The 72,089-nt window shown below is 45.2% G+C and overlaps 1 protein-coding gene across 1 annotated transcript; it reads right to left on the reverse strand.

Annotated features, from left to right (window-relative positions):
* Positions 1-21,816: 21,816 nt before the first annotated feature.
* LOC142312588 (uncharacterized) lies at positions 21,817-56,105 on the reverse strand. The gene is made up of 8 exons (XM_075351577.1): positions 56,047-56,105; positions 54,472-54,608; positions 50,788-50,883; positions 49,916-49,987; positions 44,485-44,565; positions 36,088-36,236; positions 24,866-24,978; positions 21,817-21,937 (listed from the first exon to the last, which is right to left on the reverse strand). Exons 1-8 carry the CDS (start codon positions 56,103-56,105, stop codon positions 21,817-21,819), a joined length of 828 nt encoding a protein of 275 aa, XP_075207692.1.
* Positions 56,106-72,089: the final 15,984 nt, after the last annotated feature.

A 72,089-nucleotide genomic window follows, 5' to 3' on the forward strand; every position in this document is an offset into this window, starting at 1 on the left:
ATTTAACCCTTGTCTGTCTCGCAGAGCCCGTCCTGCCACGCCATCCGGTTCTAACCACGACTGCTGCGTAATTCCTGTCGGGGGCTGTCTGCTGAGGACTCTACCACCTTCTTCAGTTCGGACCCAGCTCCGATCCCCAACGCCACGTGGTGACCTCCGTCCTCTCGTCCAGTTTGATCCGGTTCCACCTGTCTTCTCCACCCGGCACCGGAACCAGAGCCTTGATTGTCAGGACTACCATCTGGACCCTTGTGACCTCAGGAACATCTTCCTTCCTCTTTCCGGAACGGACTGTGCCCATACAGCTAGTGCTTTGGCTACCGTGCATCAAGGCCCTCTGACGTGGTGACCGGACAGTCCCTGTATAGGGGTTAGCTCCGGGTTGCTTCGCTGGGGGAGTCCAGTGCACGGCCCAGCGTTTCCACCACCAGGACCTTACACCATGTCATTGACCATTTGTTTTGTCATCTGCGTCAATGTAGGCAATAATGTTTATCATCTGTATTTTCACTTTCCAAGGATGAAGCATCAAAGTCTTTCACTGACGAACCCACACAAATTGTAGTAGCCCAGTCCCCAGCCTCTACATCAAAAACTCAAAGGCTAAACGTTAGGTCTCTGTTTATTTAAAACAGACGCCAGTAAATCCACTTACATGATCCCACCAAGTTTCCTCAGGAGTGGAATAGAAAGACTTAAACCAAAATACATCAAAGACACAAATGTACAAATGTTAGTACAAAAATGCACCAGAAGTCACAGTCAGAGAAACCTTGATACAAATAAACCACATTAGATATACAGTGCCTTGCGAAAGTATTTGGCCCCCTTGAATTTTTCAACCTTTTCCCACATTTCAGGCTTCAAACATAAAGATAAAAATTTAAATTTTATGGTGGTGAAGAATCAATAACAAGTGGGACACAATTGTGAAGTTGAACGAAATTTATTGCTTATTTTAAACTTTTATAAAAAATAATAAATTGAAAATTGGGGCGTGCAATATTATTCGGCCCCTTTAAGTTAATACTTTGTAGGGCCACCTTTTGCTGTGATTACAGTACAAGTCGCTTGGGGTATGTCTCTATCAGTTTTGCACATGGAGAGACTGACATTTTTGCCAATTCTTCCTTTGTAAACAGCTGGAGATGAGTGAGGTTGGATGGAGAGCGTTTGTGAACAGCAGTTTTCAGCTCTTTCCACAGTTTCTCGATTGGATTCAGGTCTGGACTGTGACTTGGCCATTCTAACAGCTGGATACGGTTATTTGTGAACCATTCCATTGTAGATTTTGCTTTATGTTTGGGATCATTGTCTTGTTGAAAGACAAATCTCCGTCCCAGTCTAAGGTCTTTTGCAGACTCCAACAGCTTTTTTTCAAGAATGGTCCTGTATTTGGCTCCATCCATCTTCTCATCAGTTTTAAACATCTTCCCTGTCCCTGCTGAAGAAAATCAGGCCCAAACCATGATGCTGCCACCACCATGTTTGACAGTGGGGATGGTGTGTTCAGGGTGATGAGCTGTGTTGCTTTTATGTCCAACATATCGTTTGGCATTGCGCCCAAAAAGTTCGATTTTGGTTTCATCTGACCAGGGCACTTTTTTGAACATGTTTGGTGTGTCTCCCAGGTGGCTTGTGGCAAGCTTTAAACAACACTTTTTATGGATATCTTTGAGAAATGGCTTTCTTCTTGCCACTCTTCCATAAAGGCCAGATTTGTGCGGTGTACAACTGATTGTTGTCCTATGGACAGACTCTCCCATCTCAGCTGTAGATCTCTGCAGTTCATCCAGAGTGATCATCGGCCTCTTGGCTGCATCTCTGATCAGTCTTCTCCTTTTTTGAGATGACAGTTTGGATGCACGGCCGGGTCTTGGTAGATTTGCAGTTGTATGATACGCCTTCCATTTCAATATGATTGCTTGCACAGTGCTTCTTGGGATGTTTAAATTTTTGGAAATCTTTTTGTTACCAATCCGGCTTAGAACTTCTCCACAACAGTATCACGGACCTGTCTGTTTTGTTCCTTGGTCTTCATGATGCTCTCTGTGCTATAAACAGAACACTGAGACTATCACAGAGCAAGTGCATTTATATGTAGACTTGATTACACACAGAAGATTTATATGTATCATCATCAGTTATTTAGGACAACATTGGATCCTCAATGAACTTCTGGGTTGAGTTTGCTGCACTGAAAGTAAAGGGGATGAATAATATTGCACGCCCCCAATTTTCAGTTTATTCTTTTTTACAAAAGTTTAAAATAAGCAATAAATTTCGTTCAACTTCACAATTGTGTCCCACTTGTTGTTGATTCTTCACCATAACATTAAAATTTTTATCTTTATGTTTGAAGCCTGAAATGTGGGAAAAGGTTGAAAAAGTGAAGGGGAACGAATACTTTCGCAAGTCACTGTATGTATAAACTACCTAATATTTGTTGATGGGACTTCAATAGACCGAGACCTTATAGGTATCTATCGTGACAAAAATCAGTATCCTGCTATAATGAGCTAAGTAATATTTTTTGGATATTATCTGGTCACATCAGCCTATTTTTTTTTTGTACCTATTGTCCTTTATCATGAAATTTTTCCTGGGTAGATGGACACTTTGGTTTATCTACTATCCATGGTAGTTTATACATTTAGCTAATGTGGATTATTTGTATCAAGGTTTGGCTGACTGTAACTTCTAGTGCATTTTTGTATGAAGACCTAGGACACACGGTGAGAAAAACGGTGCGAGTGGAATGCGATAAAAAATTGCATTCCACTCGGACCAATATTACCCTATGGGGCAGCTCCTATGAGTGATTATTTTCTCGGCCCTAATGGGACCGAGAAAATAATCACAGCATGCTGCGAGTGGAACGCGATCCTGTTCCACTCACACCCATGCAAGTCTATGGGGCAAGAGAAACATTGCACTGCTCTCGCGTTACACCGGTGTAACGCAGCACTGACCCTCCCCTCCTCAGCGCCGCCCCCCCCCCTCTGCAGCTGTAGTCTGATCACACGATTGGACCACAGTCGCATGACCCTCGCATGACACTTGGCTCCCGCTGTGCTGCCATCGTGAGCCGAATGTCATGCGAGGATCGCAATAATCCCCGTGTGGCCTCGGCCTAACATTTCTACATTTGTATCATTGATGTATTTTGGTTTAAGTCTTTCTATTCCACTCCTGAGGAACCTTTTATGTTGAGGGGAAATGCGTTGGGTGGTCCTTTTAACCATTTTTCAAACAAAGTGGTCTTATCATTGTTGGCCTTAGCCAAGGGGAAGTTGTGATCTAATTTTGACAGATGGTATTTACCCGAATATTGGTGCATTGTTGTGGATTTATTTTCCCTGTGTGTAATTTTCACTGTCCCTTTCTTCACACTTGTAGGGCTTTTTAGGGCCCTAAGGGTCAGTCGTCAGTGAGTGTGGCACCATATGCTCAGAATTAGGATGCCGACCTCCAGGGTAAGGAGTGGTAAGAATAGCTTTTCCTTCCTTTTTAACTGGTGAGTACAACTATTTCACATGGTGGATTTTTGTGTGGTTTATGAGGCTACAGCTGATTTTTAGTATATTTTATTTGGAATGTTTTCCTGTACTTCTAATTTTACTTTGGTTTGTGGTTTTTGCTATCAGGAGAGCCAGCGGCCGGTTTGACCATTGTGAAGCAATCCCCGCATGAGTCACACGCAAGTGCGACTCCAGCCAAAGACAGAATATGTGAATATATCCCATATATATTATTCATTGATATTGTTGGGTTAAAGGGGAGTTATGTTTTAATTATAACTTGCGTATTAAAATCAGGAAATAATACATTTTTTGCCACATCTGTATTGAAATACAGTACAGTCCACATACCTGTCTTATCATGTAGTCCTTGTCCCATCTCTGCATAACACAATGGTGTGGCTCATAGAGAAGTTCTAAATTGTGCATCCATTATACCAGTGCAATGTCCCTCACATCTTATGTGAACCCCTGACATTCAGTTAGGCTACTTTCACACATCCGGTTTGAGCACTGCGGCTCAATCCGGCTGTGAAAACTATGCAACGGATGCGGCAAAAACGCCGCATCCTTTGCATAAGTTTTTACATACGGCCCGTCCGTTTTTTTCCGGTTGCGGCATGCTACTGAGCATGCGCAGTGGAAAAAAACGCATGCGGCGACCGGATGCGTTTTTTTCCGCATCGCGCCACATCTGGCCTCCATAGGTATGCATTGAAAAATGCGCCGCAGCGGCCGGATGCGGCGCGATGCGGTGTTTTTTGCCGGAGCAAAAAACGTTGCAGGGAACGTTCGATCCGGCCGCGGCATCGGCTAAATCTGCCGCATGCGGCAAAAACCGGACCGAACGCAAGCCCCTGCGGCACAATACGGCACTAATGTAAGTCTATGCAAAAAAACCTGCAACCGGCGTTAAAAAAAAAACGGTTGCGGTTTTTCTGCAGAACGCCGTATTGTGCCGCAGAGCAAAAAACCGGATGTGTGAAAGTAGCCTTAGTACTAGGTTTATAGGACATGGTATATGAGCCGAGTCAATACCCCAAGACAAGAATAATGTTAAAATAATTACCATTAATAGCCTTGTGGTTACTGTAACAATTACTTAACCATGCATGGTGTTTATTCTATTTACTTCTATAACTTAGCTAATTTCCATTTATGTGATGGCTGCCACTGGTGATATATGCAAAATGGCTGCATTTAACATCATTAAAGTATGTCACATTACAATAGCAATACCTGTGTCTTCAAGGGAGGGGGGAGTTGTCAATATGTCCATCTCCTTACAGAAGGTGAGATGAAAACCAGAAAAGTGCATCAGGGCAATGTGTGAGGAAAAAGGGGAAAGTCTGTGAGAAAAAAGCTAATCGGTGAGTAAGAGAATGACATGGTGGGCAGTCTGTGAGAGAGACAAGGACATACAGGATAGTCTGTGAGGGAGAAAATGACATGGTGGGCAGTCTGTGAGAGAGACAAGGACATACAGGATAGCCTGTGAGGGAGAAAATGACATGGTGGGCAGTCTGTGAGAGAGACAAGGACATACAGGATAGTCAGTGAGGGAGAAAACGACATGTGGGCAGTCTGTGAGAGAGACAAGGACATACAGGATAGCCTGTGAGGGAGAAAATGACATGGTGGGCAGTCTGTGAGAGAGACAAGGACATACAGGATAGTCAGTGAGGGAGAAAATGACATGGTGGGCAGTCTGTGAGAGAGACAAGGACATACAGGATAGTCTGTGAGGGAGAAAATGACATGGTGGGCAGTCTGTGAGAGAGACAAGGACATACAGGATAGTCAGTGAGGGAGAAAATGACATGGTGGGCAGTCTGTGAGGAAGAGAATAACAGAGGACAGTCTGAGGGAGAAAAGAATATGGAGGGAATTCAGAGAGGGACATAGAGGACAGTCTGTGAGGGAGAGAGGGACATGGAAGGCAGTTGTAAAGGTTAAAAGGATGTATAGGATAGTTTGTGAGGTGGGAAAAGGACATGGAGGACAGTCTGTGAAGAAGAGTAAGACATAGTGGACGATATGTGGATCATATGAGGAAGATAATAATATGGAGGACATTCTGTGTGAGAGAGAAACATTTAGAACAGTCTGTGGAAGAGAGAAGATGGAGGGAAGTCTGTGAGGTAGAGAGGGACATGGATGACAGTCTGTGAGGGAGAAAAGTAAATGGTGACAGTTTCTGAGGGAGAGAAAGACATGGACAATTTGTAAGGGAGAAAACTACATATGGAACAGTCTGTGCAGGAGTGGAGTACCTGGAGAGCAGTCTTAAGGAGAAAAGCAAATAGAAGACAGTCTGTGTTGGAGAAAATGACATGGAGGACACTGAGGAAGAAAAGTACATTGACCATAGTCTGTGAGGGAGAGAAGAACATGGAGGACAGTTTGTGAGGGAGAAAATGACACAACAGTGTTTGAAGGAGAGGAGGACATGGAGAGCACTTTGGGATGTAGAAAAGTAAATAAAAGACAGTCTGTGAGGGAGAGAAAGAAAGGTCAGTCTGAGGGAGAAAATGACATGGAGCACAGTCTGTGAGGGAGAATATGACATGGAGCACATTCTGTGAGAGAACATGACATGGAGACAGTCTGTGAAGGAGAAAATTACATGGAGAAGAGTCTGTGAGAGAAATAAATGACATGGAGCACAGTGTGTGAGAGAAAAAATGACATTGAGCATGGTCTGTGAGGGAGGAAATGACATGGATGACAGTCTGTGAGGGAGAAAATGACATGGGGCACAGTCTGTGAGGGAGGAAATGACATGGAGGACAGTCTGTGAGGGAGGAGATGACATGGAGGACAGTCTGTGAGGGAGAATATGACATGGAGCACAGTCTGTGAGAGAGAAAATGACATGGAGGACATTCTGTGAGAGAACATGACATGGAGACAGTCTGTGAAGGAGAAAATTACATGGAGAAGAGTCTGTGAGAGAGAAAATGACATGGAGGACAGTCTGTGTGAGAGAAAATGACATGGAGGACAGTCTGTGAGTGAGAAAATGACATAGAGACAGTCTGTGAGGGAGAAAATGACATGGAGAAGAGTCTGTGAGAGAAACAAATGACATGGAGCACAGTCTGTGAGGAGGGAAATGACATGGAGGACAGTCTGTGAGGGAGAAAATGACATGGAGGACAGTCTGTGAGGGGGGAAATGACATGGATGACAGTCTGTGAGGGAGAAAATGACATGGAGGACAGTCTGTGAGGGAGGAAATGACATGGAGGACCGTCTGTGAGGGAGGAAATGACATGGAGAAGTGTCTGTGAGAGAAACAAATGACATATAGCACAGTCTGTGAGGGAGGAAATGACATGGAGCACAGTCTGTGAGGGGGGAAATGACATGGAGGACAGTCTGTGAGGGAGGAAATGACATGGAGAAGTGTCTGTGAGAGAAACAAATGACATGGAGCACAGTCTGTGAGGGGGGAAATGACATGGAGGACAGTCTGTGAGGGAGAAAATGACATGGAGCACAGTCTGTGAGGGAGGAAATGACATGGAGGACAGTCTGTGAGGGGGGAAATGACATGGAGGACAGTCTGTGAGGGGGGAAATGACATGGAGGACAGTCTGTGAGGGGGGAAATGACATGGAGGACAGTCTGTGAGGGGGGAAATGACATGGAGGACAGTCTGTGAGGGGGGAAATGACATGGAGGACAGTCTGTGAGGGGGGAAATGACATGGAGGACAGTCTGTGAGGGGGAAATGACATGGAAGACAGTCTGTGAGGGGGAAATGACATGGAGGAGAGTCTGAGGGAGAAAATGACATGGAGCACACTATGTGAGGGGGGAAATGACATGGAGAACAGTCTGTGAGGGAGGAAATGACATGGATGACAGTCTGTGAGGGAGAAAATGACATGGGGCACAGTCTGTGAGGGAGGAAATGACATGGAGGACAGTCTGTGAGGGAGGAGATGACATGGAGGACAGTCTGTGAGGGAGAATATGACATGGAGCACAGTCTGTGAGAGAGAAAATGACATGGAGGACATTCTGTGAGAGAACATGACATGGAGACAGTCTGTGAAGGAGAAAATTACATGGAGAAGAGTCTGTGAGAGAGAAAATGACATGGAGGACAGTCTGTGTGAGAGAAAATGACATGGAGGACAGTCTGTGAGTGAGAAAATGACATAGAGACAGTCTGTGAGGGAGAAAATGACATGGAGAAGAGTCTGTGAGAGAAACAAATGACATGGAGCACAGTCTGTGAGGAGGGAAATGACATGGAGGACAGTCTGTGAGGGAGGAAATGACATGGATGACAGTCTGTGAGGGAGAAAATGACATGGAGGACAGTCTGTGAGGGAGGAAATGACATGGAGGACCGTCTGTGAGGGAGGAAATGACATGGAGAAGTGTCTGTGAGAGAAACAAATGACATATAGCACAGTCTGTGAGGGAGGAAATGACATGGAGCACAGTCTGTGAGGGGGGAAATGACATGGAGGACAGTCTGTGAGGGAGGAAATGACATGGAGAAGTGTCTGTGAGAGAAACAAATGACATGGAGCACAGTCTGTGAGGGGGGAAATGACATGGAGGACAGTCTGTGAGGGAGAAAATGACATGGAGCACAGTCTGTGAGGGAGGAAATGACATGGAGGACAGTCTGTGAGGGGGGAAATGACATGGAGGACAGTCTGTGAGGGGGGAAATGACATGGAGGACAGTCTGTGAGGGGGGAAATGACATGGAGGACAGTCTGTGAGGGGGGAAATGACATGGAGGACAGTCTGTGAGGGGGGAAATGACATGGAGGACAGTCTGTGAGGGGGGAAATGACATGGAGGACAGTCTGTGAGGGGGAAATGACATGGAAGACAGTCTGTGAGGGGGAAATGACATGGAGGAGAGTCTGAGGGAGAAAATGACATGGAGCACACTATGTGAGGGGGGAAATGACATGGAGAACAGTCTGTGAGGGAGGAAATGACATGGAGGACAGTCTGTGAGGGAGGAGATGACATGGAGGACAGTCTGTGAGGGAGAAAATGACATGCAGGACAGTCTGTGAGGGAGAAAATGACATGGAGCACAGTCTGTGAGAGAGAAAATGACATGGAGGACATTCTGTGAGAGAGAACATGACATGGAGACAGTCTGTGAAAAAGAAAATTACATGGAGCACAGTCTGTGAGAGAGAAAATGACATGGAGGACAATCTGTGAGGGAGAAAATGACATGGAGAAGAGTCTGTGAGAGAAACAAATGACATGGAGCACAGTCTGTGAGGGGGGAAATTACATGGAGGACAGTCTGTGAGGGAGAAAATGACATGGAGGACAGTCTGTGAGGGAGGAAATGACATGGATGACAGTCGTCTGTGAGGGAGGAAATGACATGGAGGACAGTCTGTGAGGGAGGAATGACATGGTAGACAGTCTGTGAGGGAGGAAATGACATGGAAGACCGTCTGTGAGGGAGGAAATGACATGGAGAAGTGTCTGTGAGAGAAACAAATGATATGGAGCACAGTCTGTGAGGGAGGAAATGACATGGAGGACAGTCTGTGAGGGGGGAAATGACATGGAGGACAGTCTGTGAGGGGGGAAATGACATGGAGGACAGTCTGTGAGGGGGGAAATGACATGGAGGACAGTCTGTGAGGGAGGAAATGACATGGAGGACAGTCTGTGAGGGGGAAATGACATGGAAGACAGTCTGTGAGGGGGAAATGACATGGAGGAGAGTCTGAGGGAGAAAATGACATGGTGCACACTCTGTGAGGGGGGAATGACATGGAGGACAGTCTGTGAGGGAGGAAATGACATGGAGGACAGTCTGTGAGGGAGGAAATGACATGGAGGACAGTCTGTGAGGAAGGAAATGACATGGAGGACAGTCTGTGAGGGGGGAAATGACATGGAGGACAGTCTGTGAGGGAGGAAATGACATGGAGGACAGTCTGTGAGGGGGGAAATGACATGGAGGACAGTCTGTGAGGGGGGAAATGACATGGAGGACAGTCTGTGAGGGGGGAAATGACATGGAGGACAGTCTGTGAGGGGGGAAATGACATGGAGGACAGTCTGTGAGGGGGGAAATGACATGGAGGACAGTCTGTGAGGGGGGAAATGACATAGAGGACAGTCTGTGAGGGGGGAAATGACATGGAGGACAGTCTGTGAGGGGGGAAATGACATGGAGGACAGTCTCTGAGGGAGAAAATGACATGGAGGACAGTCTGTGAGGGAGGAAATGACATGGAGGACAGTCTGTGAGGGAGAAAATGACATGGAGCACAGTCTGTGAGGGAGGAAAGGACATGGAGGACAGTCTGTGAGGGAGGAAATGACATGGAGGACCGTCTGTGAGGGAGGAAATGACATGGAGAAGTGTCTGTGAGAGAAACAAATGACATGGAGCACAGTCTGTGAGGGGGGAAATGACATGGAGGACAGTCTGTGAGGGAGAAAATGACATGGAGCACACTGTGAGGGGGGGGGAATGACATGGAGGACAGTCTGTGAGGGAGGAAATGACATGGAGGACAGTCTGTGAGGGGGGAAATGACATGGAGGACAGTCTGTGAGGGGGGAATGACATGGAGGACAGTCTGTGAGGGAGAAAATGACATGGAGCACACTCTGTGAGGGGGGGGAATGACATGGAGGACAGTCTGTGAGGGAGGAAATGACATGGAGGACAATCTGTGAGGGAGGAAATGACATGGAGGACAGTCTGTGAGGGAGGAAATGACATGGAGGACAGTCTGTGAGGGAGGAAATGACATGGAGGACAGTCTGTGAGGGGGGAAATGACATGGAGGACAGTCTGTGAGGGGGGAAATGACATGGAGGACAGTCTGTGAGGGGGAAATGACATGGAGGACAGTCTGTGAGGGGGGAAATGACATGGAGGACAGTCTGAGGGAGAAAATGACATGGAGCACACTCTGTGAGGGGGGAAATGACATGGAGGACAGTCTGTGAGGGAGGAAATGACATGGAGGACAGTCTGTGAGGGAGGAAATGACATGGAGGACAGTCTGTGAGGGGGGGAAATGACATGGAGGACAGTCTGTGAGGGGAGAAATGACATGGATGACAGTCTGTGAGGGGGGAAATGACATGGAGGATAGTCTGTGAGGGGGGAAATGACATGGAGGACAGTCTGTGAGGGGGGAAATAACATGGAGGACAGTCTGTGAGGAAGAAAATGACATGGAGGACAGTCTGTGAGGGAGGAAATGACATGGAGGACAGTCTGTGAGGGAGAAAATGAGATGGAGCACAGTCTGTGAGGGATAAAATGACACGGAGCACAGTCTGTGAGAGAGAAAATAACATGGAGGACAGTCTGAGGGAGAAAGTGACATGGAGGACAGTCTGAGGGAGAAAGTGACATGGAGGACACTGAGGAAGAAAAGTAAATTGAACACAGTGTGTGAGGGAGAGAAGAACATGGAGGACAGTTTGTGAGGGAGAAAATGACAGAACAGTGTTTGAAGGAGAGGAGGACATGGAGAGCACTTTGGGATTTGGAAAAGTAAGTAAAAGACAGTCTGTGAGGGAGAGAAAGACAGAGGTCATTCTGAGAGAGAGAAAGACAGAGGTCATTCTGAGGGAGAAAATGACATGGAGCATAGTCTGTGAGAGAAAAAAAATGACTTGGAGCACAGTCTGAGGGAGAAAATGAAATGGAGGACAGTCTGTGAGAGAAACAAAATGACATGGAGTACAGTCTGTGAGGGAGGAAATGACATGGAGGATCATTTGTGAGATAATCTTACAGTATACAAGGTACAGGGACATAAGGACGGTCTGTGAGGAATATCAGGTATGTGGTACATGAATAAGATGTGGTTATGTGAAGAGGAGTTAAGATGGTGAATTTTATGAGGAAGAGAGAACATGGAGAACAGTCTATGGACTTAGATAATGCTGTTATTATGTATGAAGCAAAATTGAAATAACAAAGAAGGAGGGGGCACAGATTGTGTCTTATCTGATGGTGTAAGGTAGATTTTTGTCCCTGAAGGAGGAGTCATGCGGCTCTGAAACGCGTCAAACAATAAAATCAAATAACCTAATCCCCATTGATCTTCAGTGAACTTCTTCTGGCAGTGTGGATTACCCCTTTTCTTTCATCTCCTCCAACGCATAATATGCTGTTATTGTAACAGCTGCTTTTAAGGGGTTTCAAATGGAGGTAGGAAAGAAAGGGCCCCTTCTATCTATGCAACACAATTGTAGAAGACCAGTAGTTGTACAAGAGACTGCAATTGCAATGAATGGTATACACAATCAAGTTATCACAGTTTCATCCACTGTAAAAAAAAAACTAGAAAAAAATTGTGAAAAACATGAAAAATATTTTTTTAAAAAATTAGAAACCTCCACCCCCCACAAAATCACCCTGCTTTTCACAAAAAAGAAATCATAAATGTTACAAAAGCAACGTATTTGGTATTGCTACATGTGTAAATGTCTAAACTAATAAAATACAACATTTTTTATCCTACATGATGAACGCCAACGGAAAAGAAAAACCGAAGTGGCAGAATCACTGCTTGTCGGTCACATCACCTGCCCCCAAAAAAATGAAGAAAAAGAGATTGGAAAGTCTTTTGAACTCCAAATTGTTAAAAATAAAAACTGGAGCTTGCAGCATAAAGATACACCCCGAAGCCTTGATAGTTCTGTCAACAGAAATTGAAAACTGGTATAACTCCTAAATATTCGACTGAATCCAAAGTAGCAAAATTAACAAAAACACAACATATTAATTCAATATCAGCGTTACCAGGTCATTTTTACCGCAAAGTGAAATTTACAAAAACCCCTCCAAAAAATGGTGATTTTTTTTTTTTATTTCTACCTAACTTGGAATTTCTTTTCTGTTTTTGTTTTTTTTTTTTTCATTACATTATATGATAAAATGAATGTCGTCTTTCAAAACTACAACTTATCAAAAAAATAACAACTATGCAAAAAAAAAAAAACTCATGCAAACATAAATAATGTATGGCTCTAAAAAGAATGCAAGTATTAAAAGCCAAAAAAAGTGTGTCAAAGGGATTAAAACAAATTAGGAGTCTATGTCTATATGAGTATATTTATTAGGAGAGGTCATCAGTATCAGATTGGTGGCGGTCCAACCTCCTCTCAGCGGGTGCCTGGAGCCGCGATGGCTGGAAGTTCACAATGTACTGTCAGTATGTCACAGTGCCCTACACTGTGTAGTGGTCGTTCAGGGGTACTGCAGCTCATATCAAATTCACTTCAATTACTTTTTTTTCCCATTTTCCCTGTAAATCTTTCTGCAGTATGTTAACATTTTACAGATATACAGTAATGCATCTCATATATTGCAGGGAACAGAACAAATTGTGTCCTGAATAGGTAAGTGTATGCATAATACTTACTCTAGTAGGGGGTAGTTTAAAAAGTTAAAAAAAAACATCTTTAGGCTTAAGGGTAAGAACACACTTTGCGATTCCACCTGCCTTTCAGCTGCTTTTTATGTACTTTTTGAGAAGCACCTTTTTCATGCCAAAAGGCATGCGTTTTGATTTACCAGCCAAGTCAATGGAAAATGTGTTTTTTCCGACCGCACTTTGCGTTTCTAAACGCTGCGTTTAATTTGCATATTTTGTGGCAAAAACCATGCGTTCAAAGAAGCAGCATGTCAGTTGTTTTTGCCATTTTGGGTGCGTTTTGCTAACATTGCAGTCAATGAGAAATGGCAAAAACCAAGATTCCTTAAAATTCCTGCATTTTACCTGCTTTTTCAGTGCAGAAAACATGTGTTTTGGACTACTAAAACGCATGCTTTTTGGACATCAAAATAATGATTTCATATGTGCCTTTACACACACACATAGTCCGACAATTAAATGAAAGAAAAATGTTAATTTATTGCTATTTTTCTAATAAATGGTATATTACCGCTATAATTTTATTCAATATTTTTATTTCCTTAATTATTTCTAAAATTTTATGTGTTCCTTTTTTTACACTTTTTTTTATTGTGTTTGACTGTTTAAACTTTAGTAGTGTCTTGATGTTCAAAACGCATCTGTCAAAACGCAGGTGGAAAAGCATGTAAAAAGCGCTGAAAACGCATCTAAAACGCGGTAAATATGCATGCGTTTTCAGCGCTAAATTTCTGAAAAAGGTAACTTTGGTCAAATCAATTAAGCCCAAAATGTGCGTTTAGAACTGCAAACAGGAGAACGCAAAGTGCGTTCTTAGCCTAAAAGAGTAAGGATATTTGCACATGGTGCATTTTTTTTTATGTGTTTTTTGACAAATCTGCACCAAACTCTGCATGAAAATCCTGAAGGCAGCAAATTTTATTATATTTCTCGAAGTGTTGTGCCTATGTTGTTTTTTATTCTGTGCAGATTTTGTTGCAGAAAGAATCTGCAGCATGTCAATTGTTGGGGTATTTTTTCCTGCATTTTTTACCTTTTTCACCTATTGACTTCATTAAAAAAAATGCATGGCAAAAAAATGTAACAAAAATGCATGCGTTTTTAGGTGCGTTTTTCTGCCAGAAGGTGCAGATTTCATGCAGAAAATTTCTGCACAAAATCTGCAGCATGTGCACTTACCCAATTGTTGCAGGCACTTTAATTGCTCTTACAGAGAAGTGGCTCAAGACAGTTCTGATCTGATATCAGGCTTCAGTTAGTGGGGACACTGGAGGATCTCTGTAGTGGCCTTATTCAGGTGTTAGAACAATTAACTCCATAGCTTTTGTCAAAGGAATTTTTTTTTATTTTACTTCATACCCGTGTTTGCGTGGGTTTCCTCCCACACTCCATCCATAGACATACAGACAGGGACTCTAAATTGTGAGTCCCAATGGGGACAGCGTTGCCCATGTATGTAAAGCGATGTGGAATTAATAGTGCTATATAAATGAATAAATATCATATCATACTTGTTACAAAAACACAGAGCACAATACAATAAAGGGGCAGAGGGTTGAATCCTGAATCTACAGGAGGCTACTCTCGAAACCAATCAGGTAAATATGAAATAGGGTGTTCTGCAAGACCTAACTCAGCACTTCTGCTACCTCTATCAAGAGAGTTGGCAAAGTAGACTGCATTTGGTTATGTGTCACAATTTAAGTACTGTATGAGTTGTTTAAACAGGTTGCCCAACAAAAACATAAATAAATTGTCAGACAACAAATAAACAAATGTATATTTGACAAGTCTATGCAAGAACATGTTATTGCTATGCACATAAGTATTCAAATAAGAGTAAAAGAGGTAATAAAGCCTCTCAATACAGCCACACATGCATCCTACTGGTTCCTATACAGACTTGTATCACTAGTTGCACAGACCCTAGTGGCTCCTCACACAGGCTGGAATATCCCTACCAGCAACACTAGAAACTCATAACTCGTGACTGTCTGCCAAAAAGGCCATCAAGTTGTTCCTTGTACCTCCTGAGGAACCAAAAGGATGGATGCTACACACTATACCTACCAGCAGGGCTGGACCACCTTAGGATATAGCCAGCAGAGAAGGCTGGTATAAGGAGAGTATGTGCTAGGACAGAGAGAATAAGTGATAACACCTGATAACCGCAAACCAACGAAAGAGAAACACAAAGATAGATAAAGCTGTGGCTTAGGAGGGACGGAAACTGACCGAGCAGCACAAAGTCACCAGATCGAGTCCTGAATTGCAGGCATGACAGTTATAAATATTACAGTACAGTATATGCAAGAAATTAACCAATTCCTGCAAGCATAAAAATGTGGCGTACTGTTACCACATTTTGATCAAGTGGCCATTATAGGCAAAGCGGAGGCCAGTACCATTGAGTACTGCAGCCTGTACCTATGACAACAGTGTGCTGTGTGTAATGGCAAAGGAACCTCACTGAGAATTCTAAGGCTATGTGCCAACGGGACTATGTACCCACAGATATATCTGCAGGTACGTCCATAGGTTTCCATCAGCTGATCCCCGGAATCCGCAGCTATCCATATCTGCGGGATTCCAGCGAAATAGCTGCGGTAAACCTGCGACATTCATGCGACTTACCTGCGGAAGTCCCGGCCTCTATCTCCATAGTGGAGAGGTGGTATTTCCGCAGGTATTTCCGCAGGAATAATTGACATGCAGTAACGTGCGGCTGCGGGACATCCGCAGCATGTTCCGCAGTCGCACATACTGCAGCATGGACACAGACACTCCCCATGTCCCATAGGATAACATGGGGAGTGTCTGTACTTGCAAAAACCTGCAGATTTATCTAGAAAATGCAGATAAATCCGCAGGTTTTCCACAGCAAAATCCGCGGGTACATAGCGTAATATAGACTGTAAATGTTGCTGCTGTCACCCCAAAGACTGTTCTTGTTACTAATGATAACCACCAAGCTCTATGCCTTTTTTACGAAGTGCAACCACAAAGCCTTTTGGCATCACTTTTTGTTTCACTCCTTAGGTATCATGTCTCGTAGTTTCGACGGGTGTAGGGTACCCAGCAGATAGATGCTGGCTGTGTTACACATTTGTGTTAGACATTTAGAAAAGTATCTCTGAGAAGGCACTATAATCATTGTACCATCATTACTCCCAAACAACACACAATAAGGTATATGGAGAAGTTAAAGCTGACAACGCTCACCAGCAGTGAAAATTATTTATTAATAACTAATTTTAAAAAAAATATCAACAGTAGGCTGGGGAAGCATGCAGATAATGTGTCCGGAAATGGATAAATAAACATGTTTCTACATTCCTGAAGAACTGCCTCATCTTGCATGTTATTTTCACGCGGATATGATAACCAAACTAAACCACCGCAATACTGATGACAAATCACATCTTACAATTAAATAAACATTAAAAACGCTTGAAGAGTTACAACAACACATGTAATGTGATTTTTTTTGTCCTGAAGAAGGAGGCTAATCTCTGAAACACGAAGACAAATAAAATCACTCCTTTTAACAAGATTTGGACTGAATTCCAATTTTGCCACAACGTGGTGTTATTCAACCCTTTCTTTGTAATGCCTTTTACATTATACATCAGGTTATGGAAGCAGCTGCTACAAGTGCTTACAGTGGCTGGGACACTCACAACCCCCACAGGTGGGAATTCTAGATCACACTTTACCCACTGCTCCTCTTGGATAAGACCCTATTTGTGCTTTTGTTACCCATTTTTTTGCTTTATAACAACACACTCAAGCCATTTTGTGTCACTCAACTCAATCTTACCCGTGGCTCAATCCGTCTCGTCGCTTCTTTTTGCAGACGTTTCTTGCTTCTGTTGCCACCTTGTGGCGCAGGACTAATATGCTCAAGACCTGTGAACCATATTACTGTTGGATCGCTGGAGTGACCCTCACAAGTGTATTTTATTAACAGTATGGAGCCTGTTACTGATTGGATGGAATAAATGTGTTTGCTAATCCTTTTCGTCTAAACATCTGATGATTTTCCCTATGTAATAACATTGACAAGGAGAAAACATGGCAAACTACAAATCATGACTTATGTGAACTGAAAAGGAGAAACATATGTGCTGTTGAATCCATCTGTATCATTTTCATACTTAAATTAAAATGAAAGAACAGATACTTATCCGTCATACAATACCTTTGGGGAGGTGACTGCTTTGGCTCAAAATTTATTGTGCAGTCGGGCAACCACCCCAAAACATGTCAATGTCATTAAGAACGATGCTCAGGATAAAGAAGAGCAAGGAGTCCTAAAGCAGATGATCTAGCCCCACAGAGCCCTGATCTCATATCATCCCGTCTGTCAAGTATCACATAAAGAGACAGGAGGATCTGCACAAGCCTCATACCCAGAAGATCGGGGTCAGGTCTCCAAGATGTTTGGAGAAACCTCCTGCCAACTTTCACAATTTCTCAGGGCCCCACTCTCTTAGGGATCCAAGCAGTTGTATTCCGAGGTTCAGATTATTTAAGGACCTTTGATTACTTTACAGTCATGTGACCAAATGTCTCTTAATTGCATAAGTCTAAAAGAACTGAACAGGAGACAGGCTGATATGCAGGACTGGCATCAGAGGGATGGGATAGCAAACTAGGCAATGTCACAGGGCCCCCATTCTCCTATGGTTTATATCCTGATGATAAGACTGCTTTAGAACCTTTGTGACATCACATCATGTGACCAAAGGTCATTGCAGGAATCTAAAGCTGATGATAAGACAGGCTGGTATGTGTGTGTGTGTCTGGATGGTTGTGGCTAAAGCCCCCGTCACATTTAGCGACTTACCAGCGATCCCGAAAACGATGCGACCTGATAAGGATCGCTGGTAAGTCGCTGGGAGGTCGCTGATGAGATGTCACACAGTCAGACCTTACCAACGACTCAGTAACGATACAGGTAGTAGCGACCTGTATAACGATCTCAGCACTCACTGGGACCCTGTCACACAGTGTTAAGCATAGCGATGCGTTCTGCCCAGCAGGACATCGCCTTTGAAGAAAATGGTCCCAACCATTCAGCAACGACTAGCGATCTCAGAGCAGGGGCCTGATCGCTGGTAGGTGTCACACATAACAAGATCGCTGATTATTATTATTATTTATTATTATAGCGCCATTTATTCCATGGCGCTTTACAAGTGAAAGAGGTTATACGTACAACAATCATTAACAGTACAAGACAGACTGGTATAGGAGGAGAGAGGACCCTGCCCGCGAGGGCTCACAGTCTACAGGGAATGGGTGGTGGTACAATAGGTGAGGACAGAGCTGGTTGCGCAGTGGTCTGATGAGTCAGTGGGCTGATGAGTCACGAAACCGGTGACGCAGCAACGATCTCATTAACGATTTTGTTAGCGATCTCGTTGTGTGTGACAGGGCCTTAAATCCCAGTGGATAGAAGTACCTGTGGGCGTGACCGGCTTCCTTAGTGGGTTTGACGGCTTGTTTGGTTTCGTGGCGATGTTTTCTTCCGTCCACTATACCATGCTTCCCCCCCCCCCCCTGCACCCTTTCATCTGGGGGTCTTTTCCCAGACACCCGCTTCTATTATAATCAACTTTATGCTGACGTGGACTTAGAAAAATAATGTATCTTCTTGGTATAAGCAAAAAATAATATAAGACTCTGTTTTCAGGGAAATTTGGTATGTAATTTTTACATGCTAAATTGGACCTCAACAAAAAGCAGAGATTTCTTCTTTCCCAAGTGGAGTCATTTTAGGGATATTTTCAAGAATCTGACACCTCAGAAAAGACATAATGGTGCTCGAAACCAGTGATGGAAACAATAATCTCTAGGCCAAAATTGGCAATTTTTATTTTTTAGCCATAAAAGGACCCAGTAAGTACAAAAACAAGCATGTTTGGTAGAATCAAGCATAGGATGGATAGAACAATGTTTTATAAAGTCATTTTGACCAATGGTTTATAGTTAGGTCCAGAAATATTTGGACAGTGACACAATTTTCGCGAGTTGGGCTCTGCATGCCACCACATTGGATTTGAAATGAAACCTCTACAACAGAATTCAAGTGCAGATTGTAACGTTTAATTTGAAGGTTTGAACAAAAATATCTGATAGAAATTGTAGGAATTGTACACATTTCTTTACAAACACTCCACATTTTAGGAGGTCAAAAGTAATTGGACAAATAAACCAAACCCAAACAAAATATTTTTATTTTCAATATTTTGTTGCGAATCCTTTGGAGACAATCAATGCCTTAAGTCTGGAACCCATGGACATCACCAAACGCTGGGTTTCCTCCTTCTTAATGCTTTGCCAGGCCTTTACAGCCGCAGCCTTCAGGTCTTGCTTGTTTGTGGGTCTTTCTGTCTTAAGTCTGGATTTGAACAAGTGAAATGCATGCTCAATTGGGTTAAGATCTGGTGATTGACTTGGCCATTGCAGAATGTTCCACTTTTTTGCACTCATGAACTCCTGGGTAGCTTTGGCTGTATGCTTGGGGTCATTGTCCATCTGTACTATGAAGCGCTGTCCGATCAACTTTGCGGCATTTGGCTGAATCTGGGCTGAAAGTATATCCTGGTACACTTCAGAATTCATCCGGCTACTCTTTTCTGCTGTTATGTAAACAATAAACACAAGTGACCCAGTGCCATTGAAAGCCATGCATGCCCATGCTATCACGTTGCCTCCACCATGTTTTACAGAGGATGGATCATGTGCCGTTCCCTTTCTTCTCCAAACTTTTTTCTTCCCATCATTCTGGTACAGGTTGATCTTGGTCTCATCTGTCCATAGAATACTTTTCCAGAACTGAGCTGGCTTCATGAGGTGTTTTTCAGCAAATTTAACTCTGGCCTGTCTATTTTTGGAATTGATGAATGGTTTGCATCTAGATGTGAACCCTTTGTATTTACTTTCATGGAGTCTTCTCTTTACTGTTGACTTAGAGACAGATACACCTACTTCACTGAGAGTGTTCTGGACTTCAGTTGATGTTGTGAACGGGTTCTTCTTCACCAAAGAAAGTATGCGGCGATCATCCACCACTGTTGTCATCCGTGGACGCCCAGGCCTTTTTGAGTTCCCAAGCTCACCAGTCAATTCCTTTTTTCTCAGAATGTACCCGACTGTTGATTTTGCTACTCCAAGCATGTCTGCTATCTCTCTGATGGATTTTTTCTTTTTTTTCAGCCTCAGGATGTTCTGCTTCACCTCAATTGAGAGTTCCTTAGACCGCATGTTGTCTGGTCACAGCAACAGCTTCCAAATGCAAAACCACACACCTGTAATCAACCCCAGACCTTTTAACTACTTCATTGATTACAGGTTAACGAGGGAGACGCCTTCAGAGTTAATTGCCGCCCTTAGAGTCCCTTGTCCAATTACTTTTGGTCCCTTGAAAAAGAGGAGGCTATGCATTACAGAGCTATGATTCCTAAACCCTTTCTCCAATTTGGATGTGAAAACTCTCATATTGCAGCTGGGAGTGTGCACTTTCAGCCCATATTATATATATAATTGTATTTCTGAACATGTTTTTGTAAACAGCTAAAATAACAAAACTTGTGTCACTGTCCAAATATTTCTGGACCTAACTGTATGCAACATATGAATTGCTTTATACCTCAAAATTACAGATAATGTACTAGTATACAAAATAACAAAATAACGAAATACAGCAGCATATTTGGTATTCATGTAATCATAAGAAATATGGAAATAAATCTAGAGGCATGCAACTTTTAATTATTAAATATTCTTATACCTGAAGTGGAAAAAAAAATGCATTTTTCACATTATTTTTGTCTGTTTGTAAAACTAACAGAGAAAACCTGAAGCAAATGCCTATAGTATATCACCAAAAGGTAAAGCAATTTCAGATCCATCCCAGATGCATCACCTCAGATTCCACTTATGGCAACAATTTTTAGGAGATAATACCCATTTTATAGCTTTAGCATACATTAAGATGCTTCACGCAATACGGTCCTTGTACCGACTGTGATGCACGGACTGAAGACAAGTTAGGAATATAGGAAGAAGAGCCACCAAGATGGTAGAAGGTCTGCAAACCATGTATTATGAAAACCGACTAAAAGAACTAGGAATGTTTAGTTTGCAAAAGAGAAGGTTGAGAGGAGACTTAATAGCGGTCTACAAATATCTGAAAGGCAGTCACAGTGCAGGGGGAACCACCCTATTCTCATTAGCAAAAGGAAGTACAAGAAGCAATAGGATGAAGCTAAAAGGAAAGAGATTCAGATTAGACATTATGAAAAACTTTCTGTCGGTGAGGGTAGTGAGAGAGTGGAACAGGCGACCACGGGAGGTAGTGAGGGCACTCAGCGAGTGAAACAGGCTACTACGGGAGGTAGCGAGGGCAGTCAAAGAGTGGAACAGGTGACCACGGGAGGTAGTGAGGGCAGTCAAAGAGTGGAACAGGCAACTACAGGAGGTAGGGAGTGCAGTCAGGGAGTGGAACAGGCTACCGCGGGAGGTAGTGAACGCTCCATCAACAGAAATCTTCAAGCGGAAGCTGGATAAATATATAGCTGGGATGATTTTGGAAAACCTGCACTCGCAGGGGGTTGGACCCAATGGCGATTGAGGTCCCTTCCAACTCTACCATTCTATGATTCTATGAATATATGAGGCCGTGACATTCAGGTCAGAAGACTGGTGGCCAGTCTTGGTTTCATAGTTTGGTTTCATGATTTGTTCACTAATCATGTTGTATGGATGTCTGAAGAAGGCTTTACACTGGATCTTATTTTTACCTTGCAGATTATTATGATATAAGGAGATTATAAATCATCTTTCTATATATTGTAATAATAATGAGGGTCAGATCCGCACAGCTTTCTTTAGACACGTCCATCTAGTTATAGAACTGCAACTGGTTTTATAATAACCCGATTTAGTCATTGATACGCAGCCTCCGGATTCTTGTGTCTTTATCTGAAACCTGAATAACAAGGAGAAAAAAAAAAGGAAATAATGAGAAATCACTAATTATAAGGAAGGTCCAGATCACGGTGATAAGATTTATTACAGGCAGGTCATGTGCACGTGACCATATTTTCGATCGCTTTTTTAAAATTTTTACCCTTGAAAAAGAACAGAACACACTCATACCAATGTTAATTAATGAGGCAGTGCAGATGACCAATTTTTTTCAGCAACTGAATCTGTGAATGAAAAAAATCTCCCAATGCTCGATTTTCCTGAGACAATAAGACTCATTCAAGTCTATGGGTGCGAGAAAAAAAAAAATCGGATAGTATAGGAAGCCACAGTGATGTCATGATGTTACTTCGGGATAACGAGGGACAGGAGGCTGCTATGTTGCCCCTTAGCCTAAGGGACCATAGGCTATAACTCACCTCTGGATTACCCTTAATCGTGAAGACACCGGAGTCCTGTGCCTTTCGATACTTCTGAGAAATACTACTCTAATACCCCCCTCTCCTCAGGAAGGGATGGGCAGGAGTGAGAGAGATGGATAGATAATGACAGACAAGGGAAAACCAAAACTCTAACACACTGTACACACACAGGAATAAACAAAGAGAGACTCTGGAGAAAAACAAGAGAAGGAGGGTAGCAACAAAAAGACAATAAGAGTAAACTCCACACCTACACACAGCAACAGGTATCATACCAGATGGTTTGGGGAAGTGTGTTGTGCTCCAGACTAACTAAGATAAACTATCGCTGACGTAGGTGGAAGGATCAAGCCAGCATATATAGGAGGAGAGGAGATATGATTGGCTTCCCCACAACATGTGATCAAAGAAAACTAAAGCTGGGTTCACACTAAGCGACAGCGACAACGACGTCGCTGTTACTTCACCATTTTCTGTGACGTAGCAGCGACCTTGTAAGTCGCTGTTATGATCGCTGCTTAGCTGTCAAACACAGCAGCCGAAGCAGCGATCATAACGACAAGCGTCGCTGTGCTGCAACATGTGCAGAGAGCAGGGAGCTGCGCACACTGAGCGCTGGCTCCCTGCTCTCCTAGCTACAGTACACATCGGGTTAATTACACGATGTGTACTGCAGCTACATGTGCAGAGAGCAGGAGCCGCGCACACTGCTTAGCGCTGGTTCCCTGCTCTCCTAGCTACAGTACACATCGGGTTAATTAACCGATGTGTACTGCAGCTACATGTGCAGAGAGCAGGAGCCGGCACTGGCAGCGTGGGAGCGGCGGAGGCTGGTAACGAAGGTAAATATCGGGTAACCACCTTGGGTACCCGATGTTTACCTTGGTTACAGCTTGCCGCAGCTGCCAGATGCCGGCTCCTGCTCCCTGCTCGCTTCATTTCGTCGCTCTCTCGCTGTCACACACAGCGATCTGTGCGTCACAGCGGAAGAGCGATGACCAAAAAATGAAGCTGGACATTCAGCAACGAGCGGCGACCTCACAGCAGGGGCCAGCTCGTTGCTGGATGTCACACACAGCGACAGCGAGGGGACGTCGCTGTAGCATCACAGAAAATGGTGACGTAGCAGCGACGTCGTTGTCGTTGTCGCTGTGTGTGACACCACCTTTAGAAGCAGACCAGCACAGATTAACTCTTGCTATCCTGCCTATGAATTACTACTCTGCAGGTCAACACCCAAGTCTGCCTGCATTAATCACAGACACCAGAGAAGTGATTGGGCGAAGTGATAGAATCTGTAGTCTGAACAGAACCTGATGTAACTGTAGCGCCCCACGGTAAGGTCTTTTAACCTATTCATAGCTGGGTCGGTGGTGCAGATCCTCTGCGTCGTCACGGGGTGGCTTGGCCCGGTTCCGTTGCCCCAAGGTGTACAGGAAGGGAGAGATAGCGGTGGAAAGTAGGCAGGAATGAAGTATGAGGGTCGTAGTCTGAGGTGGAGGACGGGGGTGACGGTGAGGAAAGTCTATTAGGATGATCGTGATGCCACCTGTGGTACGCGGCCAGTAAACCACCACAATCCATCCAACACATAACACGGAAGCTCTCCCACTGGGACTGGGCTAGGGTAGGTGCTGGGGTGGCCATCATGAGATATGGGACCTCTTGCCCACTAGTTCAGCAACCTGGGAGGCAGGGCACCTACAGGGGAAGTTAGAAGCCATCTCACACATTATTCAGTTAGCTCCAGGTGCAGCATGCGCCAGGTCACACTCAAGAGTTAGCAGGAGACAGCGTCCGCGTCAGGTCGGACCAAGGAACGGACAAGGAAGCAAAGACAAGAGTAGCAAGGGGCCCATGGCATGGAGCTGGAGGCTCGACCCGGGTTCTTAGGAAGAAGGGGAATCCTAGGGTTCACGGGGAGTGCAGCAGGCACCCGGAACCCATTCCACGGCCTTGGAGCTGGGGTGGAGGGAAACCATCGAAAGGAAACGTACAGACCTCCGAACTATTCGGGATCGGCTGATCGGCTGAGGCTCATCACAGCGGGACACTACACATCAAGGGCAGAGTGACTTCAGTGAGTAAAAAGAACTTGAACTGTGCTGTCTGTGTCGTCCCATCATTGCCGGCGCCCTCACCATCGCGCCCCTGCGCCATAGGAGAGTACTACTCCTAGCATCCTCCCTGGGGCCTAGCTCTGCCTGTGGAGAACTGCAACACCTGAACTGCGTCACCATTCGCCTCAGTAGAGAAGGCACCTGCAGAGGCGGCTAATAACTGGCCGCATACCACAGGTGGCGTCACGTATAACTACTCCCATCATCCCCATTCCCCATCTAAATTGACACCGCTGGGGTCACGGAACTGGACCAGGCCGCTGTGACAACCCAAACCAACACTGGCCCGGTGACAAAAAAACCCCCAAGACCCCGTGGACGCGTCAATTTTGGCGTCATGTACAGGATTCAAACCTGGGCGCTACACTGGTATCAGGAGTCACTTACAAGCTGCTGGAAAAATGCTCTCCATCCACCCATCTCCAGACGTCTCCATCACGGTGAAGTCCGATCCAATATACATCTGTTAGCTTTTGTTTGAGAGTTCTCTCTATAAACTCCTATGAGAAAAATTATTTTTCATTTATTTTTTCTAAAAATATTTGTATAAACATTACATCCAAATGACAAAACTTCACAACCTTCTGTGTTGTTCTGATATGCAGTCTGTATTTTATATTATTGTGTTCTAGATGCTGCAGAACATCTATATAATGGAGCAGACATACTGCACATAGATACAGATATAGCCTTTTGTAAACTAATGCACAAGAAAGGTAGCATGATGTAAAGTACATAGTTACCATCAGGATACATTTTTTGCATGGTGACATCCTTGTCAATGTCAGAAATTCTACATCTGTAGCCACATAATAGAGGCAGGATGATGCTTTGTGCCGATACATTAATATTTACTCCTCCATATACTGAAGCATGCCAGTTACAGTTCATGTCCTGTGTAGTTTCTGCTTCTTTTAGGATGACTGCTCCAATTTATATTTTATGGCCACATACAGGGTGGAAGACTAAAGTAAGTGATCAAACTCATTATTATGGATGTTTAGGTTCGCCAGGTTCTGCCAGATTTCAGTTAAATGTTCGGTTCGGGACCCGGACTTGACCCGAACCTTACCCCGGATGCCATATAGGTAAATGGAGACCTCAACTTTGGTGTTGTAAATTGGCTGTAAAAAGTCATGGAAAGGGCTAGGGGACTGCGAAAGGAAGAAAAATGGGGGTAAGAGCAGGATAATTGCTCTTCAAACAAATATGGATAGGGAATAAATTAAAAAAAAAGACGTGGATCCCATCTATTTTTTATAACCAGCCAAGGTCACGCAGAAAGCTGTGAGCTGGTATTATCAGGCAGGGAAGGCCCATAGCTGTTTGGCACTTCTCAGCTTATAAATAGTAGCCCGCAGTCACCCCAGAAGTGCTGCATCTAATAGATGTAACAATTTTGGCACTTTGCCTGACTCTTCCCAATTGCCCTGGTGCATTTGCAATCGGGTTAAAACTTGCAATGTACTCGAATGGTGTTATGTTCCATGGCATCTATCGAATCCTATGGAGCCTTGTTCTCAGAACAAGGCTCCACACATCATGCTTGTGAGAAATTCCGTACCTATCGATACTGGTGACCGGGAGTGACCTATTGAGAGTTGTTCTAAGGAAGTTTTCAGAAAAAGGCTTCATAAGATTTGATGGACATTGTGGAAAATTACACCATTGCATTACATCAGAACATTAAGGATTTGTTTTTAATTACCGTAATATTTGTAAATGAGGGAGTATGGGGCAGTCTTTAGACACCATTTGATTACGTGGGAACTTCTAGGATTTTTTAAAATTAATAAATCAGTGAACGAGGGAGTGTGGCAGAGTCTTTAACCAAATAAACTATTTTTTTAACCTGTGCGTGTGTTCTTTAACTGTGTACTTACTGAGGGAGTACTGGGGGTATCTGATAGATGCCTCTACATTACTAACCCCTGGGCTTGATGCCAGCTGTCAATTCACAGCTGACATTAAAGCTATGTGCACACACTGCGTTTTTTTGCGTTTTTTAGCGCTAAAAATGCACAGAAACGCAGGGTCTTTAAAAAAACGCATGAAAAAAACGCATGCTTTTTACCGCGTTTTGGTGCGTTTTTGGCTGCGTTTTGCTGCGTTTTTGCTCATTGCGTTTTTCTGCGTTTTTTTATCAACATTGCCATTGCCATTAAAGATTGTTGAAAGAAAAAAAAAAAGGTCTGATGTTCTTCATTCTCCACTAGTGTATGCAGGAGAGCAGACAGCTGCAGAACTACAAGGCTCAGCATGCTCCATTCAGGACTGTATGCTGGAGGGAGAGTCAGGGGGAGCAGACCTACAAGGCTCAGCATACTCCATCCACTAGTGGATGCAGGAGAGCAGACAGCAGCTGCAGAACTACAAGGCTCAGCATCCTCCATCCAATAGTGTATGCAGGAGAGCAGACAGCAGCTGTCGAACTACAAGGCTCAGCATCCTCCTTCCAGGACTGTATGCAGGATTTCTTTGCCCCCCCCAAACAAAAAAAATGACGTGGGCTTCGCCATATTTTTGTATGCTAGCCAGGTACAGCAGGCAGGTATGGGCTGTCCCCAACCCCCAGCTGCCTATTTGTACCCGGCTGGAAACCAAAAATATAGGGAAGCCCTTTTTTTTTTAATTATTTCATGAATTTCATGAAATAATTAAAAAGAAAAAATGACGTGGGCTTCTCCTTATTTTTGTGTCTAGCCAGTACAACTAGGCAGCTGGGGATTGGAATCCGCAATGCAGAGTGCCCAAGCTTTCTGGGCACCCCCGCTGTGAATTGCAGTCTGCAGCCACCCCAGAAAATGGTGCTTTCATAGAAGCGCCATCTTCTGGCGCTGTATCCAACTCTTCCAGCTGCCCTGATGCCGGTGGCTCGCTGGGTAATAATCGGGTTAGGGCTAGCTGTGTATTATCAGCTGGCCCTAAGCCCGAAATTCATGGTGTCACGCCAATATTAGACATGGCCACCATGAATTTCTAGTAAAGATAAAAAAAAAGCACAACACAGAAAAATATTTTTATTAGAAATAAAACACAGCACAATTAGTGACTCCATCTTTATTGAAATAAAGAACCCCCCTCCGCAGTAATCCTGGGTTAAGGGTCCCGCGCTGTCCAATCCGGATCCAATATCATCTGATCGGTTTGCTGGAAGGCAAAGCTATCAGTTGATGTGTCAGGTTCAAGGCCTGAATCACATGAGACAGCAGCTGATTGTATAAAGGGCTTTTATACAATCAGCTGATGCATCAGTGCAAAAAAACAATACAAAAAAAAACACTTCTGTGCAGCGTCGGACAGGCTACCGGAGGAATCTCCAGTAATGCCAGTCCTGGCCGCGGTTACCTGCACTGCACTATGGAGCTCTCACCTGAGCTCTGGCGTGCAGCCTGGACTTTACAGCGAGCACCGAGTGACTGATTCCACGGCACTTGCGATTCAGTTCATGACAGCTGCAGACATCCCGGGCTGATCTCCGGTGTTCTCACCTGAACTCCGGAGATCACCCCGGCCTGTCTGCAGCTGTCATGAACTGACTGCAAGTGCCGGGGAATCAGTCACTCGGCGGTAAAATCCAGCATCACCGCGACACTTACAATCAGCTGATGCGCTAGGTGACCGCATCAGGTGATCACCGCCAGGTCCTTACGGCCAGGTCATGCAGCTATCGGACGTGCCTGGGAGCGGAGGCGGCGGTACCGGTAAGAGGAGCTGGGAGTGGACATGGCACTGGGAGTCTGCAGACAGGTGAGTATGGCATTTTTCTACTGTTACTGTTCACTTTTGATTTAGCAGCCGCTTCCACCTCCTGCACGGGAGCGGACATGGCGCCGGACGGGAGGTGGAAGCAGCGGTGGCGGTACCGGGAGGATTCACGCTTCTGTGTTTACTGACAGAAGGAATCCTCTTCCTGTACATGTCACTTTACTACCCACCCCTAGCGTTTATAGCTGCGTTTTTAGTAATAAAAACGCACTAAAACGCAGCTATATTTGCAATTTGCTGTTTTCATTGCGTTTTTGAACATCTCATTGAACTCAATGGGTGGAAAACGCAGTGAAAAATGCAAAAATAATTGACATGCTGCGTTTTTGTGGGCACCACAAAAACGCAGCTGAAAAAAACGCTGTGTGCAGACAGCAAAAATGAAAACTCATAGACTTTGCTGGGGAAGCAAAGCCATGCAGTTTTCTGAGCAAAAACGCACCCGAAAAACGCGCAAAAACGCCGCGTAAAATGCACTGTGTGAACTTACCCTAACCCTAAGGCTGTGTGCGCACGTTGCTTTTTTTCATGCGTTTCCGCAGCCTTTTGAACTGCAGCGTTTTAATGCCAAAATGCATGTGTTTTGATTTTCAAGCAAAGTCTATGGGAAATAGGCATATTTTGTGTGCACTATGCGTCCAAAAAAGCTGCGTTTTATGTGACAAAATTTTGTCAAAATCTCTGCGTTTGAAAAAGCAACATGTCAATTCTTTTGATTGTTTTGGCAGCGTTATGCTAACATCGAAGTCAATGAGAATTATCAAAACACATCCTAAATTGAAATCATTGCCTTTTACTTGCGGTAGTGAGCTCAAGGGCTTCCCTGATTACATCACATCCTCAACTAACGTAGAGTTCCATTTAGCAAAGACATTTTCTAATAGATTCTACCTATTCAACAGAATGTAATGAATGTTTGTTAGCATGAAATGACATCAGTAGATGTTTTTGTTTGTTTTTTTCATTTCTGTAAGCTTTATTCTATCATGACAATGTAATGGAAATGCAACTACCAAAATGCAAGAAAAACGCATGTGAAAAGCACCTAAAACGCAATGAAAACTTACTCAAAACACATGCGTTTTTAAAGCATTTTTGTGGTCAAAACCAAATTTAACTCTGTCAAATTCTGCCAGAGGATGCATTTATTTCTGCAAGGTACAGAACGCAATGTGCGCACATGCCCTAAAAGTATTTCCCCGACTGCCACCGCACCAGGGCAATCGGGAAGAGCCGGGTAAAGCACCAGAATTGGTGCATCTAATGCGGGCAGCTATTTTCAGGCTGGGATTGCCAAATAACTATGGACCTTCCCAGCCTAATAATACTAGCCCCCAGCTGTCTGCTTTACCTGCGATTCTTATCAAACATAGAGGGGAGAACACGTCATTTTTTTTGTTCACAGCAGCGTGCAGGCATCTTCCCCATGCTGAAAAGCTTGATGATGGGCTTTCAATGAACATTTTTCAGCATCCAAACAGTACCCAAATTTTGAACACTGGCTTTCGTGAAACGTGTGTCCGGTACGAATCCTGAAGTTTACCATTCAGGTTCACTCATGCCGACTCATTATGATACAAGGAAAAATGCAGTAAGGGTACCTTCACACTTAGCGATGCAACAGCGATCCGACCAGCGATCTGACCTGGTCAGGATCGCTGCTGCATCGCTACATGGTCGCTGGTGAGCTGTCAAACAGGCAGATCTCACCAGCGACCAGTGAACAGCCCCCAGCCAGCAGCGACGTGCAAGCGACGCTGCGCTTGCACGGAGCCGCTGTCTGGAAGCTGCGGAGACTGGTAACTAAGGTAAACATCGGGTATGGTTACCCGATGTTTACATTAGTTACCAGTGTGAGCAGGGAGCCGCGCACACTGAGCGCTGGCTCCTTGCTCTCCTAGCTACAGTACACATCGGGTTAATTAACCCGATGTGTAATGCAGCTACATGTGCAGAGAGCAGGGAGCCGCGCACACTGCTTAGCGCTGGCTCCTTGCTCTCCTAGCTGCTGTACACATCGGGTTAATTAACCCGATGTGTACAGCAGCTACATGTGCAGAGAGCCGGAGCCGGCAGCACAGGCAGCGTGAGAGCTGCAGAGGCTGGTAACTAAGGTAAATATCGGGTAACCACCTTGGTTACCCGATGTTTATCTTGGATACAGCTTACCTCAGCTGCCAGACGCCGGCTCCTGCTCCCCTGCTCGCTTCATTTGTCGCTCTCTTGCTGTCACACACAGCGATCTGTGTGTCACAGCAGGAGAGCGGCTTTGAAGAAAACGAACCAGGGCTGTGTGTAACGAGCAGCGATCTCGCAGCAGGGGCCAGATCGCTGCTCAGTGTCACACACAGCGAGATCGCTAATGAGGTCACTGCTGCGTCACAAAAAGCGTGACTCAGCAGCGATCTCGGCAGTGAGCTCGCTATGTGTGAAGCACCCCTAAGGCATCTAAAAAGTAAATTTACTGAGTAGTTAAGATACACAATCAAAAGTCAAAACACATAGCATTAATGCCAATACTAATGAATTTTCATTTGGGTGGCGTGTGTATCAGTGGCTGCTAAACCAGTTTTCTAATTGCTCTGCTGTCTAGCACTAGTAATTAGCTTGTTAGAAAGACTTTTATTACATGTTTGCTATTCATGACTGGACGGCACATACATTGCTCAGCATGGAACTGTTACGGGGGGGGGGCTGTCTGATAATAACCTAAAGGAGTATCAGACAGTCAGGGTCCACCGTGCAAAGACTTTGCTGCAGACTATGGCAGAATGCAATACCTCTGTTAACTCACAGAAGGATATAATAAGTAAGTAAAGCAATTCCTCCCTTACTTGGAGGGTGTGTGGAATGATCTCTGTTAATAATCACAGAGACAAAGGCAATGTGTGCGAAATGGCACCTGCCTAGGTCCGCTCTTCTAGTGGTGCAAAAGAGACGAACAGCAGCATAAGCCGCACAAAGCTCCTACCTGCGTTCGCTCCACTAGTGTGCGAGGACACGAACCACTAGATATGGCACCTGCCTAGGTCCGCTCTTCTAGTGGTGCAAAAGAGACGAACAGCAGCGTAAGCCGCACAAAGCTCCTACCTCTGTTCGCTCCCCTAGTGTGCGAGGATACGAACAACTGCCAGACGCAGTATAAGGAACGTTACCCTAGCGGCAACGTCCACCTACGAGTCGAATCACAAGGCCCAGCCAGACCATGTGCCTCAGGCACCTGCCTATGTCCGCTCCCCTAAGAGGTAAGGATACGGACAGCAGCCGAAGCTGTAAGGTATAAGAACGCTACCCTGCCGGTAGCGCACACCTAGCATAGACAGAGGAATGCCTAGAGGAACGCACACAGAGCGTCTACTCTTATGCATGAACCAAGAGGACTGAGCGCCATGCGGCGTGTGTCAGGGTCTTATATAGACTCTGTGCCTCATCCAAGATGGAGGACACCAGAGCCAATCCGCTGCCAGAACGACAGGAGTGACGTCATGCTGGCCTATCACCGAGCAAGGCGTCACAAGCACATGACCAGCGACCAATCGGCATAGAAGGTGTCAGAGACATGTGACCTCGTGTCAGCGATGATGTCACCCGCACATGTGCAATGGCTCCAAGATAGGACTTAGGCGGGCTTTGCACACTACGACATCGCAGGCCGATGCTGCGATGCCGAGTGCGATAGTTCCCGCCCCCGTCGCAGCAGCGATATGTGGTGATAGCTGGCGTAGCGAAAGTTATCGCTACGCCAGCTTCACACACACACTCACCTGCCGTGCGACGTCCCTGTGGCCGGCGACCCGCCTCCTTGTTAAGGGGGCGGGTCGTGCGGCGTCACTGCGACGTCACACGGCAGGCGGCCAATCAGAGCGGAGGGGCGGAGATGAGCAGGATGTAAACATCCTGCCCACCTCCTTCCTTCCGCATATCCTACGGAAGCCGCAGTGAGGCCGGTAGGAGACGTTCCTCGCTCCTGCGACTTCACACACAGCGATGTGTGATCCCGCAGGAGCGAGGAACAACATCGGACCGTCGCGTCAGCGTAATCATGGATTACGCCGACGCTGCACCGATGATACGATTACGACGCTTTTGCGCTCGTTAATCGTATCATCCAGCCTTTACACACTGCGATGTCGCATGCGATGCCGGAAGTGCGTCATTTTCAATTTGACCCCACCGACATCGCACCTGCGATGTCGCAGTGTGCAAAGTGCCCCTTAGTCTCCAGCGCTCGCACATGTGCAGTAGCAAGAAATCTGGACTTAGTCTCCAGCGCTCGCACATGTGCAGTAGCAAGAAATCTGGACATAGTCTCCAGTGCTCGCAGCAACCGTAACAGGAACAATGCCATTATTCCTCTGCAGGAGCTAATAGCTTCACAATCCTGGTGGTGCAAGTGCTATTTAGTGGTGACATCACCAATACCTCCCACCACTGTCAGTCATGTCCCTCTTAAATATTCCACGGTCACCTGGAATAGCCATTTCTGAAAAGTGGGTGTGTTTTAGTGTTGCAGCAATTCAGCCACTAAGTGGAGATCCTGTCACGTTACAGAGTGGGGAGAGCAGGGGGCCAAATGATGAGGAGCAGAGGACAGAAAAGTCACCACCGCTCTGCTGACCCTATAATTGCAGAGTCCAGACGTCCTCTGGTAACATCAGCACAAACACTGCACCTGCCGGAGGCTTCATGGCAGAGCAACAGCCGTACATCACCAAGCACAATGCAGAGCTGTACGTCACCAATGCCAAGCCATACATCACCAAGCACAATGCCAAGCCATACATCACCAAGCACAATGCCAAGCCATACATGACCAAGCACAATGCTAGCTGTACGTCACCAATGCCAAGCCATACATCACCAAGCACAATGCAGAGCCGTACATCACCAAGCACAATGCCGAGCCGTACATCACCAAGCACAATGCCGAGCCATACATCACCAAGCACAATGCCGAGCCATACATCACCAAGCACAATGCCGAGCCATACATCACCAAGCACAATGCTGAACCATACATCACCAAGCACAATGCTGAGCCGTACATCACCAAGCACAATGCCGAGCCGTACATCACCAAGCACAATGCTGAGCCATACATCACCAAGCACAATGCCGAGCCATACATCACCAAGCACAATGCCGAGCCATACATCCCCAAGCACAATGCTGAGCCATACATCACCAAGCACAATGCAGAGTCATACATCACCAAGCACAATGCCGAGCCGTACATCACCAAGCACAATGCAGAGCCTTACATCACCAAGCACAATGCAGAGCCTTACATCACCAAGCACAATGCAGAGCTGTACATCACCAAGCACAATGCCGAGCTGTACATCAACGAGTACAATGCCGAGCCGTACATCACCAAGCACAATGCAGAGCCTTACATCACCAAGCACAATGCAGAGCTGTACATCACCAAGCACAATGCCGAGCTGTACATCAACGAGTACAATGCCGAGCCGTACATCACCAAGCACAATGCAGAGCTGTACATCCCCAAGCACAATGCTGAGCCATACATCGCCAAGCACAATGCTGAGCTGTACGTCACCAAGCACAATGCCGAGCTGTACATCACCAAGCACAATGCTGAGCCGTACATCACCAAGCACAATGCTGAGCTGTACATCACCAAGCACAATGCCAAGCCGCACATCAACAAGCACAATTCCGAGTCATACATCACCAAGCACAATGCCAAGCCGTACATCACCAAGCACAATGCCGAGCTGTACATCACCAAGCCCAATGCCGAGCCATACATCACCAAGCACAATGCTGAGCCATACATCACCAAGCACAATGCCGAGCCGTACATCACCAAGCACAATGCCGAGCGTAGGATAAATCGGTGTAAAACCGTCATCACTGGACTCTGGAAGAGACATGTTCTGTGCAGTGACAGATCACATATCTCTATATGCATCTGATGGACAAGTCTAGATTTGATGAATGCCCAGAACATGTTCCGACTGCATTGCGTCTATTGTAGAGTTTGGTAGAGGAGGGATAATACTATGGAGCTGGTTTTCAGGGGTCGGTCAGTGCACACTGCTGCTAGAGTATTTTCTGTTATTTTTCCTGTAACGGATGATATACAGTGCTAGCCAAAAGTATTAGCACCCCTGCAATTCTGTTAGATAATACTCAGTTTCTTCTTGAAAATGATTGCAATCACAAATTCTTTGGTATTATTATCTTCATTTATTTTGCTTGCAATGAAAAAACACAAAAGAGAATGAAACAAAAATCAAATCATTGATCATTTCACACAAAACTCCTAAAATGGGCCAGACAAAAGTATTGGCACCCTTAGCCTAATACTTGTTTGCACAACCTTTAGCCAAAATAACTGCGAACAACCACTTCCGGTAACCATCAATGAGTTTCTTACAATGCTCTGCTGGAATTTTAGACCATTCTTCTTTGGCAAACTGCTCCAAGTCCCTGAGATGTGAAGGGTGCCTTCTCCAAACTACGATTTTGAGAATTCTCCACACGTGTTCTATGGGATTCAGGTCTGGACTCATTGCTGGCCACTTTAGTAGTCTCCAGTGCTTTCTCTCAAACCATTTTCTAGTGCTTTTTGAAGTGTGTTTTGGGTCATTGTCCTGCTGGAAGACCCATGACCTCTGAGGGAGACCCAGTTTTCTCACGCTGGGCCCTACATTATGCTGCAAAATTTGTTGGTAGTCTTCAGACTTCATAATGCACATGGTCAAGCAGTCCAGTGCAAAAGGCAGCAAAGCAACCCCAAAACATCAGGGAACCTCCGCCATGTTTGACTGTAGGGACCGTGTTCTTTTCTTTGAATGCCTCTTTTTTTTTCCTGTAAACTCTATGTTGATGGCTTTTCCCAAAAAGCTCTACTTTTGTCTCATCTGACCAGAGAACATTCTTCCAAAATGTTTTAGGCTTTCTCATGTAAGTTTTGGCAAACTCCAGCCTGGCTTTTTTATGTCTCGGGGTAAGAAGTGGGGTCTTCCTGGGTATCCTACCATACAGTCCCTTTTCATTCAGACGCCATCGGATAGTACAGGTTGACACTGTTGTACCCTCGGACTGCAGGGCAGCTTGAACTTGTTTGGATGTTAGTCGAGGTTCTTTATCCACCATCCGCACAATCTTGCGTTGAAATTTCTCGTCAATTTTTCTTTTCCTTCCACATCTAGGGAGGTTAGCCACAGTGCCATGGGCTTTACACTTCTTGATGACACTGTGCACCGTAGACACAGGAACTTTCAGGTCTTTGGAGATGGACTTGTAGCCTTGAGATTGCTCATGCTTCCTCACAATTTGGATTCTCAAGTCCTCAGACAGTTCTTTGGTCTTCTTTCTTTTCTCCATGCTCAATGTGGCGCACACAAGGACACAGGACAGAGGTTGAGTCAACTTTAATCCATGTCAACTGCTGCAAGTGTCATTTATTATTGCCAACACCTGTTAGGTGCCACAGGTAAGTTACAGGCGCTGTTAATTACACAAATTAGAGAAGCATCACATGATTTTTCAAACAGTGCCAATACTTTTGTCCACCCCCTTTTTTATGTTTGGTGTGGAATTATATCCAATTTGGCTTTATGACAATTTTTTTTATTTTTTTTTCATTGAAGACAAATTAAATGAAGATAATAACTGATTGCAATCATTTTCAGGAAGAAACTGAGTATTATCTGACAGAATTACAGGGGTGCCAATACTTTTTGCCAGCACTGTAATTGATGCACCAAAAATGTGCATTCACAGCCACAAGAAAAAATTCATAGGAACAACTGAATCAAAATATCATCCACTGCATTCAACAGAGACTGTAATACACTTGCACACACCTGCTGTTTCTGGTCCTTTATGACCAGTAGATCGGCTCCCATCATCTTACAATCATCCCGGCTCTGGCTCCAGGTTTTATTTGGTTCGTCTGAGTAGTAATAACACTGATTTCCATGTAGCCGCCAATCAAAAGGACACAAAAGACAATCTGAAATACAACAAAGTGCACAACAGATATCCAAACTTGTATTATTTTATTTATTTATTTTTTTTAAATATAGGTAGAAAATAAACGAGTTTAAAGATATGACAAGGGAAATACCAAGTGTATCCATCCACAGACAGCTGTTTCGGGGTATTGCCCCTCATCAGTGTGTAGTAGGATGCTGGCTAGGTGGGAGCAATGCCTAGTAGACCAACAAGACAAAACATATATTTAAGCTCGCCAAGAGCTGGATATTGACTAAAAGGTCCACTTAATATGGTGGTTATGGTGGTCTCCTAAAAAGAGCTACTCCTTGGCTAGGTCCTTCCCGGAGGGATATCTGGCTATTTTCCGTGTCGAGACTCCTAATAGAGGCTCCACGGACCCTTTTGATTTGCAGATTGTCTTTAATAGCACAGGTATCTGCATGTGCAGTACAAAGCTATCTTCCTTCCCTTCTTGTGTAGCTCCTATGCTGCGACCTGGCGATAACCTATACTACATAGTACTAAGCTATTTCCCACTGATATCAGCCATGCAGCATCCAGAAACACAGGGTGGACAGCAGTGTAAACAATTTCTTACCTCAACACCCCTGGTATCTATAATATGAGATCAAAAAATTCCCTGAAAACACATCTTCCTACTGCTCATGCTCACAGGCACCTGTCCTATTAATATTTTAGAAAAGGTTTCTGTCAGTGTAACAGGGCAGCGGCCATTTAAATTTTACAGTGATTCAGTTAGGGGGACACTGATATCAGCTGCCTGCCAGAAACTGTTTGGTCAACAGTGTATATCTCAGTGCAGGGACCCAACGGGTCTCTGTGCGGCAATGCATTTAAGCTGGATGTCCGGGCCCTTTGGACACACATCTAACTGAAGTAGAGGCTGGGGCTGGCGGGCCCACTGCAACCCTGGGACAGGTCACGGTTGAAGCGAATAACGAGCATTATGGAAAGTCAATGATTGGCCTGTTCGAGTCTCCACCCACATACGGCCATCCATAAACAGAATTTCCGGGGTTTTTTTAGACACTTTATGTCCGAGAATATTGTTTTCTGCCCTTGGAGAGCCATTCAGAGACTGCAACATTTCTCCAATAAATGTAGTAGTTCAGCCATATCATTCAGGATAAATGGAGAGGCCAGACTGCAGAGCATCGGTTTAATCAGGTTCATTTTGGGGTTTTATCATGTATGCACATTTAATAACCTAAAAAAATATTGTTTAGGTATTCAAATAATTTTTGTCCCTTTTCTCATGATATGTGGAGCTTAATTTTTATGTAATTTTAATACTTTTTTTTGCTGATATCAAGGGAAAATGCAAAGAAAAATAGCAAACAAATGCCTATTTTAAAGTTGTTTTTTTACAGCCACAAAGGACCGCTAAAAAATATTTTAAATTACATTCCTCTTGCATTAGACATTTTTATATTTTTTACATACGTATTTCTTTTCAGTGGGGGTGGGGCTAAAAAGAGTGAGTCAGTGTAGCAGTCTCTTTTCTTTAAATTTTGTTTTATTTATTTATTTATGGTTTTTTATTTTTAAATTTCATATATTTTACACACTGTGTTCCCATAAGATATTAAAAAAAACTTTGGGGGGCATTTTAATACATTAATATAATCTTTTTAATAATATGTAACTCGGAGTGGAAGAATAGCCCCAGTTACAGGCTGGGGTAAGACAAGTATATAGCATCTGATGCGAGAGTATCGGATACTATATGCTAATGACACTCGGCTCAAGCTCTGCTGGGAGTGTGAGCCGAGTGTCATTTACTATGATCCAAATCTCTTGCATGGGAGTATTGGATCACAGGTGAGGAGAAGATGGAATCATAAATTTCTCCATCTTGTACATTGTCTCTCTGCATTTATCGGACTGCACTTGGATGTCATCAGAATGCAGTCAGAGGTTTCACACGCACCCATAGACTTGTATGGGTACGAGCGATGTGAGATATGCTGCCGATCGCAGCATGGTGGAATTAATGAGCATGAGAAAAAAATTGCAGATCTGCTCTGCCTCATTGAATAACATTGGTTAGATAGCAATGCGAGATTTGTTTTTGAATTGCACTTATCGAATTCATACACTCGTGTGACCCTGGGCACAGAGGAATTCCAGGATCCTGGATGAATGCCACTGCAGACTACTCAGCTGCTCTTGCTCCCTTCCCTACACCTAGTGATCACATATTCAGTAGGTCCTAATCTGTATACATGAGTGCTCATTCAGTACTGGAAAGGAGTTTGCTGCTCACTGAGCAGCAGCTTGCTGGGTCAGATGTGGGGGAGGATCGTAGTAGGGAGCAGCAGGACGGTGAGGTAGGTAGCTGGGTGACAGTTAGAAAGGGGGGTAAAGGGAAAAGTGCTAGGAAGGCTAGTCCTGAACTGACACACCCCAATAGGTTTGCAAACTTGGCAGATGAGGGGGATGTAATTACAGGGGTAGCATTGCTGCAGCAAGGCATGACCTCTGAACGCCAGAGGAGTGTCTGCTCCAGTAAGGGGGGGAATAGGAGTGCAGGGCAGGCAAGACAGGTACTGGTAGTGGGGGACTCAATTATTAGGGGGACAGATAGGGCAATCTGTCACAAAGACAGGGATCGCCGAACAGTGTGTTGTCTTCCTGGCGCTCGAGTTCGGCACATCGCTGATCGGGTTGACAGATTACTGGGAGGGGCTGGGGAGGACCCAGCGGTCATTGTACACATTGGCACAAATGACAAAGTTAGAGGTAGGTGGAAGGTCCTTAAAGATGATTTCAGGGAATTAGGTTGTAAGCTTAAAGCATGGACCTCAAAGGTGGTATTTTCGGAAATACTACCTGTGCCACGAGCCACACTAGAGAGGCAAAGGGAGATCAGGGAGGTTAACAGGTGGCTCAGGAATTGGTGTAGGAAAGAGGGTTTTGGGTTCCTGGAGAATTGGGCCGACTTTTCAGTTGGCTACAGATTCTATGCTAGGGATGGGCTGCATTTTAATGGGGAAGGTGCAGCTCTGCTGGGGCAGAAAATGGCTAGAAGGTTGGAGGAGTGTTTAAACTAGGAATGGGGGGCGAGGGTATTCACTTTATAGAAGGGGAATGTAGTGCAGATAGTGACCAGGGCACAAGTAATGAAATTGGGGGTGGTACGGGGGGAAGGGTTAGGACAGTTAATACAGTAAGCAGGAATACAGGTACAGAGTCATACGTAACGTGCATGTACACTAATGCCCGAAGCCTCACAAATAAGGTGGAGGAATTAGAATTAATATTGTTGGAAGAAAATTATGATATAGTGGGGATATCAGAGACATGGCTGGATGAGAGCTATGACTGGGCTGTTAATTTACAGGGTTATAGCCTATTCAGGAATGACCGTACAAATAAGCGAGGGGGAGGTGTGTGTCTATATGTAAAATCATCCTTAAAACCCATCCTGCGTGACAACATATGTGAGGGTACTGAGAATGTAGAGTCCCTATGGGTGGAGATAAGGGGGGGGAGAATGAATAATAAAATACTGATAGGGGTGTGTTATAAGACGCCGAATATTATGGAAGAGGTAGAGAATCTCCTCATAAAGCAAATTGATAAAGCAGCGAGTCTCGGAGAGGTAATTATTATGGGGGACTTTAACTATCCTGATATAAATTGGGGAACAGAAACTTGCAGTTCCAGCAAAGGAAATAGATTTTTGATAACAATGAAAGATAATTACCTTTCACAAATGGTACAGGACCCCACAAGAGGGGGAGCACTACTAGACCTTGTACTAACCAATAGGCCAGACCGCATATCAAATATACAAGTTGGGGGTTACTTGGGGAATAGTGATCACAAAATAATAAGTTTTCATGTATTCTTTAGTAAGATGTCTAGTAGAGGGGCTACAAGGACACTAAACTTCAGGAAAGCAAATTTTAAACGGTTGAGAGATGATCTTAGTGCAATAAACTGGGATGATGTACTAAGTAATAAAAGTACACAAAGCAAATGGGAGACTTTTATGAGCATCCTGAATAGGGCTTGTGCAGAAAATATACCCTATGGGAACAAACATGCTAGAAATAGGAGGAAACCCCTATGGCTAAATAGAGCTGTAAGGGAAGCAATAAAAGAAAAACAGAAAGCCTTAAAAGAATTAAAGAGGGTAGGTAGTGATGAGGCATTATATAATTATAGAAAATTAAATAAAATATGTAAAAAGCAAATTAAGTTAGCTAAGTTTGAGACAGAGAGACTCATTGCGAGAGAAAGTAAAAATAATCCTAAAATATTCTTTAACTACATAAACAGTAAAAAACTGAAAAGCGATAGTGTTGGCCCCCTTAAAAATAGTCTTGGTGAAATGGTGGAAGGGGATGAGGGTAAAGCCAACCTGCTGAATGACTTTTTTTCTACGGTTTTTATACAAGAAAATGCCATGGCAGATGACATGACCCGTGATACTATAAATTCACACTTGAATATTACCTGCTTAACCCAGCAGGAAGTACGCCGCCGCCTCGAAATCACTAAGGTTGACAAATCTCCGGGCCCGGATGGCATACACCCCAGAGTACTACAGGAATTGAGTTCTGTGATAGATAGACCATTATTTTTAATCTTCTCAGATTCCTTAATAACAGGGTCGGTACCGCAGGACTGGCGCATAGCAAATGTGGTGCCAATATTCAAAAAGGGGACAAAAACTGAGCCGGGAAATTATAGGCCGGTAAGTTTAACCTCTACGGTTGGTAAAATCCTTGAGGGTTTCTTGAGAGATGCTATATTGGAGTATCTCAAGAAAAATAACCTTATGACAGAGTATCAACATGGGTTTATGAGGGATCGATCCTGTCAAACTAATTTGATCAGCTTCTATGAAGAGGTAAGTTCAAGTCTGGACCAGGGAAATGCAGTGGATGTTGTGTATATGGACTTTTCAAAAGCTTTTGATACGGTGCCACACAAAAGGTTGGTACATAAAATGAGAATAATGGGGATAGGGGAAAATATGTGTAACTGGGTTAAAAACTGGCTAAGTGATAGGAAACAAAGGGTGGTTATTAATGGTACGTACTCGGACTGGGTCTCAGTTCATAGTGGGGTACCACAGGGGTCAGTATTGGGCCCACTTCTTTTCAACATATTTATAAATGACCTTGTTGGGGGCATGCGGAGTAGAATTTCAATATTTGCAGATGATACTAAACTCTGCAGGGTAATCAATACAGAGGAGGATAATTTTATATTACAGGGAGATTTATGTAAATTGGAGGATTGGGCTGAGAAGTGGCAATTGAAGTTTAATGTAGATAAATGTAAGGTCATGCACTTGGGTAGAGGAAATAACATTTATGATTATGTACTTAATCGTAGAACACTGGGTAAAACAGACACAGAAAAAGACTTGGGTGTATTGGTGGATGGTAAACTTCACTTTAGTGGACAGTGTCAGGCAGCTTCTGCCAGGGCTAATAAAATAATGGGATGTATTAAAAGAGGTATAAGTGTTCATGAAAAAAATATAGTTCTACCTCTGTACAAGTCACTAGTGCGACCACACTTAGAATACTGTGTACAATTCTGGTCACCGATATATAAGAAGGACATAGCTGAACTGGAGAGGGTGCAGAGAAGAGCCACCAAGATTATTAGAGGAATGGGTGGGCTGCAATACCAAGACAGGTTATTAAACTTGGGGTTATTTAGTTTGGAAAAACGAAGGCTTAGGGGGGATCTAATCACAATGTATAAATATATGAGGGGACAGTACAGAGACCTTTCCAAAGATCTTTTTACACCAAGGCCTGCGACTGGAACACGGGGGCATCCACTACGTCTTGAGGAAAGAAGGTTTAATCATAATCACAGACGAGGATTCTTTACTGTACGAGCAGTGAGACTATGGAACTCTCTGCCACATGATGTTGTAATGAGTGATTCACTACTAACATTTAAGCAGAGCCTGGACGCCTTTCTTGAAAAATGTAATATTACCAGTTATGTATATTAGATTTTATGACAGGGTATTGATCCAGGGAACTAGTCTGATTGCCGGATGTAGAGTCAGGAAGGAAATTTTTTCCCCATTGGAACTTGTTTGCCACATTGGGGTTTTTTTTGCCTTCCTCTGGATCAACATGTTAGGCTACAGGTTGAACTAGATGGACTTAGAGTCTCCCTTCAACCTTAAAAACTATGATACTATGATACTATGAACTATGATACTATGTATACAATGATCACCATGTTTATCTTCTCTCTGGGCAGTTTGGTTGTGCCAGCTCCCCACTTCCACAGCTGCACGACATTGTGCAAGTGCCTTACTGTGCTGTCCAGCCATTCTCTTCAGAAGAGGTTATATCCATTAAGGACATATATTTAATGTGATGTTTTCTTCCATTCATTCTGCATAGTTGTTAAAGGGAACCAATCACCAGGATTTTCCTATATAACCTAAAGCCAGTGCTATACTGGCACTATCAGGCTGATTCTATACATACCTGTAGTGGTCAGCTCGGATGTTTAGGTTTTGAAATCCAAGAAAGTAAAGTTTATAAAATCAGCAGCTAATCTTGAGTGACAGCAGCTGAGGAATAGATAATATCTGGGGGTATTCATAGTTATCCCCTCCCCCTGTTAGAATTAGCATAAGTATTTTACAATCGATTTCCTTTGACTTCCAGGACCTGAGGTGAGGTCATACCCATGTGATCAGAAGGGGCGGGGCCTCAGCCAACAGAATAATGTTGCCTCCTGGTATCAGCTTTGTTGGCTGAGGCCCCGACCCTTCTGGTCACATGGGTATGACCTCACCTCAGGTCCTGGAAGTCAAAGTAAATTGATTGTAAAATACTTATGCTAATTCTAACAGGGGGAGGTGAAAACCAGGAGTGTGTAAAAAATGCATAATTGGTGCCCATGTTTCTTGTATACTTTTCCTCTGCTTTTGTCTTACAAATACTGATGTAACTGATAAAAGCTGGAAGGAGAGTGAAACAAACTGCGCTCCTGTGGATAAACCGAAAGTCCAGTCCGTGAAGTGGATGGAGAAGTGCTTTAGTTACTCATTTAGTAGTAAAACCTCACTCCATCATAACAGGCACTCCGAAATGCGTAAATATAGCACCTTTTCTTCCACTTCACAGACTGGATCTTTAGTTTATCCACAGCAGCGAAGATTGTTCCATGCTTCTATAAGCTTTTATCAGCTACCTCCAGCCTTGCAGCTTGTGGACCTTGCGGCAGCTGTTTTTTTCTTCTATACTGATTATGTGTCACACAACCACACCAGGTGAGCTGCTCTCTCTTTCCCCTTTTCTTTTGTTGGGTAAGACCCTATCACGCTGTTTCTCCACAGTATTGCAAATACTGAGGTAAAAAACTCACCAAATACTCAACGTGTGAACGTGGCCTGAAGCAACACTCCCTGTGTCAAGCTGCTGTTTCTGTAAATCCCATTTATTTCTATGGTAGTTACAGAAAAGGTTTAGGTCAGTCAGTCTCACCCCATTTCCATAACTTGAACTGGAGTTTTCAGGGCTGGTATTTTTTAATTTTCTCTAGCATTGTGCTGCATCTGTGATGTACTGTTGTCACGCTGCACTAGGAAAAGCTGAAGCTACAAGCCATGTAACTTCAGAGTGCAATTAGCAGGTAAAGCACCAGAGGGCAATAGAGTAGTCAGAATACCGAGTCAGCAGCAGGAGATCTCATCAGTAGCAGAGGGATAGACAAATTGTGGTCAAGTGATAGCCTAGAGTCAGAAGCCGAGAAGTCACAGATACAGCTGAAGGGAGAGACGGAAGTCAGGCAGGAATGTGGATACAGGTCAGATGCCGGGAAGGCCAAGTACAAACAAGGGAGGAGGACAAACAGGTCAGAGCTGTGATAAGACAGACAGGAGCAGGTAGTAGGGAGCGGGACAGACAGGCAAATGAAGGAGGATACGGGTCAGAACCAGGTAGCAGGGAAGCAGGACAGATTAGGTAACTCGCCAGAGCCAATAATACACGCTGCAGAGCATAAACTATCACTAGCACTGAACTGAAGGTGCGTCACCAGGATATAGTGTCCCAGAAACCAGAGTGAGGCAGAGAGGAATTAGCCCCTGACATGACCAGGCCAGAGCTCAGTGAAACCACTGCAGCAGATACTGGCCTGGATCATGACAACTGTATAATAGCACTACAGAAAGCTAAACTATCAGCTCATTAATTAATAATATGAACATTTATGAGCTCTCACATAGATAATAATTTACTTACCTGCAGAACTGTCTCTCTTGTTCGGACAAAGCTCCTTAGATAATTCCTTTTTATATTTCTCAATGTCTTTCTGCTGGTAAACTGAAAGAAAGTTAACTCTGAACACTAAAGAGTGATAAAAAGATTGTCTCTCTGACACGTTAAATTGTTTTTCCACTTTACCTGAAATTGTGGACCACTTTTTTTAATGTACCCTTCCTTTATCCAGCATGACTTTTTGACGCTAGTCATGTCTCTGTGTTTTGGCTGCAGTGGTGACATCATATTTTCAGTAAACATCACCGCTGCAGCCAATCATTGAGCTGAGCTCACAAACAGCACAAGCCATTGAGCATTGCTGTGATCTCATCGTGACGTCACCTATTCAGCCAAATTTTTCTGAAATCAGAACAATGTCGGAAAGCAGGGGAAGGGTGAGTACAGTTCACTTGCAGAAAATATGTTATAGGAGTGCTGTTGCCTTTTCTTCTATTATTAAAAACTTTTCGAGAGTATGTCTCGGAGGCTTGGCACCCTTTATCTATAGATATAATTGCCTTATTCTGTCTGTCTGTCTGTCTGTCTGTCTGTCATGCTTCAAAATTGTGTCCTTCCGGTGACATTGTGTCCTTACGGTGACACAAAGCTGATTGGTCGCTGGGCTCGCCATGGCCCCGCCCCCCCACACCGATTGGCCGCTCGCCCAGGCTGCGCCCCCACACGGATTGGCCAGCCGCTCGCCCAGGCTCCGCCCCCCCACAGATTGGCCTCTCGCCCCGGCACCCTGCAGGCATTGGCAACTCGGCCACGCCCCGCCCCGCCCCCCTCACGCAATGGACGTTAGCTCTGCCCCCCCCCTTCCCGCGCATTCCCCGAACTGACACGGTCACGGCTCCCAGGTGAGTACTGTACAACCCCCCCCCCCCCACGGGAGCCCACATCAGCGTACGCCACCAACCCAGCCGACACTTACCCTCGCATTGCTGGCCTTGCCGCCGTATGCTGGTGTGGGCTCCCGTGCGAGTGGGGGACGTGATGCGCTGGTAACCATCCTAGCATAGTTACCAGCACATCAAGGTCCTGCAGCGGCGGAAGATCCACACGCACACACATAACAGCACACACACATACACATACACACACATCAGATCACACTCACTCTCACACACACCTCACACACACATCACATCGCATCCACACACTCACAGCATCCGGCGATATCGCTTGCTTCTCGGCCTCGATACTGTGCTGTTGTGACCTTCCAGGACCTGACGGAGGATCACATGGCCAGAAGCATGTGGTATCTCCGGATGTTGTGAATGTGACCGCGTATGTGCGATATCGTCAGTGTCTGTGTGTGTGAGTGTATGCGATCGGGTGTGTGTGAGTGTATGCGATCGGGTGTGTGTGAGTGTATGCGATCGGGTGTGTGTGAGTGTATGCCATCGGGTGTGTGAGTGTCGGCAGAGGAGCACGGCGTGCTGGAGGAGGCAGGGAGCAGAGAGGCTGATCTTGGGGAAGGCTGGGAGGGGGAGGCTGATGCTGGGGGAGACTGGGAGAGGAAGGCTGATGCTGAAGGAGGCTGGGAGGGGGAGGCTGGGAGGAAGGAGGCTGGGAGGAGAGAGGCTGATCCTGGGGAAGGCTGGGAAGGGGAGGCTGATGCTGAGGGAGGCTGGAAGGAGAGAGGCTGATGCTGCGGGAGGCTGGAAGGAGAGAGGCTGAGGCTGGGAGGAGAGAGGCTGATGCTGGGGAAGGCTGATGCTGAGGGAGGCTGGGAGGGGAAAGCTGATGCTGGGGAAGGCTGGGAGGACGGAGGCTGGGAGGAGAGAGGCTGATCCTGGGGAAGGCTGGGAGAGGGAGGCTGATGCTGGGGGAGGCTGGAAGGAGAGAGGCTGATGCTGGGGGAGGCTGTAAGAAGAGAGGCTGATGCTGGGGGAGGCTGATGCTAGGGGAGGCTGGGAGGAGAGAGGCTGATGCTGGGGAACGCTGGGAGGAGAGAGGCTGATGCTGGGGACAGAGAGGAGAGGCTGATGCTGGGAGGAGAGAGGCTGATGCTGGGATGAGAGAGGCTGATGCTGGGAGGAGAGAGGCTGATGCTGGGGGAGGCTGGGAGGGGGAGGCTGATGCTGGGGGAGGCTGATGCTGGGGGAGGCTGATGCTGGGGGAGGCTGGGACGAGGGAGGCTGATGCTTGGGGAGGCTGATGCTGGGGGAGGCTGGAAGGAGAGAGGCTGATGCTGGTGGAGGCTGATGCTTGGGGAGGCTGATGCTGGGGGAGACTGGGAGGGGAAGGCTGATGCTGAGGGAGGCTGGGAGGGGGAGGCTGGGAGGAAGGAGGCTGGAAGGAGAGAGGCTGATCCTGGGGAAGGTGGGAGGAGAGAGGCTGATGCTGGGGAAGGCTGATGCTGAGGGAGGCTGGGAGGGGAAAGCTGATGCTGGGGAAGGCTGGGAGGACGGAGGCTGGGAGGAGAGAGGCTGATCCTGGGGAAGGCTGGGAGACGGAGGCTGATGCTGGGGGAGGCTGAGGCTGGGAGGAGAGAGGCTAATGCTGGGAGGAGAGAGGCTGATGCTGGGAGGAGAGAGGCTGATGCTGGGGGCAGAGAGGCTGATGCTGGTGCAGCATGGGGGATGGTGCACGATGGGGGGTGCGCAGCATGGGGGATGGAGCACGATGAGGAGTGCGCAGCATGGGGGATGGAGCACGTTTGGGAGTGCGCAGCATGGCGGATGGACCACGTTTGGGAGTGCGCAGCATGGGGGATGGAGCACGTTTGGGAGTGCGCAGCATGGCGGATGGACCACGTTTGGGAGTGCGCAGCATGGCGGATGGAGCATGTTTGGGAGTGCGCAGCATGGCGGATGGAGCACGTTTGGGAGTGCGCAGCATGGCGGACGGAGCACGTTTGGGAGTGCGCAGCATGGCGGATGGAGCACGTTTGGGAGTGCGCAGCATGGCGGATGGAGCACATTTGGGAGTGCGCAGCATGGCGGATGGAGCACGTTTGGGAGTGCGCAGCATGGCGGATGGAGCACGATGCGGGGTGCGCAGCATGGCGGATGGAGCACGATGGGAGGTGCACACCTCCCCCAACACACACAACACACCACACACACACTGGGAACCACAAACACCGCCCTACACAGACACCCACACACACAGACAACGCTGCACACACACAACACCCAACACACAAACACCGCGCCATACATAAATATACGCACATATCATGCAACACACACATTGCACAAAACATACCTCCCCCCAAAACACACCACACCCACACAAACCGTGCAACACATACACACACACCGCTACAGACACACAGCGCTCCACAAACAACGCAACACACGCAACACACACACAACACCGCTCTCACCCCCCGCCACACCCAGACAACACCCAGAACATGTACAGCGCCTACACAAACACTTGGTAACTACACACGACAACATCTATATATATATATAGATATATATAACAAAAATCATACATTAACTACACAATACGTAAATTCTAGAATACCCAATGCGTAGAATCGGGCCACCTTCTAGTATATTATAACGTGGCTTTAATTTTCATGTGTCTATATATATATATATATATATGTATATATATGTATATATATATATATATATAAATATATATATATATGTATATATATATATATATACATATATATATACACACACACACTCACACACTCAGTACAACTGCAAATGTTTTAGGCAGGCGTGGAAAAAATGCTGCCCAGTAAGGATGTTTTTAAAAAAATAAATGTTAGGCTATGTGTGTACCACCCCGCGGCCTCGGCTGTGACCGCCGAGCCGCTCGGGTCCGAGCTCGTGTGTGTCGGTGGCTCGAGCGCCACCGGACCCGGGGGTCACGTCGCTCTGGAAGGGGTTGTAGTGGCAGTGCACGCAGGGGTTGTGGGGTGGTTGTGTTGTACAGCTTGTGACGCCACCCACGGGTTGTGGTGATGATGGACACCACCGCTGCGGAGAAGGTACGGGGGCTCGTCCGGGATCGGTGTAGTGGCGCAGCTTGGTGTTAACCCCTCCGTGGGTAGGGGCGGTGTGTCCCGGGGCCCGGTAGTGAGGTTGCAGGGCGCGGGGTTGTGGTGAGGTGCAATGCGATGCCCGAGGGCACTGGTGTACTCACGATTAAACCACGCAGAGTCACTGGTAAACCAAACGGGGTGACGAACGGGGCCCGCAGCCGGCTGCAGTTTCTCCAGATCGGTTGGTAATGTCCGCCTTTCTCCTGCACCTGTATGTGATCTTGGCTACTGTGCCTGGGCACTGGTAGCCCACTCCCCGGCGTATATGTGTCGGAGGAGCCCGTTTGCCTGCAGACGCTGGCCCCTTGGATCTCTGGCCTTTGACGGTGGCTCCTATCCGGATGGGTTGGGCTGTTGCCTTCAATCGGGACTTACGTGGGAATGAACCCCTGAGGTCCAGACCGCAATAAGTTGATTTGACTATGGTGGTGGCTTATAGCCTAGTTCGGGGTCTGAGTACCCTGCCTGGTGCTCCGGTTAGCTCCACGGTTCGGTTCCGGCGGACCACTACCCTGTCCCGGTCCCTTACGGTTCCGCCGGTCATATTCCCGGTCTCCTGCAGGCGGCCACTACCGTCTGCCTGCCTGACTGATCTGAGGTCCTAGGCTTCAACTCAGGCCCCAAGCAGAACTGACTCCTCTCACTCCTCTCTCCTCACTTAATCTCCTTCCAACTCCTTGTGTTTTCCTGCCTCAGGCCAGCAGACTCCTTGGAGGGCGTGTCTATCCGCCTGACTCTGCCCACCTCGTGTGCCTGTCTGACTCTGAGGGAGGCAATCAGGTCTTTTGGTTGACTGATGGTACCTTACTGGGGTGGGGGTGTATGTGGTGAGTGTAATGACCTGTGTCCACTGGAGTGTCCAGGGCGTCACATGTGCACAGGTTGCAGATTTGTTCGCAAAAAAATCTGCCCCAAATCTGCATCTCTTGACAGGAAAAACGCAGCTGCAAAAAACGCATGTTTTGCAGCGATTTTTTTACTGTATTTTCTATCTTTTTTTATGTGTTTTCTCTTTGTTTTCAATGGTGAAAACACAGCTAAAATCCCAGAAAGAATTGACTTGCTGCACTTTTTTCTGCAACCAAATCTGCAAGGAAAAAATCCTGAACGTGTGCGCAGCACTTCAGGATTTTCCTTGACTTTGCCAGCATCAGGATTTCCATGCAGATTTGGGAAAATCTGAAAGCAAAATCACATGAAAAATAATGCAATAAAAAATGAATTTTTCAATCAGCAAAATGCAAAGTAAATGTACAATAGAGAAATTAAATCAAATCGTTTTTTGATGACTGCGCTTTGCCTTAAAAGCAGCATCAATTCTTCTAGGTACATTCACCAAACATCTTATCTTAGACAACCAACCAAAAATCTTCATAGATATAATTATTGACTTACCAGAACTGTTTGTCTTGTTCAAACAAACTTCCTTGTATAATTCATTTGTATATTTCTGTATGGGTTGATAAACTTAAAAAAAAAAAACACAACAAAAAACAAAGTTAACTCAAACATAAAAAAAAAATAAGAAAAGACTTAAAACATTAAAGGATTCTCTTATGAAAGCTATTTATCATTCAAACGCACTGGGAACGACACAACGTTCTTGATGAGTCTGGGCCCATAATGTCTACCCCAAAACAGTATTAAATAAAAACATTTTCATACCATGCAAAAATCAGTTTTTCTCCCACTCTGTTTATTTGCAGAACACTCCAATTTTCAAAGTAAATATTCAAAAATATGATAGTGCCCCTTACTATAAAGTGCAAATACTGTATAGCATTGGGAGTGTCTGACCAGCACCCCCTCATCAATTTATGAACAGCTCCACACCTCTTCATGACTACGGAGCATCTGACAAGTTACATGCGCCTTTGAGTGCCTCACCAGAAAAGTTACCTCAGTCAGGGACTAGTGTAGGGAATGCATAGGGAATGCCACATCTTATCCTGACCCCGTCGCACCCCCATCGCAGCTCTACCCATTTTGATATGCCAATACTCTCCGACTTGTGCCTAAATTTTGCAACTTTTTAATACAGGTAAAATATATGTTTGTACCGTGTTAGCCAGTAATTTTTAACAGCAACTTTTTAAAGCTTTTATGCTATAATTCTGGCACTAAAGCATTGATAAATTCGGCCCATAAAGTAGTTGTAGTCTGGGGCGAGTAGGTAAAAAAATTGTTCCTCCAAAATAGTGTATTTCCAGTCGTACAGGACATAGGGATGATATCTGTACCAATGGCCTATAAGACTTGTCACTTACCAAGAGCTTCAATAATGCGGATAAGGATAATATTGATTCCTAAGAGGACAGTAATAATCGCACCTTTCCAGGACGGCGTCCAGACCCTCCGCTTATCTGTAGTGAATACATAACAATCATTATGAAATATGTGGTATATATTAATCATTTTACATTGTAATGGAGCTGAGATTTAGGGGATGGAACTGGTAAAACACCAGGTAACAGGAGTTTTGAGTATTTTTAAACTAAGATCTGGCATATTTAGGGCTTTCAGGATCAAGTGATTTAGTTGATTGTTTCATTATTGCATTTCAAAAAATATAATTTTTCCGCTGATAAAGCTAAATGAGAGGTTTCTTTGTAGGATATACAATATTGTACTTTTTTCCACAAAATATAATATGCAGAATTACACACACAGGGATCTATTTTTATATATTACTGCAGCAATGCAGCAGCGTGGCATGGAGGTGATCAGCCTGTGACACTGCTGAGGTGTTATGGAAGCCCAGGTTGCTTTGATAGCCACCTTCAGTTCGTCTGCATTGTTGGCTCTGGTGTTTCTCATAGATTCTCTATGGGGTTTAGGTCAGGCGAGTTTGCTGGGCAATCACGCTCAGTGATACTGTGGTTAGTAAACCAGGTATTGGTACTTTTGGCAGTGTGGACAGGGGCCAAGTCCTGCTGGAAAATGAAATTTCCATCTCCAAAAAGCTTGTCGGCAGAGGGAAGCATGAAGTGCTGTAACATTTCCTGGTAGACGGCTGTGCTGACTTTGGTGTTGATAAAACACAGTGGAGGTACACCAGCAGATGACATGGCTCCCCAAACCATCACTGATTGTGGAGACTTCACACTAGACCTCAGCAGCTTGGATTGTGGCCTCTCCACTCTTCCTCCAGACTCTGAGACCTTGAATTGCAAATAAAATGCAAAATTTACTTTCCTCTGAAAACAACACCTTGGATTACTGAGAACAGTCCAGTTCTTTTTCTCCTTGGCCCAGGTAAGACGCTTCTGGCGTTGTCTATTGGTCATGAGTGGTGACACAAGGAATGTGACACTTGTAGCCCATGTCCTGGATACGTCTGTGTGTGGTGGCTCATGAAGCACTGACTCCAGCAACGTCCACTCCTTGTGATTCTCCCCCAAATTTTTTAATGGCCTTTTCTTAACAATCATATTAAGGCTGTGGTTATCTTGGTGTTTGTGCACCTTTTTCTACCACACTTTTTCCTTCCACTCAACCTTCCATTAATATGCTTGGATACAGCACTCTGTGAACAGCCAGCTTCTTTACCAATGACCTTCTGTGGCTTACCCTCCTTGTGGAGTGTGTCAGTGACTGCCTTCTGGACATCTGTCAAGTCAGCAGTCTTCCCCATGATTATGTAGCCTACTGAACCAGACTAAGGGACCATTTTAAATGCTTAGGAAGCCTTTGCAGGTGTTTTGTGGTAATTTTTCTAATTTTCTGAGATAATGACTTTTGGGTTTTCATTGGCTGTAAGCCATAATCATCAACATTAACAGAAATAAACATGTGAAATAGATCCCTCTGTGTATAATGAATCTATGTAATATACAGGAATAGATCCCTCTGTGTGTAATGAATCTATGTAATTGATGTGTTTTCCTTTTTGTATTGAATTTACTAAATAAATTAACTTTTTGATGATATTCTAATTTATTGAGATGCCCTTGTATGGGGGTTGATATAATAATATTTTGGAATATGCTATAGTTGTGCAGTGAGAAAAGAGGGTGGAAAAGGGAAGTGATGTAATATTGTGTTATACAGTTTATGTGTTATAATATTTTCAGGATATTATACACTACTGATTTATAAAGCACTGGAGAAACCTTCAATATTAATGTGAACTATAGCAAATGTCTGTTTCTTTTCTTTCTCCATTACTTTCCCCTTAAAAGGATTGTTGTCTCCTTTCAGAAAAATCTAGTCTACGGATGCAGATTTCCTTTTTAGCAAACTGGTTTTACTCATTCTTCCCTACTGTTCTTGGTTTTTGTTACTGTTTGTAGCATTGACGTCCAGTCACACTTTTTTTATTTTTTACCAATCCTATTAGGGGACTTGAAGCTGCGATCATCCGATCTCCTGTGCTATACAGACAAAGCGTCACCGTCAGCACCGATCTGTACAGCAGAAAAGCTAATCTTGTGTGAATGCCGGTGTACGTCATGACAGTGACAGGATTCATCAGCTGATCCCCAAGCTGTCATAACAAGCCTTCGGCGCACCGTGATCATGTCATGGAGCCACCAATGGGGGCAGGGAATGATGCGCTCCCTGCCGGGGTGAGTTAAAAACCGGGCATTAATCATACCCAAGCACAGCGCTGTTCTCTTGAGTGGTTCATACTCGTAACTCACTCGAACTCTTGTTTTGTTTTTTTTGGAAGTTGGTTTCCAAACCTGAACCTCAAACCTCAGGTTCACTCATCTCTACTAGTGATGTCCCAGTCAAACCCCTTATTTAGTCTAGAGTTAAATTAAAATAAAAAAATATGCAAAAAGGATAAAAATATAAAAACAATATCAAAAATATGCTCTAAGTATCTACTTTTTTTGTTTTAGAGCATGGGTCCCCAATTCCAGTCCTCAAGGGCCGCCAACAGTGCATGTTTTCAGGATTTCCTTAGTATTGCACATGTGATAATTTAATCACCTGCACAGTTGATAATTCCAACACCCATGCAATGCTAAGGAAATCCTGAAAACATGCACTGTTGGTAGCCCTCGAGGACTGGAGTTGGGGAACCCTGTTTTAGAGAATGCTGTAAAAAATAAAACATACACATTATGGAGTCGTCACAACACTATATGTATTATAATAGTAACTAACATTCCATAAAATAAACATAGTGCTGCCATAATTGTACTGACCTGCAGAATAAAGGGACCTAGTGATTTATCATAATTAAAGCTACAAATCTAAGTTAAAGTAGTTCATAAAAAAATGTAAAATGTGAAATATATCATATTATTTTTTAAATATTTTTTTGCCTATTTACATTTTTCCTCTATGTCATCGAAGTCATGAAGCCTATTCTTTATTGATCATTAAAACCATTTGAACTGAGCAGCCTCATGAATATAAGTGAAAAACAATTTACAGTCCTAAAAAAGTGTCAAATTCTGAATTTATTTTATAATAACAAAAAATACAAAACTAGTTAAATGTATCTCCTGTGTAGTCTGATAAATACATCGTACACTTTGCATTGGTCAAATTTTACCAACCCAAAATCTGCTTCATATACTTAAATAAAATATTAGACATTGTTAACTATTTATCTTATTAAAACCCATTATTTTTAAAAACTGTCTTACTTGGTATCTCCATTTGTTTTGCAGTAAGCAATCTTCATATAATGTAAATGTTCTGGTCCTTCTCATAGACTGTGGTCTTTCGGACAGTGCGCACAGTGTCGCTCTTCCTGTGAGAGGTCTGAGAAAAACATCATGTTACAACCTAATCAGGAAATTAGTGGTCAGGAAACCATTGTCTGCCCTTCTAAAGCAAGGGAACTCGTGAACCATATTTGGACAGATTAACTGATTTTAGACACTATTCTATTAGTTTATATGAAAGTCTAAGTCCAAATTTATCAACAGGCTCTCATACCATTTGATACATTTGGTGTACTTGTCAAGTCTAAAATTAACACCACCTATTACTTGGCTTCCTTTGCTCTAGAATTTGTACCATATTAGTTTTTGCTTGGTACACGCTGACACATTTCAGGTCAGCAAACTCACCCTTTCCTGTAGTCCTCACACCCTCGCAAAGAAGTGTCAAAAACTCATAATGAAAGCTAAAATGTCCAACAAATACAGTTAGTGATGTGTCTGACGTCTTATTTAATTAAGTGTGTTAATTTTAAGTCTGTCGGGGTATGCTCTGACTTAAGGTTGCTTTACACACTGCGATGTCGGTAACGATATATCGTCAGGGTCACGTCGGTAGTGACATACATCCGGCGCCGTTACCGACATCGCAGCGTGTAACACAAATGAGCGCCGATCAACAAGCACAAAAACGTGAAAAATCGTTGCTCGTTGACACGTCGCTTATTTCCTTAATATCGCTGCAGCGACAGGTACGATGTTGTTTGTCGTTCCTGCGGCATCACACATCGCTGTGTGTGACACCGCAGGAGCGACAAACATCTCCTAACCTGCCTTCACCGGCAATGAGGAAGGAAGAAGGTGGGCGGAATATTACGTCCCGTTCATCTTCGCCCCTCCGCTTCTATTGGCCGGCTGCTCAATGACGCTGCAGTGACGTCGCTATGACGCCAAATGCACCTCCCCCTTGAAGGAGGGTTTGTTCGGCAGTCACAGCGACATCGCTGACAAGGTATGTGCGTGTGACGCTGCCATAGCGATAATGTTCGCTACGGCAGCGATCATCACATATCGTGCCACCGACGGGGGCGGGTGCTATCGCGCTCGATATCGCTAGCGATGTCGCGGCGTGTAAAGCCCGCTTAAGTGTGGCAGTAGAAAGCTGATTTGAAGTCTATCCATCTCAAAAATTTCCAGTTGTATTCAGGTTGAAAGCAGACACATACAGAATCCTAGGTTCTACCACAAAATGGGACTTCATGTTATTGGACACTTTCCACTGTGTTAAATGAATTTAAAAAAAAGTCTCCATTATCTTTACATAATCCTTTTCAATACTAAGGATGTATTGGACCTTGTTGTCCAAGCAAAAGCTCTCTATTTTAAAATATTGTGAATCCTTTGAGTGGTAGCAAACACAGGAGATTATTTTATCAAAATGCCTCTACAGCTTTTGATGCAGTTTTTTGAGCCAAAACCAGAAATTGATTTCCTTTCCCTTTGAATTTATTTTTGAAATAAAGGAGGCAGTGATAACAAGTGATAACAAGAAGAAAGTCTAATCAGCATCTGCACGAAGAGTATATTAAAAAACAAAACTTTTTTCCAAATCCATAATAGAGAAAAACGTTAAAACAGCAGTGTAGACAGAGGTCTACAGGTTTCGAGCAGAAAACCGCTCTTCGTCATGATTGGTCATGATTAACAGCAGTTTTCCCCTCTAAACACTTAAACCTCTGTCTACTTAAACCTCTGTCTCTGTTTTAATGTTTCTTTTTTATCAATTTGGAATAAAGTTTTATTTTTCATTATACTCTTCACGCGAATGCTGGTAAGACTTACTTCTTCTCATCATGATTCCTGGTGGCCAACCCAGATTTTCCGTGCACCGCACCCACATCTCACTTAGCACCTTGTGAACTGATCCTTTCTTTGCTGCTGATAAGAAGTGGTTTGTTGGCCATATTGCAGTGCATCGATAGTAGGCATGCATTGTCAAGATAACCCAAGGTAGAGATTTAATCCTGGATTCCTGGGGCCTGGTCATTGGAGATGCCTCCATGAATTGAGGGCCAAAGCAGTTTGTCTATAGCAGGATGGATAGTCGAAGCCTTAGGGGAGCTTTACACGTTGCGACATCGCTTCCAAAATATCATCGGGGTCACGTCCTTAGTGACGCACATCCGGCGCCGGTAGCGACATCGCAACGTGTAAATCCTAGGTGCGACGATAAACGATCGCAAAAGCATCAAAAATCGGTGATCTGTGTAGCGTCGTTCATTTTCATAATGTCGGGTCGACCGCAGGTACGATGTTGTTTGTTGTTCCTGCAGCTCCACACATCGCTGTGTGTAAACTCGCAGGAGCGACAAACATCACCTTACCTGCGTCCCGACGGCAATGCGGAAGGGAGAAGGTGGGCGGGATGTTATGTCCCTCTCATCTCTGCCCCTCCGCTTCTATTGGCCGGCCGATTAGTGACGTCACGGTGACGTCGCTGTGACGCCGAACGCACCTCCCCCTTGAAGGAGGGATAGATCGGCAGTCACAGCGATGTCGCCGAGCAGGTATGTGTGTGTGAAGCTGCCGTAGCGATAATGTTCGCTACGGGAGCAATCACCACATATCGCATGTGCGACGGGGGCGGGTGCTATCGCGCTGGACATCGCTAGGAATTGCTAGCGATGTCGCAACGTGTAAAGCCCGCTTTAGAATTTGATATGGGTATGCTGCACAGTTAGTCACCATGAACTCTCTGGTAGACTGATTGGGTAAGAGTTATCACCGATATACCAGAGAAGGTCTTAGGACCACTCAACTGAGATGTTTAACTTGGAATGCAGATGAATACAGCTTAGCATCAGTTGAAAAACTTGCCAATGGGTTTGTGTAACCATATTTTAATGCCCATAACTTTCTCCTATGACAGAGTTGTATGATTGCTTGCTTTTTGTGGGGCAAGCTGTAGTTTTAGTGGAGTCATTTTATGGTATGTAAGACTTTTTGATCACTTTTTATATCTTTTTTTTTGAGGAGGTGAGAATACTGAAAATACTGGTTATTTTCTTTCTTTTATAGCATTTACCGTGTGGGTTAAATAATTATGTACTTTGAAAAATTGGACTTGATGATGCAAAAAAAAAAGCTTTTTTTTTTAATTTTTGTATTAGGAAAAGAGTAATGTTAACTTTTATTAAAAAGAGTAGAAAACTTCCGGATCCGGTCGTGGCTGAGGTGCCAGCATAGAGGGGAAGCTCCTGCCATCCCCCTGAGACACCGACGATAAAATAATACCCGGGCAAGTGAACGAGCCGAGAACAGCGCGTCTGGGAGTCGGAACCAAGAAGCTATGGAGCGGTACCTGCTGAGGCGTGCGGGCGGGGGAGAGGGGTCCTGGAGGAGCGGTGATCCTGACAGGCAGCGTGGGGAAGAGGAATCTGACATAGCGCCGTCGAGCCTGCTAGAGGAGGAGCCAGAGTCCTCAGTTCAAGACATGGTAACGAGGAGCAAGAGGGAGAGAAACGAAGAAGATGTGAGCGAGGGGATGGAGGAGAATGGAGCAGGAGAGAGATGGAGCCAGGGGTTTGAAGAGGGAGGATCTCAGTGGGAAGATGAAGGCGACATGGAGGAAGAAGAGCGAGAGGAGGAGGAGAGCGTCAAGGAACGGGGGCACAGAGGCGCAGGAGGCAGGGCTGACATAGCAGACAAGCAGTATAAGGGGTCTAACCATGATCATGGACATATCCACCAGAAGCTACATATTAGATATAACAACACCCCTCATAAAGGAAACAAGAAACAGCCGGGCACACCATTATCTCAATCCTGCAAATTACTGGGAGAGGGAGGCAAAGGCTCAGTACAAAATAAGAAATCTAAGAAAATAGCACCACCTGCAGATCAAGACAAATGCACGCAGGAGGTCAATGTGGATTATAAAAAGCTGGCTGCAAAAGTGGCATCACATCTCTCAAAAGAGATTAAAGTGGCCATTGAGACAGCCATACACTCATCATTAGCTGCTATGCAAAAGCAGATAAACGTCCACGCATCTAGACTGGCAGAAACAGAACAAAGAATATCTGACTCTGAGGAGACAATACTTGCTATCCAAGAGCAAATAGCAAGTCTAGTGAAATCTAATGTTTATTTGAGAGATAAAGCGGAAGATTTGGAGAATCGGTCGATTCGAAATAATTTGCGTATTGTGGGGCTGCTAGAATCGGTATCTTTGGGACAGCTGGATAACATATGTGAGATGGAGTTACCTCAGGCCCTGGGCATTAAGGCTAAATTTACAGTGGAAAGACCGCACAGAGTGGGACCACTGAGACAACAAGAAGCGAATAAGGAAGAGGATCAAAATCCAAACAAGAAAACCCCGCTGAGAGCTAGGCAGGTGATAGTCAAATATCTTGATTATAAACATAAAGAGGAATTACTGAGGGCCTTTAGAGACAGACAGCGACCATTGCATTACCAAGGCAGTAGATCGCTGATTTTTGGAGATTACTCAGCCGAAGTCTCCAAAAGGAGAAAAGAATTCAGCAAAGTATGCTCATTCCTGTATAACAAAAAAGTCAAGTGCCAACTGCTATACCCTGCCTCACTGAAAGTCAGAAATCTCAATGGCTCGTTTGCATATTACAAAGACTATAAAGAAGCAGAGCGTGCTCTCATGGCAGAGCAGGATAAGAATCGGGCTGACAGACAAGATAGAGGAAATAATGGAGAAGAGACTAGCAGAGGAGGATCCCCCAGGGGCCCAGGGAAAGATCTGAGAAGCTTTGAGGAGCAACCGTGGGCGGAGAGCAGAAAGGTCAGGAGATTGAGCCCAGGACAACAAAACAATCCTCGCTTAGAACACAGAGACTAACTGTTGGGAAAGGTTCATGACAACTGAACTGAGCTAGATATTGCTGGTCCTGGTATTTTTATATTTTTTTTTCTCTCTCCTCGCCTTTGTCCAGGAACGGCATCCAGACACAAATGAAGTGGATCTGCTCTGAGTGCTGGGACGGCCACCAGAAATCAGAGCTAAGTTGGATTTGAAATTCTTATAGAGGTCCTATCGTACTGTAACATTTTCGGCATATTATTTAACGCTCGTTCATGTGACTCATGTGAATCCGGGGCTAGAACGTATACTCTAAGGGGGGGTGACTAGGGAGCTCAACAGTTTGGCTAGGAAGAGAGGAAGTCATCAGCATGGCGAAAAGAGCCGTAAATTTCCCGGAAGGGAAAACTTGTTTTACAGTTATTTGTTTATTGTTATATTTGTTATACTAATGTGGGGAAATGCTGTGTCAAGCCTGGGGGGCAAATTCTTTACCTGGCGATAAATGTCTTGTCTCTTGTGAGTTCAGGGCCCACAGGGGAGGGAGTAGTAAGAGCAAAATACAAAGGCAAACATGGTACAAATAACTACGTGGAATGTTAAAGGCTTGAGATCACCTAACAAACGAGCAATAATATTAAGACATCTGAAAAGACTAAAAACACATATTGCATTATTACAGGAAACGCATTTGGGGAAGGGGGACTTTTTCCGCATGAAGAAATACTGGGTGGGTAACGTATATGGGGCAGAGGCACAAGGTAGGAAAGTGGGTACTATGATTCTAATACATAAACAGCTCAGCCATGAAGTATTGACACACGAGGCAGACGATCAGGGATGGTGGCAACATTTAACAATCATTAGTCCAGCGGGTAAATTAAGTATCTATAATGTCTACGGTCCAAACTCCCAAAAGAGCATATTTCATGATGGCATAAAGGCCAACATACTAGCAGATGGGGAGACCATCATCATAGTGGGAGGTGATTTTAACACAGTCCCAGACTCAGCTGAAGACAGGAGGAGGGGGAAGGAGGGGACAGGGGACGTGGACAGAAGGCCGGACCATAGGGATGTAACATTAGAAGACGTGGGACTGAAGGACATCTGGAGTCTAACTCACCCGCATGATAGAGAATATACACACTTCTCGCATCCTCATAATAGTTGGTCGCGTATTGATAAGTTTTAGCTTTCTCAAGGCCTAGTTTATGGGGTACAAGAAGGTGTGATAGAGAACATGGGGATATCTGACCATAGTCCGGTGAGAATGGGTATCAGAGAGAAATTCAAGAGAGGTACAGATATCATATGGAGATTTCGATCGTTTCTTATCAGACAAGATAATTTCCACAGGGTATTACAAGAGTGGTGGGGAGAATTCACAGAAGACAACAAGGAACACAAAGGGAACCCAGTGCTATACTGAGAAATGGCAAAAGTGGTCTTGATGGGTCGCCTGATTGGGTATGCGGCCATGATCAAACGGAAAACCAATGAGAGTTATAACGCCCAGAGTGAAGCAGTGCGGGTAGCATACCCAAAGTATTTGTCAAACAGATCTCGCACGGCAAAAGACAGATGGTTGGAGGTGAAAAGGGGGTTCGATGAATGGGCCAAAAAAAGGAACAACTATTTTGGTCGCATAAGGAAGCCGAGTTACATAGATTTGGCAACAAGGCGGGGAGGATGTTGTCAAATTTGGCAAGGGGTAGCAGGAAAATGACAGTGATTTCCAAACTAAAAACAAAGGGGGGGAGGTGACCACAGATCCTAAGGAAATTAATAAATTGCTGGGAGATTACTATAGAAAACTATATGGGTCAGGAAACAATGACATGACTGACGAGGCAGAGTGGTTAAGACAAGCACACTTGCCTAGCTTAACAGAGGAAGATCTGAGTGACTTAAACGCAGATATCACAGTGGAGGAGGTGACAAGAACAATCAGGAAGCTTAACACCAACAAGGCACCAGGCCCCGACGGTTTTAACAGCAAATTTTATAAGGCTATGAGAGATCTGATCTCGCCGGATATAACTGCTGTATTTAATGCATTTTTGGAAGGAGGGGAAATCCCTAAAAATTCAAACGTAGCATATATCAAACTACTCGCTAAGGGAACTAAAGACCTGGATGATTCCACTAGTTATAGACCCATATCACTTATAAACCAGGATTTAAAATTAATGTCTAAGATTATGGCTAATAGATTGGCCATGATTCTTCCAAGGATCATTACAAAGCACCAGGTAGGGTTTATTAAAGGGAGAAATGCTGTCACTAATATCTGGAAGACAATACTAGTGGTTGATGCAGTGAGATTGCAACAGAGAGAGGGGCAAGACCCGCTCTAGTTACACTCGATGAAGAAAAAGCGTTCGATAATGTAAATTGGAGTTGGTTGGACAAAGTACTAGAGGCCACAGGGATTGTAGCTAAAATGAGGCTTTACATTAGGAATCTTTACGCTAACTCGGGAGCTAGGATACACACTCCAGGTTTTCTATCAGACCTGTTCCCTTTGAAGAAGGGAACAAGACAAGGCTGTCCGTTATCTCCCCTTCTATTCAACATGGCCATTGAACTATTATCAAGAATTCTGCAGGGCCCCCCCGAATAGTTTTAAAGGGATTAAGATAAGGGGAAAGTAAATAAAGACAGCGCTTTTTGCTTATAACGTGATATTATATATGGGGGACCCTAACGTGGATTTACCACAGACTCTAGCCCTAATTGAAAAATTTGGATTAGTCTCAGGATTCAAACTGAATAAAAAGAAGTGTGAGATCCTGTTCCTAAAAGGGGGAAATGCAAGGGATGGTTGTCTGTGTGGCATTCCTATAGCACAGATATCACTTAAATATCTGGGAATACATATAGGAAGAACGGTGGAATCAATCTACGAGATGAATTATGGCCCGCTAATTAGGAAAATTATAGCACAACTAAAGGGATGGAGGGGTCTGCCTTTACCACTACTGGCAAGGTGTCGCCTGAAAAAAATGATGAGCTTTCCTAGGCTGTTGTACCCATTCCAGACGATCCCGATATTGCTAAAACTGAGGGACGTAAATAGGCTCAACTCAGCGTATACGGATTTTATATGGAGGGGAAGAAAACCTAGAATAAAGTTACGAACACTGATGAAGTTAACGGAGGAAGGAGGTCTTCGTTTGATGTTCGGGGTTATAACTAGAGTTGAGCGCGGTTCGTGGTTCGTGGTTCTCCAGTTCTAGGCTCGAGTGATTTTGGGGCATGTTCTAGATCGAACTAGAACTCGAGCTTTTTGCAAAAGCTCGATAGTTCTAGAAACGTTCGAGAACGGTTCTAGCAGCCAAAAAACAGCTAAATCTTAGCTTGGTTTCTGCTGTAATAGTGTAAGTCACTCTGTGAATCAAACTATTATCACATTTCAGTGTATAGTGTGCGTGAACAGCGCCTTCAGATCACTGCTGTTTCTATAATGGCGATCGCCATTTTTTTTTTTTTTTTCTCGTCTTCCTTCCCTAAGCGCGCGCGTCTTGTGGGGCTGGCCAGCATGTCAGCCAATCACAGACACACACACACCTAAGTGGACTTTGAGGCAGAGAAGCAACGGCATGTGTGATAGGATCTGCATGTCACATGTCCCTGCATTATAAAACCGGACATTTTCTTCACGATCGCCATTATCTGCCTTCTGCGTCTTTGGTGTCAGACATCACTGTCGCAGTTCCGTCCTTTGTCCTATCGCCGATACAGCTGTATGCGCTGCATACACAGCGTTAGACAGCTTAGGGAGAGCACATTCTAGCAGTCCTTTTAAGGGCTCGTACCGGCAGGGTCAGAGAGCCATAGGTGACAGGTCCTGCAAACAGCAACAGCGTCTGTGTAGCCCAGGTCAGGGATTTCCTCCCTGCATTTCACCATTAGGAGGGAATAGAAAGGCAGGCTTCCATTCCTCTACCCAGAGCACCACAATCCTGCCACTGTACCCTCTTGTCCTCTGCACACTCCAACTCATTCTAACTAAGCCATTATACTAGCAAACACTCAGTGTACCTAGTGGCATCCTATCTGTGGCTATTGGACTTTGCTATAGTCCCACTAGTGCAAAGACATTTGCAGAGCACATCTGCCTGCATTGCACACTCCAAGTTTTTTAAACTAAGCCATTTTACTAGCAAACACTCAGTGTACCTAGTGGCATCCTATACGTGGCTATTGGACTTTGCTATAGTCCCACTAGTGCAAAGACATTAGCAGAGCACATCTGCCTGCATTGCACACTCCAAGTTTTTTAAACTCAGCCATTATACTAGCAAACACTCTGTACCTAGTGGCATCCTATACGTGGCTATTGGACTTTGCTATAGTCCCACTAGGGCCAAGACATTTGCAGAGCGCATCTGCCTGCGTTGCACACTCCAACAAATTATAACGAAGCCATTATACTAGCAAACACTCAGTGTACCTAGTGGCATCCTATACGTGGCTATTGGACTTTGCTATAGTCCCACTAGTGCCAAGACATTTGCAGAGCACATCTGCCTGCATTGCACACTCCAAGTTTTTTAAACTAAGCAATTTTACTAGCAAACACTCAGTGTACCTAGTGGCATCCTATACGTGGCTATTGGACTTTGCTATAGTCCCACTAGTGCCAAGACATTTGCAGAGCGCATCTGCCTGCGTTGCACACTCCAACTAATTATAACGAAGCCATTATACTAGCACACACTCAGTGTACCTAGTGGCATCCTATACGTGGCTATTGGACTTTGCTATAGTCCCACTAGTGCCAAGACATTTGCAGAGCGCATCTGCCTGCGTTGCACACTACAACAAATTATAACGAAGCCATTATACTAGCAAACACTCAGTGTACCTAGTGGCATCCTATACGTGGCTATTGGACTTTGCTATAGTCCCACTAGTGCCAAGACATTTGCAGAGCGCATCTGCCTGCGTTGCACACTCCAACTAATTATAACGAAGCCATTATACTAGCAAACACTCAGTGTACCTAGTGGCATCCTATACGTGGCTATTGGACTTTGCTATAGTCCCACTAGTGCCAAGACATTTGCAGAGCGCATCTGCCTGCGTTGCACACTCCAACTAATTATAACGAAGCCATTATACTAGCACACACTCAGTGTACCTAGTGGCATCCTATACGTGGCTATTGGACTTTGCTATAGTCCCACTAGTGCCAAGACATTTGCAGAGCGCATCTGCCTGCGTTGCACACTACAACAAATTATAACGAAGCCATTATACTAGCAAACACTCAGTGTACCTAGTGGCATCCTATACGTGGCTATTGGACTTTGCTATAGTCCCACTAGTGCCAAGACATTTGCAGCACGTCTGCCTGCGTTGCACACTCCAACTAATTATAACGAAGCCATTATACTAGCACACACTCAGTGTACCTAGTGGCATCCTATACGTGGCTATTGGACTTTGCTAAAGTCCCACTAGGGCCAAGACATTTGCAGAGCACATCTGCCTGCATTGCACACTCCAAGTTTTTTAAACTAAGCAATTTTACTAGCAAACACTCAGTGTACCTAGTGGCATCCTATACGTGGCTATTGGACTTTGCTATAGTCCCACTAGTGCAAAGACATTAGCAGAGCACATCTGCCTGCATTGCACACTCCAAGTTTTTTAAACTCAGCCATTATACTAGCAAACACTCAGTGTACCTAGTGGCATCCTATACGTGGCTATTGGACTTTGCTATAGTCCCACTAGTGCAAAGACATTAGCAGAGCACATCTGCCTGCATTGCACACTCCAAGTTTTTTAAACTCAGCCATTATACTAGCAAACACACAGTGTACCTAGTGGCATCCTATACGTGGCTATTGGACTTTGCTATAGTCCCACTAGTGCCAAGACATTTGCAGAGCGCATCTGCCTGCGTTGCACACTCCAACTAATTATAACGAAGCCATTATACTAGCACACACTCAGTGTACCTAGTGGCATCCTATACGTGGCTATTGGACTTTGCTATAGTCCCACTAGTGCCAAGACATTTGCAGAGCGCATCTGCCTGCGTTGCACACTACAACAAATTATAACGAAGCCATTATACTAGCAAACACTCAGTGTACCTAGTGGCATCCTATACGTGGCTATTGGACTTTGCTATAGTCCCACTAGTGCCAAGACATTTGCAGAGCGCATCTGCCTGCGTTGCACACTCCAACTAATTATAACGAAGCCATTATACTAGCAAACACTCAGTGTACCTAGTGGCATCCTATACGTGGCTATTGGACTTTGCTATAGTCCCACTAGTGTCAAGACATTTGCAGAGCGCATCTGCCTGCGTTGCACACTCCAACTAATTATAACGAAGCCATTATACTAGCAAACACTCAGTGTACCTAGTGGCATCCTATACGTGGCTATTGGACTTTGCTATAGTCCCACTAGTGCCAAGACATCTGCAGAGCGCATCTGCCTGCGTTGCACACTCCAACTAATTATAACGAAGCCATTATACTAGCACACACTCAGTGTACCTAGTGGCATCCTATACGTGGCTATTGGACTTTGCTATAGTCCCACTAGTGCCAAGACATTTGCAGAGCGCATCTGCCTGCGTTGCACACTCCAACTAATTATAACGAAGCCATTATACTAGCACACACTCAGTGTACCTAGTGGCATCCTATACGTGGCTATTGGACTTTGCTATAGTCCCACTAGTGCCAAGACATTTGCAGAGCGCATCTGCCTGCGTTGCACACTACAACAAATTATAACGAAGCCATTATACTAGCAAACACTCAGTGTACCTAGTGGCATCCTATACGTGGCTATTGGACTTTGCTATAGTCCCACTAGTGCCAAGACATTTGCAGAGCGCATCTGCCTGCGTTGCACACTCCAACTAATTATAACGAAGCCATTATACTAGCACACACTCAGTGTACCTAGTGGCATCCTATACGTGGCTATTGGACTTTGCTATAGTCCCACTAGTGCCAAGACATTTGCAGAGCACATCTGCCTGCGTTGCACACTCCAACTAATTATAACGAAGCCATTATACTAGCAAACACTCAGTGTACCTAGTGGCATCCTATACGTGGCTATTGGACTTTGCTATAGTCCCACTAGTGCCAAGACATTTGCAGCACGTCTGCCTGCGTTTGCACACTCCAACGAATTATAACTAAGTTACATTGTCAGGGATATTTATTCTTTATTATTCTGCTGTTAATAAAGCTAGACCACCACTGCAATCTTCACCACCTCTCAATTTTTACTACCACATTTTCAGTCCACAATCTTGTCGCAATCAACATGAGTGGCAAAATGACAGATGCTGGTGGAAAGGGGAAGAGGCGTGGTGGAAAAGGCAAAAAATGTTTTGTCAGTGGGGAAGGTGGCAAAGCTCCATTATCATCTGCTGAAGATAGACCATCTACTAGCAAAAGTAAGATGTCTACTACTTATTGTGGACAATCCGATGTGCTCCCTTTTTTACGGACACGAACAAGAGGAACAAAGGTAGATGATGGGCAAAAAAGGAAAATGCTTGAATGGATCTCAAGTGGTCCAACAAGTGCCCTCTCAGCCACTTCAAGTACCGCATCCAAAAAACACCATTCCTCTGAGTTGTCATCCCAATCACACTTGATTTCTCCCAGCTCTGAAGTCTCCATCAGCCCTGCACAGTATGGTGGAACTGAGATGGCTGAGTCTGCAGAGCTGTTCAGTCACACTATAGCCTGGGAATCAGAGGTCTGCTCCCAAGCTACAGTGAGTACAGAACAGGAAATGGTCTGCAGTGATGCCCAGAACCTTTGTGACTCAGATTCAGGCCGTGAGGACCAAGTTTCTGAGCATAATGTTGACCCTTTGTCACAAACTGTAACACCTGTGGTTATAGACAATGAGGAACATACTGATGAAGATGAGACGCAGATACCCGATTGGGATGACAACTTAAATATTCGGTCAGGGCAAGAAGAGGCTCGGTCTGAGGGGGAGGGGAGTGCAAACACAACAATTGATGATGACGTTCTAGATCCCACCTACTGTCAACCCCCAGTCAGGCACTCGAGGAGGTCAACAGAGGCGGTGGAGGAGGATGCAACCGACGACGAAGTTACCTTGCGCCTTCCTGGACAGAGTCGGAGCACTGGTAGCACGTCTACAACTGCATCCTCAGCCACCACTCTGCCTATGAGCATTATTCGGGGTGGATCAACAGGTCGCATGGCCTCTAAGCCTTGCCTAGCCTGGGCCTTTTTTCACATCGAAAAAGATCGCCCAACTCATGTGATATGTAACATTTGTCATGATTCTGTTAGTAGAGGTCAAAACCTCAGCAGTTTGACAACTTCTTCCATGAATCGTCACATGAATAAATATCATAAGTCCCGGTGGGAAGCTCACCGTGCTGCAATGCGGAGCGAACCATCCACCGCCCGCCCCTTCCAGTGCATCCGCGCGCTCTTCATCTTCTAGGACTGTGGAGACAGCTGTCACACCTGTTTTTCCACGCAAAACTTCCACCACTGTAACCGCAACAGGCAGTTTGCTTGTAAGGTCGTCAGTTGGTTTGGAAGGGGAAACAAGTGAGTGTGTACAGCTCTCTCAGACATCGATAGCACCAACGTTGGATGAAGGCAACATCATGTCTCCGCCTGCACTTTCCTCACAAACCTGCATTTTTCCAGGGACACCCTACTCAACACCGTCTACACACAGCAGCCAGATCTCTGTCCCTCAGATGTGGTCAAATAAAAGGCCACTTCCTCCGACCCATGACAAAGCTAAGAGGTTGACTCTATCCCTCTGTAAGCTGTTGGCTACCGAAATGCTGCCTTTCCGCCTAGTGGACACACAGGATTTTAGAGACCTTATGTCTGTCGCTGTGCCCCAGTACCAGATGCCTAGTCGCCACTACTTCTCTAAGAAAGGTGTGCCCGCGCTACACCAGCATGTCGCACACAACATCACCGCTTCCTTGAGAAACTCTGTGTGTGAACGGGTGCATTTCACCACCGATACTTGGACCAGTAAGCATGGACAGGGACGTTACATGTCGCTGACTGGGCACTGGGTAACTATGGTGATAGATGGTGAAGGGTCTGCTGCACAAGTCTTGCCGTCCCCACGACTTGTGTGTCAATCCTCTGTCTGTCCAAGTTCCGCCACAGCTTCTGCATCCTCCACCTCATCTGGGTCCTCCACCTCCGCCCCAAGCCTGCCTGGTCAGGCCACCAGCGTTCTCACTGCGCAGAAGGAATCACGCACGCCTCATTACTATGCTGGCAGCCGAGCGCAACGGCATCAGGCGGTCTTTAGCTTGACATGTCTTGGTAATAAGAGTCACACAGCTGAGGAGTTGTGGTCAGCTCTGCGGTCCGAGTTTAATAAATGGTTGTCTCCACTCAACCTGCAGCCTGGTAAGGCCGTGTGCGACAATGCTGCAAACCTGGGTGCGGCCCTTCGCCTGGGCAAGGTGACACACGTACCTTGTATGGCTCACGTGTTGAACCTTGTCGTGCAGCAATTTTTAACACACTATCCCGGCCTAGATGGCCTTCTGAACAGGGCACGAAAACTGTCTGCTCACTTCTGGCGTTCAAGCGCCGCAGCTGAGCGACTTGCATCGCTCCAGAAGTCTTTCGGCCTGCCGGTTCATCGCCTGAAATGCGATGTGGCGACACGCTGGAATTCAACTCTACACATGTTACAGCGACTGTGGCAGCACCGCAGAGCCCTGGTGCAATACGTCATGACGTATAGCCTGGGCCAACGAGATGCAGAGGTGGGGCAGATCACCCTGATGGAGTGGTCTCAGATCAAGGACCTATGCACCCTTCTGCACAGTTTCGACATGGCGACGAATATGTTTAGCTCTGACAATGCCATTATCAGCATGACGATTCCAGTCATTTACATGCTGGAGCACACGCTAAACACTATTCGGAGTCAGGGGGTGGGACAACATGAAGGGGAGGAACTACAGGAGGATTCATATGTGCAAGGGACAACAACATCACCAAGATCCAGACGTTCATCATCACCAACGCAGCAGGCATGGGACCATGGGGAACAGGGATCGACAAGGGCGCATAGTAGCAGGCGAAATGTTGAGCAAGGTGCAGGAGAACATGAAGAAATGGAGGACGAACTGTCCATGGACATGGAAGACTCAGCGGATGAGGGAGACCTTGGTCAAATTTCAGTTGAAAGAGGTTGGGGGGAGATGTCAGAGGAAGAAAGAACGGTTAGCACCTCTATGCCACAAACACAGCGTGGACTTGGTCCGCATGGCTGCGCAAGACACATGAGTGCCTTCTTGTTGCACTACCTCCAACATGACAGTCGTATTGTCAAAATTAGAAGTGATGATGACTACTGGATTGCCACACTATTAGATCCCCGGTACAAGTCCAAATTTTGTGACATAATTCCAGCCATAGAAAGGGACGCACGTATGCAGGAGTATCAGCAGAAGCTGTTACTCGATCTTAGCTCGGCTTTTCCACCAAACAACCGTGCAGGTGCAGGGAGGGAATCTCCCAGTTGTAACTTGACAAACATGGGACGGTCTCGTCATCTTCACCAGTCTACCCGTACCAGTAGGACCGTATCTGGTGCCGGTAACAGCAATTTTATGGAATCTTTTCATAATTTTTTTAGACCCTCTTTTGCAAGGCCACCAGAGACAACAAGTCTGACACATACTCAACGGCTGGAGAGGATGATACAGGAGTATCTCCAAATGAACATCGATGCCATGACTGTGCAACTGGAGCCTTGCTCCTTTTGGGCTTCAAACATAGAAAAATGGCCAGAGCTCTCCAGTTACGCCTTGGAGATTTTGTCGTGTCCAGCTGCCAGCGTTGTCTCTGAACGTGTATTCAGTGCTGCTGGGTGTGTGCTGACAGATAAGCGCACGCGTCTGTCCAGTGACAATGTGGACAGACTGACGTTCATCAAAATGAACAAGTCATGGATCCAGAAGGAATTTACTACCCCTGTGTCATCCTGGGGAGAGTAAATGCTTGTGGATTTGGAATGTGCTTGATGCAAATCAAAACATCCTGTTTGCAACTAGGGCCCAAGTGCTGCCACTGATGGGGTGGGTGTCTGTGTGGCCCAATTTTTGGAAAAAAGGGAGACTCCGCTTGGAGTAACCCTTGCTTGCTGTGTTTTTAAAAGAAGCCAAGATGAACAGAGCTGGGATCAGGAAAGACTTTGCTACCTACCCCGGTGTCATCCTGGGGACGGATAAGAATGGCGTATTTTTGAATGTGCTTGATGCAAATCTAGCTGTGAAGTGTACAACTGGGGCACAACTGCTGCCACTGAAGGGGTGGGTGTGTGTGGGCCCAATTTTTGGAAAAAAGGGAGACTCCGCTTGGAGTAACCCTTGCTTGCTGTGTTTTTAAAAGAAGCCAAGATGAACAGAGCTGGGATCAGGAAAGACTTTGCTACCTACCCCGGTGTCATCCTGGGGACGGATAAGAATGGCGTATTTTTGAATGTGCTTGATGCAAATCTAGCTGTGAAGTGTACAACCTGGGGCACAACTGCTGCCACTGAAGGGGTGGGTGTGTGTGGGCCCAATTTTTGGAAAAAAGGGAGACTCCGCTTGGAGTAACCCTTGCTTGCTGTGTTTTTAAAAGAAGCCAAGATGAACAGAGCTGGGATCAGGAAAGACTTTGCTACCTACCCCGGTGTCATCCTGGGGACGGATAAGAATGGCGTATTTTTGAATGTGCTTGATGCAAATCTAGCTGTGAAGTGTACAACTGGGGCACAACTGCTGCCACTGAAGGGGTGGGTGTGTGTGGGCCCAATTTTTGGAAAAAAGGGAGACTCCGCTTGGAGGAACCCTTGCTTACATTGTTTTTAAAAGAAGCCAAGATGAACAAGTCATGGATCAGCAAAGACTTTATCTACGTACCCCGGTGTCATCCTGGGGACGGATAAGAATGGCGTATTTTTGAATGTGCTTGATGCAAATCTAGCTGTGAAGTGTACAACTGGGGCACAACTGCTGCCACTGAAGGGGTGGGTGTGTGTGGGCCCAATTTTTGGAAAAAAGGGAGACTCCGCTTGGAGTAACCCTTGCTTGCTGTGTTTTTAAAAGAAGCCAAGATGAACAGAGCTGGGATCAGGAAAGACTTTGCTACCTACCCCGGTGTCATCCTGGGGACGGATAAGAATGGCGTATTTTTGAATGTGCTTGATGCAAATCTAGCTGTGAAGTGTACAACTGGGGCACAACTGCTGCCACTGAAGGGGTGGGTGTGTGTGGGCCCAATTTTTGGAAAAAAGGGAGACTCCGCTTGGAGTAACCCTTGCTTGCTGTGTTTTTAAAAGAAGCCAAGATGAACAGAGCTGGGATCAGGAAAGACTTTGCTACCTACCCCGGTGTCATCCTGGGGACGGATAAGAATGGCGTATTTTTGAATGTGCTTGATGCAAATCAAAACATCCTGTTTGCAACTAGGGCCCAAGTGCTGCCACTGATGGGGTGGGTGTCTGTGTGGCCCAATTTTTGGAAAAAAAGGGAGACTCCGCTTGGAGTAACCCTTGCTTACATTGTTTTTAAAAGAAGCCAAGATGAACAAGTCATGGATCAGCAAAGACTTTATCTACGTACCCCGGTGTCATCCTGGGGACGGATAAGAATGGCGTATTTTTGAATGTGCTTGATGCAAATCAAAACATCCTGTTTGCAACTAGGGCCCAAGTGCTGCCACTGATGGGGTGGGTGTCTGTGTGGCCCAATTTTTGGAAAAAAGGGAGACTCCGCTTGGAGTAACCCTTGCTTGCTGTGTTTTTAAAAGAAGCCAAGATGAACAGAGCTGGGATCAGGAAAGACTTTGCTACCTACCCCGGTGTCATCCTGGGGACGGATAAGAATGGCGTATTTTTGAATGTGCTTGATGCAAATCTAGCTGTGAAGTGTACAACTGGGGCACAACTGCTGCCACTGAAGGGGTGGGTGTGTGTGGGCCCAATTTTTGGAAAAAAGGGAGACTCCGCTTGGAGTAACCCTTGCTTGCTGTGTTTTTAAAAGAAGCCAAGATGAACAGAGCTGGGATCAGGAAAGACTTTGCTACCTACC

The sequence above is a fragment of the Anomaloglossus baeobatrachus genome, chromosome 5, assembly GCF_048569485.1.
Source record: "Anomaloglossus baeobatrachus isolate aAnoBae1 chromosome 5, aAnoBae1.hap1, whole genome shotgun sequence".
Classification (NCBI taxonomy): domain Eukaryota; kingdom Metazoa; phylum Chordata; class Amphibia; order Anura; family Aromobatidae; genus Anomaloglossus; species Anomaloglossus baeobatrachus.

Bases quoted from the DNA above. Each gene is read 5' to 3' on its own strand.
- LOC142312588 (XM_075351577.1), bottom strand. From the start codon at position 56,105: ATGGCCAACAAACCACTTCTTATCAGCAGCAAAGAAAGGATCAGTTCA. The intron at 50,884-54,471 runs GTAATAGGTGGT...TATTCACTACAG, and splicing joins TCTAGAGCAAAGGAAGCCAA to ATAAGCGGAGGGTCTGGACG. The intron at 24,979-36,087 runs GTGTGTGCAAGT...TTTTTCTCATAG, and splicing joins TAAAGGACCAGAAACAGCAG to GAGTTTATAGAGAGAACTCT.